Genomic DNA, 72,089 nt, shown 5'->3' on the forward strand with positions numbered 1-72,089 from the left:
CTGTTTAGAGGCTTCACTTAAAGTTGTTTCAGAGGAAAACTGGGAAAAATTCAGGCAGCTTCCTGGCTTCTGTCATCTTGATGCTGCCTATTGTATTCAATGTCTATTTTTGTACTGGCTAAGCCCATGTTCTCTAAATGTTTCCTTGGCTTTTTTCATTTCGACAAATGCCTTAGATATTACTGCTTGTTTTTTATAGATTTCATATAATTATGATTCTTGTCTGGATATTTGATCAAACTATCCTGATCTTAAAAGGAAAAGTTGGAATATTTTGGCTATGTAATAACTTCTGAAAATTTATTCCATGGAATAGAAGTCCTATGAGAAAATTTCAGTGCTAGTGATGATATTATATCCTATGTATCAGAAAACATTTAATGTAAATGATATAAATTGTAATAAAATGTAAATGATATAAATATGATAATATATATATATATAAAATATAAAAATGTTATAAATAAATAAATAAATAAAAGTTTCATATAAGTTAACTCAGCTCTACTTCCAAATTTCCCTTATCCCCAGACCGCCTTTATGGAATCTAGTCTATGTACTTCCACTTTACTTAGACTTTGACTTGTAAATGGTACACATTTCTCTTTAGGATAGTGTTGACTTTGTAATGACTTTTCTCTAGGAAAGCAGTTGGGTTGGGGAAGACTGGCTACACATCCAATAACTTCTGTTAGCCAAGCACCATCAGGTCAATGTTCCTGTCTTTTTTTGTCAATTATATTTCTGAAATAAAATTTTTCTGTTTAAACTATACATGTTTTGGCTTCTTAAATTTATTGTGCAAAGTAGGGTTAATGGTATGAGAAATGAGCTAAAAAGCTGATTAACACTCTCCATCTGAAATGCAATCTAATTGTGGTACAGCGTCCGCCTAAACAGAGGGAACAGAGGCACAGTTCAACAGAGGAATCAGAGGCACAGCTCAAGTGCAAAATAAGGAAGCATTTATTGGGCAAGTACAGCACACACACACAAGGGGAAACAGTAGAATCTAGTTTGCTGTTTCAAAGATGAGGGGTTTAGAGAGTGCTTTCTATGGTTTTACATCAAAAAAAGGAAAAACAGGAGGAATACTGAGTACTTGGTACTAGGATGTTTGTGCAAGCTCTGTATATTAAGGGATGCTAAGTTAGAGCTGGTCCTGTGTTTCCTAGTGTAGCAGGGGTGCTCTGGATTCACCCAGCAGACACTGCAAAGGATAATTGGTATACCAATTCCAGCAAAACTCATTCTACCTCCTGATTGATGATTATCATTCCCAGGTTATTTCAGCCTCTTTTGGATAAGAAGCTCAAACAAATCAAGGTGATTAGGAAACTCATTATTCATTCTATTTCTACAATTTCTTTTGCCTCTTGCTTATTAAATATCTTCAGAGAAAGTCACAAAATTTGAGTTTTCACCCAAAACAAATTTATACAACATATTCTCAGCTGTGTCCCTGATGTTGAGAATTCTACAGTAGACTCCCTACAAATTTCTAAATATGATTGCTCCTGATCTTGTCCTTTCTCTTAAAGCTCCCAGTCTCAATTCTAAGCCTGCTTGATTCAGGAACACCCTCAATTCCCTTCCTGTTATTCAAAATTTCTCATCATTCAGTCTCGTTATTTTGCTCACAATGGCATAATTAATACATTAACTGGACTTCATCACTAAAAGCAAGTCTCCATTATTATCACAAAAAAGCCATTTCAAGCTTCTGAAAGCTAATAGCCTCTTTCAAGTCAGGTTGAACATGTTCACCTTGGATATATATGTATATGTATATATATATATATATGTATATGTATATGTATATGTATGTGTATATATATATATATATTTTTTTTTTTGAGTCAAAGGGAGGTTAAATGACTGCTGGGTGTATTAAGGCTAGATTTCCTGATTCCATTTTGCCTTTCAGCTGTCAATTCTTCCCTCAATCCCACTGCAACTGTTTTCTAACTAATCCCAGTCTCCTCTAATCCATCTGCCACACTGATGTTGCTAAAGGCTGTCTAATCAGATCATTCACCAGCTCAAGAAACTTCAGTGACTCCCAATTGTTTCTAGGGTAAATAAAGGTTAAGGAGGATATTTCAAATATGGAGAGAGCTTGTAAAAAGACTATCCATTGGATGGAATGTGTTTTATAAGGAATGCTGATAAACCAGTGCACCAAAATAAATGTTTGTAAAGGTAATTGGGACCCAGATAGTCAAGGGCTTTAAATGACAGGTTTTATTTTATTCTAGAGATAATAGAGAACCACTTAAGTTTTTTAATATGATATGGTCAGATCTTACTTTAGAGATATCCATCTGTCTAAGAACTGCAAGTCCAAAAGGTTTTCTCTCTGTTTACATCCTCCACACTACTCTCACCTCCTTATCTGTTAAAGAGGTTAATTATGATTTCAGTGTGGTTTATTTTTTGCCCTTATAGGCAACAGTAAGATTCATGTGACCACTGGCTACCAACCACTCCTTTTCTTTAATTTCAGTCTTTTCTTCATTGGCTCTCTTGTACACTTCCTCCACAGCTAATACTTAGAATTTTTACTCTTTTTCTTCTGCATTTTCTAGCTTTATCTAAATCATAAAAATAAATTTTTCTTCCTCTGAAACAAAGTGACCTCCTGTAACACATCAGATGTAATTTTCAACTCTTCCCAGTTTGATTATTCAATTCAAAGTCTTTTTTTTGGGGGGGGGATAGGGAGCAAGGTATTCCTGGGTAGAAGCTACTACCAGAAGTTTGCAGTTTTAGGAAGGCTAGAGGTCAGGGAAGCCAAAGTTTTATTCTGCAGCATTTTATTTTTCTGTTATGTAAAACAAAGTATGTTCAGTCATAGATTGACAATGACAACACCAATAAATGAAATATTGTCTCTGGCATTATCACAAAGAAATTACTTCAAGGTTTTGAAAGTCTATATTCTCTTTCAAGTCAGGTTAACAAGCTCACTTTGAAGATACAATGATGTATTTGATTTTTTTAGGTAAATGGTAAGAAAACTAACAATTTAATTTGCTAGCTTCAATTTTGTAGCAGGTATAAAGTAGGGAAAAGGCAGTTTAATGGTGCTAAGAGAAATGTATTAAAGAATCAGTTTCTTGGGTACCTGCTATAATTTGGCCCTAAAGTATCTAATTGGTTAATTAAGTCACAAATAACTCAAATTACTGCAAATGTTTCATTTATGCATAACTCTACCGTCAGTTGACTTTCTAAAATTTGGGAATTGAATCACTTAGTCATGATATAACATTCTATACAATTATCTACCATTTTCTTTTCATTCACCAGATATTCAAATATAAAGTCTCTTCCTAATATGCATAAATGTTCTGTTTGTCTTGTACTCAAATGGCTCTGTAGAATGAATCTCATCTATGAAAAAATATTTTATTAACAAAATATGCATTTACAATCATTCACAACCTGAAAATAAGCTTTGATCCAGGTTACTTGAAATCTTTACAAATTGTGGTTATTCTGACAACTTAAAGTATAGCAAATGCAGGTAACATTATTAAAAGCTTTAAACTATTCACATACCTGGAATTTCACAAGTTTCTTTAGGATATGGCACATGGATATACATTATGATAATGTAGAGAATAAGGATCATTAAGGTCAAGTACTACCCAAATCATATACAACTACAACGAAATTGCTTAAATCTTAGTGTACTGCTTGCTCCAACAACAAAGAATTAACAGACTTGACTGGAGAGCTAGTTTTGTGCTTCTTAGTATATACACAGATGGAAGAATTGAAATATTGAATAGAAATGAGATATGTATAGCTAGCAAAGTAAATATCAAAACTGGAATGTTCTAAAGGTTAATTGTGAAAGGCCAATGGTGGTAATTACTGTCTTAACAGAGATTTTGAAAATGAAATATCTCTGAAAATATTAAAAAACCAAAAACAATTGTAGAGTGTACCCTAATTTTACACAAGCTAGATTTGGAGAAAATATGTAGCTCCCATTTGGATTAGTACAATGTTCATTAACTAAACTGTTATTCAGAATCAACTAATTATAGGACTAGACTAAGACCAAGGTGGCAGATTCAATCCAATGAAGGATGTTAAACTTCACTGAGAAGTTAATCATGATTATTGAATTATATTAACTTGTAAGGTCTTCTAATAATTTATTTTTTAAAATTATGCATTTAAGAGTATAAAATGAACCACTTTTTAAACTAAAACTCCTAGCAAACAACCTAATTAATCATTTCTGCTTTAACATCTAGAACTTTCTTGCATTTTTTTCCTAATTCAACTGAATTAGATTCAGAAAGCATTTAGCTCTATGAAGACATGCTATATACCTTAAAATCTAAAAGGGAAAGGGGACAGAGAACACAACAAACATAAACCACGATACAATTATTAGAGAAATCAAGGAGAGGTTCAAGAAAAATACTGAGAAATTTGTGGAGAAATATGTAACTCCGTTTCAACTTTGATTGCTGGAGGAAAAGGATTATGGAGAAATAATAGATTCAGCTAAATGAATGAGAATAATATGAGAGGTACTAGAAATATAGATTGGAGTCAGCTGTGAAAGTATTGAATGCCAGAATCAGAAGAATATATTTCATTTGGCAAGCAGTAGTAAACTAAGGAAGGTTTTTGAATAGAAGGGAGACAGGATTGGAAAATTAGAAACACTGAAAAGACTTGGCAACTGACTAGATCTTTGGGTGAGGAAGAAGAAACTCAAAGATGGTTGAGATGCTGAGGGAAAGACAGAAGAATTATTAAACTTTGGATAGTCTTTAAGTGGAAACATTCAACTGAGAAAAATGAAAATGGAGCTGAGAGAAAAGTCTAAGAAATAGATACCTGGCAATTATGTGATAGGTGATGAATATTCTTGGAAGTCTTGGGCACGGATGAGATCAAGACAAAGTACAGAAAGATGACTGTAAAGAATAGGGCAAGATTAAGAAAAGGAAACCTGCTTTTCAGTACTTTCAGTGGAAAAAACACAAAGGAAAAGAACTAGGAAGAGTAAAGGGAGGCTATGGGAGAAGAGAATATTAAGGAGGAGAAGGTAGTCAACAGTCAAATATTTATTATGGAAGACATTACTTTGTCAATGAAAAAGATCCCGAAATATACTTAAGAGTGGTAAGGGGTCTCTCACACATATCTGTTGAAAGATTACTGCCTTAAAGTCATGGGCTACAAATTGAATAGTTTGTGACTATGAGGTTGTTTTACAGTGAGAAATTAACTGGTTTGAAAGGTAACCAAACCCAGTAAGTTTTGATACTAATTAACTACCACATGAATTTGGACAAACCAGATAATCTTTGCTTTCTGAAGTTGCTTCCAGCTACAAATTCGTAAATTCCATTCAACTTGTTAGCACCATACTTAGAAATGTCAAATATATGGCACAGTGTGGGCTCAATTAGATGAAAATATAATTGAGAAATATTTAATATAAATGAAAATACAATAAAAATAGATAACAAACATTGCATTTCAAAATTAAGGCAGAATGTTACTTCTAAGGATCTTTAGTTATGAATCTCTATACCCCATTTCTATTTGAGCTTGATACCGCTGCTCTAAATCATTAACAGAATAAACTTAGGTTGACAAATCCAATGACCAAAAAATTAAGTTGAAACAATTATGAATACATAATAGTGAGCCAGTCATTCCTTTTTTTTTCTGATAGTGGTGAATTAACTACATCTGCAAAGGTAGAATAAAATCCATACTGTAGCTATATTGAAACACTTAACATTTTCACAAGTGGTTTACCAAATAAACAACAAAAATAAAAATAACCTGCAAAACCTGTTCTAGAAAATAGTGACTTTACAACAAACAAGCCAAACAGAGTATTAAAGCTGATGTAATAGATACTAAGTATTTGCAAACTTTTGGAAAAATGACTGCATCTTACACAAATCTAAGAAACCAAATTCCAATAAAATGTCCATGTTATTTATAGTTCTAGTCTATTTTACAATAAAAAAGTCTAAGGATAAAGACAGCTAAATCACAAACTTTTTTTTTGATATAAACCAAGTTCATATGACTGAATTCACATCAAAGGCATTCTCTCCTTTGTCAAGAGTGAAAAAGATAACTTACAGAACATATTAAATGGCTTGTGAACAAGAAAAAATGAGTTAGCTGTTAAAAGTTTCAAAAAGCAGCATTAACTCATAATTATCTGAACAAATGGAAGGTAACCAGTGTAGATATAATCCAAAAGTAATTTCTCTCTGGTCTTAACATGTACCATTGCTATACTTTGGAGGATCTTTTTCATTTTTTTCCCCCCTTGTTAATATTAAAATGGGAAAGAGAATAAAAGAATAAGCATTTATTACAATGCCTATTATGTCCTAGGCACTAATACTAAATACTTTTCACAAATGCTATCTCAATTGATGTTCACAACTCAATGAGATAGGTACTTTTATTAGCTCCATTTTACAGTTGAGGAAACTGAGGCAAACAGATTAGCCCAAGATCAGAGTTAACTGAGGGAAAATTCAAACTTTGTCTGACTCCAAACCCAGTGTTCTATTCACTGTACCATTAGCAGCCTGAGCAAAATAATTTTGCATTTCCCATGTATATGTCTTCTATTGATAGAAGCAAAAGTGGGGGAAATAAATTAACTTGTTTCAGAGGACTCACAGTCAATTACATGTGGATAAATATTTAATACTGGAAATATTTTCTTTCTTTTACTCAGGTACTTCAGAGGTATCTTTCTAAAATATCAACAAGATAATTTAACACTACAATCTATTAGTAGCTAAATATTTGATGATTTTGAAAATCATATATTGGTTTTAAGGCACTATCAATATATTTATGACCAGAGAATTAAACTTGAATTATGTCATCAAAATGTGTCACCTTATTTTGGCATTTATACTGGCCTATATTAATGCAGCAAAAACCAAAGTCAAAGACAGTGTAATCTTTCACTTCTTGATTTAACCTGTGAAAGATCTTTAGACAGTTTACAAAATGTGGACAAAGGAAGGAGAAAAAAAATCAGTTACCTCTCCTCCTTAACCCCAATGATCAAGGTTCTTAAAGTTTTGAAAATAATTATTAAAAATTCAGTGTTATTTAATAATAATGATGCAATAAACATTTTCAAAAAGCTATCAGGGTCCTGGATAAGGAAAAGTTAAGGCATGCATATATATATATATATAAATATAAATTTTAGAAACTTTGATTCTCCACATAAAGAGCTTTAAATATACTTTTTCACTATGACGAGAAGAAATGAATTCAGTCCTTATAAGCATGGCCCGTGTTGTCACAAGATTTGACAAATTCCAATGATAGCACTTTTTAGATAGAATTAATTTTATGCAAAGGACCTCAAAAGATTAATCTAATGCATCCCTCATGTTTAACAGAAAATGACTCAAGAGAAATGAAGTGATCTGCTTTAAGAGGAGCTGCACGAATAGTTAACAGCAAAGCAAATGGTGTAATTCACAGGATCAAATATTTAAGAGGTGGAAGGGTCTTCAGAGGCCATGCAAACCCAATTCTCATTTTACAGATGAGGAAAATGAGCACCACGGAAAATAAATGACAAAGTTACACAGTTTTATGTCAAAGGAGGGATTTGAAGCTATACCCTTGTGACTTTAGAGCCAGTCCTCCTTCTACCATACCACAGTATTTTTTATTAATTTCTTTCAACTATACCCAATGTGAATCATTAACAATGATACAGTTGCCATTTGAAGTATTGTTTTACTTCTGAACATTCATAATTTATACAAGGTAGAAGTAGGTAAATGTTATTTGGATAAACATTTTGTACTAAGGTTGTCTGTCTCACCATAATGTTTATGGATAATTAAAACCATTCACTGAGAAACACTGATGATGGTTTTACATTTTCCTATTGCTGAAAAATCTAGTTTTAATTCTATGAAATTCAGAAATAATGCTCTAATACTCCCAAAGTCCAAGATTGACTCCCAGCTAATCATCAGGGTATACTTGAAGGGAACTAAGTTGTTTCCTTACCACCACCATTCTTTTAGAAAAGAAGACAGCTACTATCATTTTGCCCTGTTTCCAAATTCTCATGATATTGTGGATATAACCAATTCTTACTATTTCACTTGTTCATCCAGTTTTAAGTTTTATGGTTAAATCTTTCTTAGGCATAATTAGATCACGGACCTTTGTAGTTTCAAAGATCACAGTCTCTGTTAAAAGAAAAAAAATGAGTGGCTTTATTTTTGACATGCTAATTTGTGAAGTCAAAGATGAGTAAAAGTTGCCCGTATTTGTACACTGCAAGATCCTTAAGTATTCTGATTGTGCAGCACTTAAGATTTAACTAAAACACAAACTAAAAGTATGGGAATTGATGTTTAAAGTTTTTATACAGATTAAGAGATCACTTGTATATATTATCACTTTCACTTTAGATTAGGTAGTAAATAGATATCTTGGAGGTTATTTTTATTAATGTAATGGACTTAGTAGAACCGAGTTGCTTATGTTTAAATCTGCATACCGGGATGAACAGAATAGTCCTGAGGATCTACATTTGTTGAGGTGAGTTACTAATTACTGTTAATCTATTTAGAAGAAATTTAGTTTCCAAAAAGGAACTGACACAAAAATTTTCATACAAATCTACAGTATGGCCAACATACTTTATGAATTATATAAAAATTATAAAATCATAAAAAATAAAAAGCCCATGTTGTGATTTTAACGTCTGATGGTTTTTATTTACAACTTTGTTGGCAAAAAAAGGCAGAGGGAAAATTTAAAACGGTTTACAGAGGGCATTCCAGACGATGCTGTTAGTTTAAAGAACCTGCATCTTTAATGTCCATCTGACTAACTATTCAAAGAAACCCAACACTGAATCTGCATAAGTAGTCTATTTATGAAGTACAGAGCTCTTATTTTAGGCAGTCTTTTTTTTTTAATATATATATAAATACAAAGGAAATCAAGTCACTCATGAAAAAGATGCAGCTTAAATGAGGGATATTTTCAATAAGTATGTTGAACTTGGTAATAACACATGCCCAATGAAACTCACAAGTTGGAAAAAAGCAGTTATACTTCCTACTTCAATTATTTACAAAATCTTGACCATTATATTTCAGATTACTTATGACTTACTCTGAACTTACTATGCGGTGAGGTCAAGGTCAGAATAGGTGATTTGGGGGAATATTCCTTTTCTTTTTTTTTTCTTTTTGGTTGGAGGAAAAAGTTCCCTCCCCAAATCAGTATGAGAAACATAAACATCCTGTTTAAGAATGCTAGACAGGAGAAAATAATTAATGTAGTCAATTTCAATTTATGTTGAGCTGACAATTATTTTCATCTGACTTGCTTGCTGTCATTCCTCCAAATCAAGTGTGTTTAATTCTTCTTCTAGTTCATCCAAATCCTCTCCAGTAAAAAGGTTTTCATCAACAGGAACAGCACCAATAACTCCATTTTCCTGTTCTTCTTCATTATTGTCTTCCAAATCACTTTGTTCTCCATTTTCCACCCCACCTCCTGAAGCTTCACTCAATTTATTATCTGAAATAGAGAAAAATCAATAAGCCCGAAAACAGAATTGCCATTCTAGTACTTGGCTGAAAATCTGAGAAGTAAAATAGGCTTGTCATGTCCCATTCCATCCATGAATATTCTTCCTCCTATTTAAGAACTGGTTTAAAATAGGCCACTAATTATTTATTTCATAATGCCTTGTATTATAGGTAATACTGAAAACATGTTTAACTTCCCAGCAGTAAAGTTCCTTTAAAGAAGAGATCTGTCTTACTTATTTTCTGTATCTCCCTTAAGGCTATATTACTCTGGCTTGTTCAAAGTAGCTGTCAGTAAATATTCACTGAATTAGAGATCTATTTTTTTTAGAGAAGGCTATAAATGATCAAGAATACAGCGAAGAAAAGATGACACAAGCTTGAAGATACAGAAGAAATGATTCTCAAGAAATCTTAAAGATGAGATTAACAGTTTGAAGAAACAAACCCAACAAAACAGTGATCTTATTTTCATCAAAAAGAGGTGACCAAGGAATTGCAATAACTACCAAACAAAAGGTCTACTTTCTCACCATCTTTTTTTTTTTAATAAGAAATTGGGCAAAATAGAAATTAAGGAACTTTCCTAGGTTCACACAGCAATTAAGTGTCTGAAATGGGATTCGGACTAGAGTCTTCCTGATCCCAAGTTTAGCATTCTATCTATTATGCCACTGAGCGGAAAAAAAAAAAAATTCTATTTGCTACTTTTTCCTTTGGTTGCATATTAAAAAGAGGAAAAAAATTATATATGTGTTATGTATACAAAGTAATTTACGGCACTAGTACCTGGAGGAATCTAGAGCTAAAAAAGCCTTGCTTTAGGAATAGCATTTGAGCTAAAATTTGAAGGAAGTTAAGGATTCTAAGAGTTAGAAGAAAATATACTTCAACTTGAAATTCCACCAATGAAGGCCAATTTTATTGGAGTAAAGTATATATGATGGAAACTAATGCATAAAAATTTGAAATCAGGTTACAAAAGGTTTTAATTGTCAAACAGATCAGTTTGGATTTTATGACAGGTAATACAGAGCCATGGGAGTTTACCTATACATTAGGATTTATCACTTTGGTGGTAGAGAATGGATTAGGGATGGGGGAGATATGAGGTAGGAAGTTTATTATAACTATCCAGGTAAGAACTGAAGGAAAAAAAGAAGCTTGAACCAAGCTGGTGGATGTTCTTGGAAAGCCTGTCATTTCACCAGTTAAAATACATTTCCTATTCACAACTCTATTGTCATTCAGATACAGAGTAAAACTCAATAGAGTACATCATTATCACCAACAACACAATATACAGCTTTTACTTTTTCCCCCTATTGCTCAGACTTTACTGACCAGCAATCTAAAAACTAATGTAGTGATTTTCTATCCTGTCATCAATCTTTGTCTAAACTCAGTTTTATTGTCTCCTTTTTTCTCCTTATATCACCCCCCCAAAAAAGTGAGATTAAAATAAAATTCTGCTAGTATTCAAGAGGAAAAAGGAACAAAATGAAATAAGTTTATAGAGAACAAAATGGTCAAACTATAGTATATGGATAATGATGATTATTTAGACAAAATTATTAGCTGCCTGAATATATTTGGCACTTGCTTCTTTTAGCTACACCTCCAGGGAACTTCAGTTCCCTGAGATTTTTTAGCTAGTAACTCTTTTTGAAGTGCCAGTAGTCCTGTACAACAGACTGATAAATCCTAATGCATACTACATATAGTTCATTACTATATATATATTTCCAATAGGAAGTCTTTTTTTTTCTTTTTTGGTAAGCCAATGGGGTTAAGTGGCTTGCCCAAGGTCACATAGAGCTAGGTAATTATTAAGTATGTGAGGCTGGATTTGAACTCAGGTACTCCTGACTGCAGGGCCATACTCTATTCACTGTGCCACCTAGCTGCCCCAGGAAGTCCTTAAAAAAAAAAAAAAAAAGAAAAAATCAAATGAGAGAAATTATGACAGTATGAGAAGGGAATGAAAGAGTAGCAAAAGAAAAAAAGACAAAGGGCATTAAGGTCAGGGCTTTCTCTAGTGTTCCTTTTATCCCCATTCCCCTGTTTTCTCCAACCCTCCAAAGAAAAACAAATATCATCCACTCTACTCTCAGGTGAAAGGTGGGACTAAAATAAAATTCATGAACGTGTGTGTGTGTGTGTGTGTGTGTGTGTGTGTGTGTGTGTAGGAAGCAATGGGTAGAATAAGGATGAAGATAAAAAAATGATAGTTTATCCTTTGTTCTCTAAGACTATGACATCAAGGAGAAGAGATGCTAAGACAAGCAAGTGAATTGAATTTGAGTGAGGGGGTGCTGCCTCACCATTTCACATTCTCTTTCGAAAACATTTGGTTCAGTAGTCAGATATGGATCAGGACAGATGTGAGGAAATTAGGATTAAGTGTCTTGTTCAAGATCACACAGCTAGTAAGTGTTAAGTGTCTGAGGTTACATTTGAACTCAGGTCCTCCTGTCTCCAGGGCTGCTGCTCTGTCCACTGTACCACCTACCTCCCCTTAATATAAGTTGGGTATCTAGGACATAGAAGAAATCCAGAGACAAATAAGTCAAAGGACTTAGAAGAGAAGAACTGTTTCAGGAACTTTATTGTCTCCCAAATAATCCCACCATCTTAGACAGTCTTGTAGCAGGTGAGAAGTATTACTGGAGTAAGTGGTCACAGGTAAAAAATGGAAAATGCAAGCTGTGGTATAATACCCAGTGCCACTCAGTTGCTAAGGTGTCTATTTGTATGAAAAGATCATATATAATTTAGATATATAAGTCAGTGGCTTACCATAAGAAAGTTATTTCCATAATTGCCCAATAGTTCTTAGGCACAAAATCTTTTGCTTTCCATCACTGACTTAGCATTTCCCTCTCCCTGATCATGATTAAAATATAGAATGAATATTTATATAATTCCTCCTCAACTCAATTTAAAAAACTTCAGATATTAACTTAAAACTTAAGTGGTTTTTTAATATGCTGTATCTGAACAAAAAATGTTCTGAATTAAACTACAAGTAGAAACTTAAAATCCTGTAATATAATTTAATTAAGTTACCGTCTGAAATTGGGTCTTAAAACATACTGCATATCTTGTTTACTTTCTAGCAATTATTTTTGCTGTTTGTCTAATTTAGAAGATGGGGAAGCCTTAATTATAATTATTAAATTAATTATAATTATTAAAAAGGGAAAAAATCTATGTCAATTATTAAAGGAATAATGCAAAATGAAGTGGTACAACATGTTATCTAAGACAGGGCTGTCTAATCTTAATTTAAAATGTTTTTATAGACAATATATATGTTGATTTGCTATTTTAGTAAGGGCTCTGTGGTAGCATGGCTTCATTTACTAAACATTTAGTAAACCCACAGGTAGTTGCATAAAATCACCCTCTGATCTAAGATATTAAAAAATTAAACATTTAGTTTCCAAGTGTTAGCTATAAAGTAAGAAATTTAAGCAAAAGGAAATAAATGCAGTTTATAATTATCTTTTACCATTTTATATTCATTTCTCAAATATTAAATTTTTTACAAAACTATACTTCTCTTTTGTGATTTCTAACTCTTAAATGTCTAAAAGAAATATAACCCCATTCAATTACAACTTCTTGGAAATTTACATAAATTAGCCTACTTACCATCCTTCTCTACTGAAGTATATGTACTGAATCTTTCAAGACTGGCCACAGTAATACCAGTCTCATCCACATCCTTTGGGATATACTGGCTCAAATCTATATCATTTACTCTTATTAGATCTTCAACCTTCAAGAAAAAGTATAATAATGAAAATTCACTTATAAATACGAATCGATATTATAAATCTATCACTCATGGTTTTTTTAGATAACACTTTTCATATAAATATCCAAAAATCAACCCCCAAATCATCTAACATTCTATGATGCCAGTTAAAATGCTCAAATCTGAATAATCCAAGTAAACTACTTATTACTCAAATAGTCATTTCCTGCAACATTAATTTCATTCTTACTACCCTTTCCCAAGACAGGAATTCAGCCAGTCTATTTGTTATTACTGTCAAGTGTACTCAAAGGACCATACTTTTTGTTGACCCTACTTTCTCCATTACCCACCTTTTAACCCTTTTCTACTAATCAGGCTCTACTACTGATTTTCTTACTTAGTTCTCTACAAAATGCTCTGGTGAAGAGAACTGGTTTCTGAAGTCAGAGGACCTAGACATGATCACAACTTTGCTATTAACTAATGTGATATTGGGCACCTTATTTCCTGCTTTAAGAGCTTCAACTCCCTTATCTATTAAATGAGGTGTTAGAATTAAGATCCCAATATTTCACCTTTAAATCTATAATCCTTTAACAACAGCTAAAACATATTTAGTTATCACAAGGATTCTTTTACCTCGTCACCACCTGTTCCTTGGGTGTATCGCGTATCATCTGCTTCTTCATCATCATCATCCACCAACTCAGGACGAAATTCAAATACTTCACGGCCACTGATCTACTCATATACATACATATGTCATATTAAATATTCAATGTCAGAATTTCAGAATTAAAAAAACAATGAAGAACTCTATTATAGGTTCCTTATCTAATGTCCTATATTAGTTACTACCTTTAGTACCAACATAATTATTTCAGAACCTACCACCAATGCTTTTCCTGCCTTAAAGTCTGCTTTTCTTCTTTCCATATCTTGTTCAAGCTTATCGATCTTTTCTTGTCTTTTTCTTTTCTTCCATGCAAGAAAAGACTCTAAAGTGATTTTGGTAACGTTTGGTCCTAAAGCAGAACGCTGGAAAGATTAAAAAAAGTTAATATGCTTTGTGAGTAAATCATGTTTCCAATAGTGTATCAAAAGAAGATTCATTACAATGTCTCTGCTTTTAAGAATCATTCTGAAGATTTTATGATAGAAAAATGAGGTTAATATTTAATTTTTCCTCTATATACACCAGAGACCAATAATTCTTTTTTCTTTAAGTTAAAAAAGTATGCTTCAATTTGTATTCAGACATCTTTAGCTCTGTCTTTGGGATAGATAATATTCTTTACTATAAATCCTTCAGAGTTCTCTCAGGTCACAGCATTGATGAGAAAAGGTAGGTCATTCGCAGCTGATTATCCTGCAATAGTGCTGTTACTTTGCATAGAGTGTATTTCCCATTGCATCTGCTCATGTAAGTTTTTTTTTTACTGAGAACATCCTGTTCATCATTTTCCATAAAAGAACAGCATTCAATAATTCTTAAAAGTTGAGACTTAATTTTATTTAATATATTATATCCTAATTATGTCACATTTTGAATAGTCAAAAGTTTTTACAAAATTAAGAAAAAATGAAAGTGCTTCATAATACATAATAAAAATGTTAACTGGAGAGTGGAAATCATAATGTAATCTGTAAGAAATTAGGTTTCTGGTGAACCCCAACAGTATAAATTGCCTATTTACATAATCTTACTCTATTGCAGATTATTGATGCTGAAACAGAAGGAACTTTGAACCACACAAAACCCACATTTCATTTAGGTAAAGTTCTAAGAGGTCCTGGGCTTCCTGACTGCTGACAGGGCTTAGATAAAATGGCCATCAACAAGTTCAATCTTTCTAATGAAATGGAGGACTACCAGGTCATACATGTCTTATTTGCTAAAAGCTGCTGTAGACCAAGTAATCTTAACCTAAAGTTCAAGAATTCTAAAGAAATACATGCAGTGTTCCTATTTTAAAATCCTTCCTATTTTATTTTCTGAACTTAAAAAACATTATTCTGAGAAGGCTTTAGGTTTTACTAGACTGCCAAAGAAGTGCATACAAAAAAGGTTAAGAACCTCACTGTCAACTACTTATTTAGTAATTTAGGAGTTTAGCGCCTTGCCATCTACCTGACAGGTGAACTTACTTTTTGTGTCATATTCCCCAGTTAAGACTATATTTAGCCCTTAAGAGTGTAGTCTATTTTGATTTTTCTATTTGTGTAACTGGCACATAGTAAGCACTTAATACTTTTAATTTGTTTATTCTTTTTTTTATAGGACTAAAGTTGTAAAAGAGAAAGATTTTGATCCTATTTTAGTCTTTTCTTTCTGCTCATGCCTGTCATTTATTTCAGTCATGTCTGACTCTTTGTGACCCCATATGGGCTTTCTTGGAAAAGATAATGGAATGATCTATTTCCTTTGCCAGTGGATTAAGACAAACAGAGATTACATGACTTGCCCAGGATCATATAAGTCAGTCTGAGTCTGAGGCCACATCTGAATTTAGCATCTTCCTGTCTCCAGTTAGTTCCAGCATGCTTTTCATTGAGACACCTAGTTATCTCAGTTGTTCATGTCTACATACGCATAAATGCCATCAAATCAGTTTAAAAAAAATTCATAATTCTATATTAGTGGGCAAAAGCTTAAATACATCTTAAAAACAATTATAACATGAAAGTTCAATGTCAGAAATATAAAATTTTTACAATTAAACAGGCTTTTTTATCGATCACTTTTTCAAACAAAATAGTGCTGTTGCCCTCAAGTGGCAAACATTAAAAATTCACAATACTTTCTTTAGGTTTTGGGGAAAAAAAAACACTTTAAGTTACCTCTCTCTCTATTAGATCTTCTAATGAAATTTCATCTTCTTTTTCTTCTTTCTTCTTATCTTTTTTTAATACAAAACCAGGAGGAAGAGCATGACGGTACATACAGGTATCACCACCTCCAGGACAAACCCAAAACCAGCCATATTTATTGTTTTCAATAGCTTCAAGAAAATGCTTGCACACCTATAAAGAAACAAAAATGTTCACTGATAACTCTTGTACTTGAACATTTTTTTTGTGGTAATATTAGGAATTTAGAAAAGAATCTGGATAAATTCTTGTTCACACAAACAAAATTTTAGTTTAAACTTTACAAGGAAACAAAAATGCAAATAAAAACTTTGAAGCTTTTGAATGATAAAATAATGTAATATTCAAAATAATCATAAGCTATACTCATATACACACATTATAGATTCAGTTGAATCCTTAAAGAAAAACATTTAGATAATTCAATATTAACATTTATAAAGTTCCCCATTACATTGATAATGTTCATTCATAAAGTTAAGTAATTAAAAAAATATTTGCCTTATAAAATACAATTTTACTATTTTGAGATAATTATACAATTATTGGGAATTTGAATGTTTTTTTTCCAATTTTAGTAATTAAAAAATCATACCAATTGAGATCTTTAATTCCAAAGACTGCTTAGTCCATTGTGGAAGGATAGGAAACATAAAGGAAGGATTCCTATGTTTCAATGATCGTGATCATTTAAGATTCTTAAAAAGTAGTAAGATCAAAATAGGACAAATGGCAGAAATTTATTATCAGAAGACAAAAGGAAATTGCAATTAAGTGGAAGAATGGCATATAGATTCTACACACAATCGAAAGACTTGACTTTAATGTAATCCCAAAGGAAACATTTCAAGAGTTAACAATGGTCTTTTAATTGTCAAATTTAAAGGTCTTTTTCTTAATCCTCATATTTCTTAAATTTTCTTCTCAGGCCTCTCTGTAGTCTCTGCCACTTTTGATTAGTTTGCTTATTTTTTTGGTTTTTGCAAGGCAATGGGGTTAAGGGACTTGCCCAAGGTCACATAGCCAGGCAATTAAGTGCCTCAGGCCAGATTTGAACTCAGGTACTCCTGACTCCAGGGCTGGTGCTCCACCCACTGCACCACCTAGCTGCCCCTACTGTTTGCTTTTTTAAAAAGGTTTCTGCAAGGCTAATGGGGTTAAGTGGCTTGCCCAAGGCCACACAGCTAGGTAATTATTATGTGACTGAGGCTGGATTTGAACTCAGGTTCTTTGGACTCCAGGGCCTGTGCTCTATCTACTGCGCCACCTAGCCGCCCCATTGTTTGCTTTTTGATGCTCTCTTTAAGGCTTCATGATACTTCTGTTTCTAGTGTCTGATCACTCATCTACTTTTTCTCAGCTTTCTTTATTAGATGTTCCTCTAGTTCTTGTTAACTGATTCTGTGTGTGTGCAAAGCTTTATTTTGGGTTTTTTCCTTGTCTTTATTTTGCTTGATGTCATTAATAAATATATATATGTTCAATTTTATCATTTATAACAGATGATTTTCAGATTTATCTAGCCCTTCTTCCCAATCTTCAGTCTCTCACCTCAGATTGCCTATGAGACATTGTCCAAAAGACATTTGAAACATAGCATGTCCAAAAACTGCACTGTTTCCTTTTAAAACTTCCTTCTCTATTCTCAACTCCTCATTCTTCTCTAACCTCACATTCACCCCAACAAGTTATTAAGTCTTGTCCATTCCACCTGAACAACATCTCATTTATGTCGTACCCGATACTGCCACTACCCTGGTAACTGCCTCAAATTTGTCTTCAGGTCACTCTATCCTTCAACTCAGTTGTCACATTACTCTTCCTAAAGCACAAGGTCTGATCAAGACACCACCTCTCTCTCTTCTGTCCTGATTCAATAAACTCCAGTGACTTCCTATAATGTTCAGGATTAAATATAGAATTCCTGCTTGTCTTTTAAAGCCCTTCAGTTTTTACCCTTCCTACCTATCCACGGTTATTAGACCTTACTCTCCCCCTCCACATACTCTGTTTATTTGGCTATCCAGTGACATTTGCTTTAGTCCTGTTCTTTTCCCATGAAACTCAATCACCGAAATACACTTTTTATTTGCTGAACTGTCCACTCCCAACCCCCCCCTTCTCTTTTTCCTCTACTCTTATCTTTTGGTTTTTTTCAGAGTCCAGTTAGACTCCAAAGTTACCTTAATGGTAGTGCCTTTCCTCTAACGTTATCTCCAATTTATCCTGTATATTTTCTTAGAGTTCTCAAACTCTTTTAAGAGCAGGGATTTTTTTTTTCATTGAATTCCCATTATGTAGTACTGTCTGGCACATAGCAGGTACTTAAAAATGCTTTTTTAAATTGACCTGACATGTGAACTTAATCATCCTAAACCATTATCTAGCACAAAAAACTCCCCCTTCTAAACACAAATGTTCTCCCAGTAATGTAATTTAGTTATGAATCTCAACATCAGAATGAAGTGACTCAAAAGGTCAATAGAGGTATACATGGTAAGATATTCACAGAATATTTCCAGGGATAAACCATACTCAGGGGTGTTGCACATTATATTTAGTTCAGAAAAAGGAAGGGGAGGAGACAGCCTGACAAGAGAACAGGATAAAATCAGATGGGCAGCATTGAGTTTTTACCACTAGCTAAAAAACACTGAGCAACTTTAAGTAAGGTACTTAGGACATATCCATATTTATACTCATCATAAACTGGAATTATTCTATTTTAAAATTTAAATTATGACCTATTTTGAAAAGTCAAATACCTTGCCACATTAATTTCTCCCTAATGATAACAAATACTGCAAACTCAATTCAAGAAAAGGACATACTATTTGAGTTTTTGGTTTTTTCTTTTCCGCCTCACCATGCTTCTTGTTCACCACTTCTTCCAGCTTTTTCTCATCCCAATTATCCATGGTGTCTAGACATGAAAAGTATTAAAATTAATATAATCCCCGCTCCTGCCCCATTATACAATATTCCTTCTAAGAAAAATTTAGATACTTTACTAAAGGTAAATAACATCACAAAAAGATGGCTAGTGTAGTTGATTGCTCTTTATATGTTTTAATTTAATAATGTAAAACTAACACAAGGAATTATTTTACAACTCAATAGAAAAAAATGGTAATTTTAATGTAAGCAATTTCAATTATGTTTATTAAAGTTCTTTAAATTACTTAATACTACCACTGAACTAAGTGCTATTCAGATTTAATAACAGAAAAACTATACATACCTTTTTCAAGTTCTTCATCTCTTGCATCTATATAAACACTTCGTTTTTCACATTTTCTTTCCAGAGATAAATCATGGGAGAACTTACATTTATCTCCTTTAGTACACTGTCCTTGTTTGAAGAATGCACAAACTACTGATTTGGGATCTGCACCTGTACCAAATGATAAGATAAAATTTGGCATTTTATAACCTTCTACTGATTGTGATGCGAAATTGGCAGGGCATAAATTCCAAATAAGTGAATCAGGTATTATTATTATTATTATTATTATTATTATTATTATTATTATCATTATTATCAACATCATCATCATTAGACTCATGAAAACTTTCAGTATGTACTATAGTTAGCTTTTGAATAAACTAACGAGTTTAATATACTAGTAAAATTGAGCTATAATGTAAATAATGCAATTTTATTTTTTAAAATCTAGATTTGTGATATCATAGGTTAAGCAATTTCTATTGTGGATACTCCTTCACAGAAGAATATTATTAACTCATCCATAACTATTAAGAGTTATCTGATGCATTGAGAGGTTGAGACATTTGAATTAAGGTCTTTCTGAAGACTGCAAGAACACTTCATGACTTGACTGTCTCTTTATTGTTCAATCTGATTCATAAAATCTTTTCTTCCGTGTAATCAGCATGACAAATACAAGCATTGAGTATACAAATACAAAAACGAAACCTTTCTTGCCCTCAAGGAACTTTGAGAAAAATAAAACAGTAAGCTAATACAAAATATATACACAGTTCATACAATGCAATTTGCCTGTGGATGTGGATAGCTTTATAGTACAAAGTGGCACCTCACTGACCTTTGGAGGAAGCTGAGGATTCTTTGAAACAGAGCTTAACAAAGAATGGGCAAAAGGGCAAAAGCATGGTGACAGGAGATAGAATGCTGTATACAGCAAACAGCAAATGTGTGAAGAATCAGATTAACAATGGAAGGCCTCAGCGCAGAGCCAAGATGGTGACAGGAGGGGACCTTCTCTTAGGTGCTCCTGATCAGAACTTATAAGCTAAGGACTCTAACTACATTTTTGAGAGGCGGAACCCACAGAGTGATCAGTGAGGTAGTTCTCCAACCCAAGGTAACCTGGAAAAGAGCAGAAAGGCTCAGCTCCATGGGATCAGAGGCCAGAGTGAAGGAACTTTAGCTTCCCGGAGGCAGCCCCAGGGTGCTAGGAGCTGGCTCACAGCGGCGAGGGCAGTTTCCTGACCTACACCCTGGATGGAGAGCACCAGGCACAACTTGTGGGATCAGGAGGGAGGACTCTGTCAGAGTGAGCACATGAAGCCTAGCCCTCAGGGTACACAGCAAGCAGCTTGGCCATGGCAGCCCAGATCCAGAAACAGGAAACAGAAGCCCATAAGCAGAGCCCCCAGGACATGAGCGGGCTGAGCCCAGGGAGGGGAGTGGAGAGAGACTGCTGAGCTCTATCCTCTGTCCCTGGAACAGTACTCTGGGGTTCTGACCACATTCAGATCCTGATCGCAGTCTAGTCCCCCCAATAGAACAGCAGGGGCCCCCCACCTCAGCCCCATGGCAGAGCAGGGCACTTATGGTCATTCACAGACCAGGAGGGAAGACAGAGGCTCACACACGGAGATCCTTATGGGGGTGTCCCACTAATACTCAAAAGCTCAGGAAGCACCCCAAAACCAGGCACAGGCTGGGGAAATGAGTAAGCAGAGAAAAAAGAGGAACACCATTGAGAAATACTTTGCCTATGATCCCAAGAAGGATCAAATCACTCAATCTGAAGATGAGGAAACACAAACTTCTGCATCTAAAGACTCCAAGAAAAACAGAAATTAGGATCAGGTTATGACAGAGCTCAAAAAAGACTTTGAAAATCAAGTGAGGGAGATATCCTTCAGACAAAAAATAGAACTCAGGGAGATCACTGATTTTACGAGAAATCAGGACTCAATACTTCAAAACCAAAAGAATGAAAAATTAGAAGAAAAAGAAAATGTGAAACATCTTATTGAAAAAACAAGAGATATGGAAAACAGATTTAGGAAAGAATTTAAAAATTATTGGAATATCTGAAAGTCATGACCAGGAAAAGAGCCTTGACATCTGTTTTTTTTTTTAGGTTTTTGCAAGGCAAATGGGGTTAAGTGGCTTGCCCAAGGCCACACAGCTAGGTAATTATTAAGTTGACATCATTTTCAAAGAATTATTACAGGAAAATTACCCTGATATCCTAGAAGCAGAGGGCAAAATAGAAATGGAGAATCCACCAATCTCCCTGAGAAAGAGATCCAAAAAAAAAAATATCCCCCAGGAATATTATAACCAAGTTCCAGATCCCCCAAGTCAAAGAGAAAATATTACAAGCAGACAGAAGGTCACAATTCAAATATCATGGAGCTGCAGTCAGGATCATATAGGACTTAGCAGCAACTACATCAAAAGCTCGTAGGGCTTGGAATATATCACGGAAGGCAAAAGAGCTTAGAATGCAACCGAGAATCAACTACCCAGAAAAACTGAATATTCTCTTCCAGGGAAAAAGATAGACTTTCAATGAACCAAAGGAATTTCAAATGTTCCTGTTGGAATGGCTAGAGCGGAACAGAAGTTTGATCTTTAAATACAGGACTCAGGTGAAGCACAGCGAGTGGAGAAGGGGAAAATATGAGGGACTTAATGATGATGAACGACATGTATTTCTGTATAGAAAAACGGTACTGAGAATATTCATATGAACCTTCTCAGTTAATAGCAGGTAGAAGGAGCTTTTATAGATGAAGCACAGGAGAAAACTGAATTTGAAGATATATTGTGGTGTAAAAATGGAGCCAATAGATAAAAAGGGGAAATAGGCCAAGATATTTCATATAATAAGATTTTTCTTTACTACAATGAGCTATTGCAATGATATGGAGAGGGGTAAGGTGAGGGGAGAGTGGTCAGATATAATACATTTTCTTTTTTACTTTTTTTTTTTAGGTTTTTGCAAGGCAAATGGGGTTAAGTGGTTTGCCCAAGACCACACAGCTAGGTAATTATTAAGTGTCTGAGGTCAGATTTGAACCCAGATACTCCTGACTCCAAGGCCGGTGTTTTATCCACTATGCCACCTAGCTGCCCCTCTTTTTTACTTCTTGCAAGGGGCTGGGACTGGATGCTCTGTCCAGGACCATAGGGCCGGGTGTATGCTGGGCCTAAGGGGTAGTAGTAGTATTGGGGCTCGGGGCCTCTTGGCCCCAGAGCCAGGGATCTGTCTGCTACACCACTCAGCTACCCTACAGCAGAGACAGAGTGAAAGGAGAGAGAGCAAATACAGTTCATGGTAGTGGAGAAATATGAAAGGAGGGTGTTGCAATCAGCAATGGCAATGGTGGAAAAATATGGAAGTAACTTTTGTGATTGACTTATCATAAAGAATGTGATCCATCCGTGACAGAGCTGGTGGTGTTGGAACACAGACAGAAGCACATTTTTTATTATTATTTTTTTTTTGGGGGGTTACAGGGCAATTGGGGCTGGATGGCCTGCCTGGGGCTGCACAGCTGGGTGACTGTTGGGTGTCTGAGGCTGGATTTGGACTTAGGTGCTCCTGGGTCAAGGGCAAGTGATCTGTCTGCCACCTGGCCACTCCTACTATTATTATTACTATTTTATTTTGGGTCTTTTTTTTGTTTTTGTTTTTGCAGGGCAATGGGGTTGGGGTGGCTTGCACGGGGTCACACAGCTGGGTGACTGTCGGGTGTCTGGGGTCGGATTTGGACTTGGGTGCCCCTGGCTCCCGGGCTGGTGTTCCATGCCACCTGGCCATACCTACAATTATTATTATATTTTTCTTTAATTTTAATTTTTTTCTCTCCCCTTTACTTTATCACTCATGTGGGTCTATATTTTTTTGGGAGTAGGGGGTATTATGTTTACTCTTAAACAAGAATATTTTAGTAATGTATAAAAAACATTATTTGTACAAAATAAGAATAAATAATTAAAGAAAAAACAAACAAAAAAGCAAAACAATGGAAGGCCTTGTATCCAAATCCCTTATTTTACAGGAGGAACCTGAGTCTCCAGGACATTAAATGAACTGACCATAATCTTCCAGGTTACATAAATATAAGAAGCAGGATTTAACCCATGTGTTTTGATTCTAGAGCCAGTCCTCTTTCCATGGTACTACTATTTATTATGTAAAAATGTGCATTATTAACAATGATTTGCAATCCACTCTTTTAAATTCTTAAAATTCATAGTATGCATATGAGATAAAATAGTGTGTGTAAAATACTTATAACCCCATTATATAAGCTATTGTTGCCTTTATTATTGAATTCTGAGGATCTGAACTTGGGGGTATTTGGATTCCAATAATGGTACTTTATTGCATAAGGTGCTAATGTTCTCCAAAGATATCTTTTAAACAAGCTGATTTGAGTCTTAAAGGGACATCTAGAGATATTCAGCAAGCAGTTGGTGAGATAGGAATAGAATTCAGGAAGATTAGGGTTAGAGAAATATGGGAGTCTTTTGCACATTTTTGAATTGAATCCACAACAAGTGATGAATTCACCAAAGGAGGAAGAAAAGTTGAAAGAGAAGAAGGCACAAGACTCAAACTAGAATACATCTGTGTTAAAGAGATGGGATTATTCAATAAAGAAACTGGGAAAAACTGAACAAAAAAACTGTCATAAAAGTCACAGAAAGAACATAAAGTTAGCTAGTCATACATCAGTGAAATACCACTTTCTTGGGGCTAATTCTCTGGGTTTAGAATTAACTGAGGAAAATGAGGACACTTATGTCCCTTTTCTACAAAGAGAAAAGAGCTGAAATGAGGTGGCAGAGATAGTCAAATTACCCAATGACTAGAATCTCAAGGACAGTAACAAACTCTCATAAAGCATTAGCTCAAAGGCCAATGTTCTGAGCCACATAGTGTCAGAATCATATGAAAATGAGGCCCAGAAATAGGTCTTTTGAGGAAGAGGTCACATTTTATTTTGGGGTAATAGCAATAGTAATCCAAGTCCTTTGGCTATTCTGGTATTTCAGGGTGGGGGGTGAGGAGCAGCTACAAAATCAAAGTCTTAAGGTATTCAGAAATATGCAACAATTAATTTTAATTCAATTTTTAAAAATGTCATAATATGCCAGGTGAAAGAAAACTGAAATAGACTAAAAAGCAGATATAAAAGTTCTGGCATAAACAAATACTACCTGGTTATTGCTCATAATAGGCAATAAAAGAATTCCTTGTTAATTTACAATGTATACCATTAAATCTGATTTTATGACCAGCTCTGATGTATAAAATTATTTTGATAATAGATTTTAAAACTTAATCTTTTCAATTAAGATATATTTTTTTTCTCATTTCCTCTTCCTCTCATTTGGAATAAAAAGAAAAACAAAAACTTTGTAATAAATATAGCCAAGGAAAACAATTATTTCTTAATCTTAATAGGCTATGTCCAAAAATTCTCTAACTCTGAAACCATTATCTCTTTCAGAAGACGAATAACATTTTTCAGCACAGATTTTCTGGAATTTGGATATACTAGATTCTAATTACAGCACAGTGATAGTATATAAAATATGTGGGCCCACTTATATTTGAACTACAAGGATGAATAAATAATTAATAGCAGGAAGAGAATTATTAGTCAATGGTAGACTTGGTCTAAAGGATCATTAATTACAAGAGTTATTTTTTAGTAACTTTGAAAACACAAAGACAAAAAAAATGGATTAAAATAACTTTAATTAGTGTGAACACAAATGAAACAACTGAATTTTCAACGTTACCTTTACTTATTTTCTGAGCCGCAACTACTGGTTTGAATAGTTCATTTAATTCCTGAAGTTCTTTCTTTTTGTCATCTTTCTTCAATTTTTTATCACCTTCATTTTGTGCAGCCTGTAATTCCAGATTTAAAGTATTAATTTTAGATCACTTACATTCCAAAAATTAAATTCAGTTAAGAACTGCTATGTTATAGATTGGTTGTACCATAAGTACCATAAGTTAAGTTAGGCTCCCAAAGTGTGTAGCAATTTGTATACCATATAGTACAGAAAGCATATAATGCAGGCAAGGCAATACGTCTGTCTCTCTGATAGCAATGTTAGGATGATGTTCTATTTGCATGTTAAATATTTCAGGTAGAATACTTATTTCCTTAAAGCTTCACTAGTCTGCATTCATTTTAAAGTAAATATACATATAGGAAAATATCACAAAAACTTCTAAATACAGCAAAACTATGAGGGACTAATTGTTCTGTTTATAACATTTTGGTTAACAGTTGTTTCCTAAGCACTTTGAAATAACCACTTTCTTTCTTTTTTTTTTATTTTAGGGTTTTTTTTTGCAAGGCAGATGGGGTTAAGGCCACACAGCTAGGTAATTATTAAGTGTCTGAGACTGGATTTGAACCCAGGTACTCCTGACTCCAGGGCTGGTGCTTTATCCACTGGGCCACCTAGCTGCCCCTGAAATAACCACTTTCCAAAAATTTTCTGGAGGAAAAAAAATCATACTTTCTTGACAAAAATAAAATAATTTTTTCCCCTACTTAGTTCCTTTAGGTGTTTTCTCAATAATAAAAAAATTTTTCCTCTTTCTTTTCCTTCCTCAAAAGATTTCATGAATTCAGCAAAAGAACTTTCCCCTTTCCTGATCATTAGGGGGTTATAAATCCATATTTGTCATTGAATATATTAAAAATGTATAAGCTAAGAAACTTCAATTAAAAATGTTTAAACTAGTTTTACAAAGTTGGTAAACATCACTTTAAAAATTAACCTGTATGAAACTAATTGAATGAAGTCATATATGAGTGTATATGAGGGCAGGCAAACTAGTAAATTATATAGTATAACATTTACATAAGAAAATTAAAAAAAGTAAAATTACCTATGTTTTGTTCTTACCATCTGTAGATAGCTTCAGTTCTGGACACTATTTTAATAAGTCTTTTTTTTTTTAAATCAACCCTCCATTACAATTTTGTAAGATGCCATCATGGCTTTAAAAAAAATTAATGGTAATGAGCTTGAGTACTGATACTGTATCTTTACTTAAGTCCTCCCAAACTTTCCCTACTTTTTTCTCTCCTAATCAAGAATGCTTATTCTTGCACGCTTACCAATCTACTATGATTTCTTCTTTAAAGTTTAGGCCAAGGGGTCCTATCTATACTTTCTTATAAATCTGTCTTCCTATACCATGCTTCACTCTCCTTCCTTTTCTACAATAGATTATAAAATAAAGTAGGCATGTTCCACTGCTTTGCTGTCCAACCAATGTTCCTGTTGTTTGTACTTCATCAATTCTCTTCACTGGCTCTTTTATAGTATAGATGCCTTTATAAATACTTATTCTAACCCTCCTAATTTCTTGTACATCGAGAAAAAAAATATAGGCTATGTTGAAAAATTAGATGTAAATGAATCATAAAGTCAATCTCCAACTGATAAGTGGCTAAAGAAAATGAAAATGGGAAGAGTAGGGTAGTGAAAGCCAAAGCCACTGATACCTTGCTGGGGAAGCTGCAAGTCAGTCCAATTGGTATAATTTGTTGGCTGTATGAGTTACATTGTAATCATGAATGGGTATGGAATTTGTATTCAGCCTGACAGGTTTTTGTTGTGGTGGGGCCCAGAAGATCTAAAAGGTTGGACACTTTTTATACTTTTATAGTCTTTAGATGGTAATAGTCTGAGGAATGACTGAAAAAACTTGGTAAACACACACAGATACACATACAAAATGATCTAAGAAATAATATATTTATTGTACTGAGAAGAATGATACAAAATGAAATAAGAACTAGGAAAACAACACAAAGAATGCCTCTATGTTGTAAATAGAGAGAACAAAATAATGCTGCAAGAAATGAAATCATAGCTTTCAATCTGGACTGCAAAGAAAAGAGAAGGCACCACACTTTTTATACTTCCTTGTAGAGGTAGGGAAACGGGCAACACTACATGTAGTGTTTAATATGTTGCTTAGTTTTGCTGAACTGGTTTTTCCATTAAAAATTTATTTTATTGATATAAAAATGGTGCTGGGGAAGAGGGAACAAGGAAAAAACTCACTTCATTTAAATATTTTTGCAAGAGGCAGCTAGGTGGCGCAGTGGATAGAGCACCGGCCCTGAAGTCAGGAGTACCAGAGTTCAAATCCGGCCTCAGACACTTAATAATAATTACCTAGCTGTGTGGTCTTGGGCAAGCCATTTAACCCCATCTGCCTTGCAAAAACTAAAAACAAAAACAAATATTTTTGCAAGTCTTGCTCTTTATCACAGTTCTTGACTAAAAAACAAGTTTTTCCCTGTTCTACAGTCAGAAGTCCACACACACACACACACGTATGTATGCCAGGAACTAACATACTAAAACGGAAATTAATTTTCTGAATGACGTTCCAATTAGCAGACATTTCTTCTTCACAAGTCTTACTGATTAAATAGCTTTTATACTACATCATTGCCATTCAGATCAAAATCTAAATTATTTTCCTGAGGGAAGTAAGGAATGCAGATGTTTGCTTTAAAAATGTACTATGATAACTCATCTGATAAGATACTTCTCCATGAATTATTTTTACAATCAACCTTAAGATGAAAATTCTTTACCTGTCGTGGATTCTGTTGACCAAATTTAACTTGATGAGTGACAGCCTTGATGAACTTCTGTTGCTTTGCCCCTTTCTTATTCTTCAAACCAAAAGTTTTGTCCTAAATGAGAAATACCATAAAAGGGTCTTCACAAAGAAATTGATACAAGTTTTAACTAGTCATTAAGTTCCCCCTTATATAAATAAGCTTCTTCCCATATTTTATTTTCTTTTGAGGTTGCTACTCTAAAATCACACTTCAGGTAGGTAAATGTTCAATGTTTGTTTTTTTAAAGTCAAATCCAGGCAGAGGTTTTTTTGTGCATTAGTTATTAATCACTTGAATACTATTAAATACCAGTTTTTACTTGAAGATAAACTAGATTTTAAAAAAATTCATGGCAGCAGTACTATAATTATAAAATTACAATCCTTAAAACTATTTGGCACTGGTTACAATACAGAAACGTGGACAAAGATGTAAATGAAGAACAGTCTAGAATGAATAGAACCCAAATGTAATTGAATACAACTCTGGCATTCCATTAATTAATCACTTTCATTTAGTATGCACCTATCATGAGTCAAGAAAACACAATTAGAAGGAACTGTAGTGTGGCAGAGATTAGGTTTAGAACAGCAATACAAATTAATAATAAGCTTCAAACATACACTCAAACCTTCACATAAAAAATTCCATCATAAAAATTATTATGAGAATGGAAAGAGATCCTTCCATGGTTATGACCTGGGAGAATTTTTAATCAAACATGGGAGAGGTGACTTTAAGATCTACAGGGAAGGGACAAAAATAATTAAGACTAAGAGTCATTCCTAAAAGATTAAAAAAATCAAAGGATTCAAGTTTTCAGGACCGCCCCCTCCCCAATATTCAACCATAAGATTGTTACTAATAAGAAATACAAACTAAATATCTCATACCAAGTACACTAGTAAAGTGTATGATGATGATGATGATGATACAAAGGTGATAAAAAGAAACAATATAGAAGGGGCTTTGGGAAGACAAACACAATAATATGTGAATTCACTGATAGGAAAATTAGGAATTAGCTCAATTGATCTACAAAACCAAAGGCGTTAAGGTTCTGAATGGGAGTGCAGGTCTCAAGATCTCTTATGGACTCTTATGATTTCCTAATTGGTCTTCTTTTAATTGCTCTTCTTTTCATCTGAAGCTTCTATCCTAAAACACAAATCTGATTATGTATTCCTTAAAATCCAAAGTTTCCCATTAACTTTACAATTTTCAAATCACCTTTTCAAATCTTTCATATTCCATTTAAGGTACTCTACATTTGAGCCCCACTTTTCTCTCTGTACCTTTTTTTGGGGGCAGCTTTCTCCTCTCACCCATACCTGAAGTACATTCTTTCTTTACTTTTACTTAGAATTTCCAGTTTCCTTTAAAGTGCTACCTTCTACATAAGCCTTTCCATAGCTACTAGTCCTTCAAATTGCCTTGCAATTATTCTGTAGATACACACACTCATTTATCATTCTCCCAAAAGAATATAAATTCCTTAAGAACAAAGACTTTCATTTTTGGCTTTTCATATACTGTTCTAGTACACTGCTTGGCACATAGTAGACACTTAAAAAATACACTTAAATGGAAGATGGACTAGAGAGGAGAGAGACTTAAAAGCTACAACATTAGTGTCTAGCAGTATCTAAGAGCATCCCTGAAAAATTCATTTACTTCAAATTTCCTCACAAGTCAAGTGACTTGTCCAACATCACCTTATTAAATAAATAAGTGGTAATGTGATTTGTACTTTGTTCTTCCAAATCCAGAACTCTTACTAAAAATGTTTAAAACATAGTGAATGAACTCTTCTGTTTTCATTAGCTAATTAGTAATGTCCACTAGCAATAAATCGTATCTAATGTTCATAATGATTTTTCCAAGGCACCTGCAAGATCATGAAGTATCTGGTTTATTTTTCGGTATGTTTTAAATTGGCCATTTTTGGATGAGTATATATGTAAATATATTTATCTTGGAATGCATTTAAAATATAAACCAGAGTTTATATTCATTCTACCTCAGCTTCATCTTGTCATACTGTATCTTACAGTATAATGATAATTACCTATTATTCCTCTTTCTATGTCTCACCTTTTCTAAATCAATTCTTTGCTCTTGAGACCTTCTTCCATCTTAGAAACTCCTCAGGTCATTACCCTACTTCATCTTCCTCCTTTTAAATCCTGTCCATTAATTAGACATTTTAACTCTACACTGTACTAGGCTCTCTAATCTTCAATGTTCAATTTATCTCTTGCCAAACTTATGGATTATCCAACTTCAATCAGGTCCTCCCTGCAGTCAGTCTTCTTTAATCTTCCCTGTTGATTCGCTATTCATAGAAGCTGTTATAAAACTTCTTTGCCCTCCTTAAACTTTTCACCTCTTGGCTGAGGAACTTTGTAGTCTCTCATTTTATGAAAACAAGTGGTGTCATTCAACTGAGTTACCTTCCATTCTCTTCATCTGAAAATTCCTTCCCATTAGTCCCCCACCCTTTTCCCTCCCTGATACTGGTTCTTCTCCCTTGTCAAAGCCAACTCTTCTACACTTGTATTTGATTCCATGTCCTTCCATTTTCTCCAGCCAACTGCAAGGCCAATCATGCCATCCTGAAATCTTCTTATTTCCTGTTGCCTTAAAATATACTCAATTTTCCTTAATCCTAAAAAACAAAACAAAGCAAGTTAACAGCTCCTAAAATCCCCCTTAAGGTAATGTCCTTTATTTCTCCTCCCTTTTTCTGTCAACTCCTGGAAAAAGTTCCTCCTTTCTTCAATATTCTCATCATTCAAGTAAACTACTCATGTCAGTTACCAATGAGTAAAGATCATTGAATTCGATTGATGTTTTCCTTTTCTGAATATGCTTTCCTTTCCTAGTTATTTTCCTCCCTGCCTACTCATTTCTTTTTTTCAAATCTCCTTCATTGATTCATTATCATTGTTGCTCAAGATTTTTTTCTAGGACCTTTTCTCCCTCTATGCTTTTTGTTACCTTTATTAACTCCCACGAATTCAAATTATAAGAATACTGATGGCTTTTAAATCTACATATATGGTCCCAAACTTTGATATGAGCTATATATCCCAAAAGTCAATATTCTCTTCCCATATCCTTCCCTCTCAAACATTCCTATTTATGCCAAAAGCTTCTGTAAATCCTCATCTTCCAGGTTTGTAATTTAAATACTCATTTTCCCTTCTCTATTAGATTGTGATAGTGCACACTAAGAACTATTTTTTGTCTTTTAAATCCTCAATGTTTGGTATAGTGGTTGGTACAAAGGAGTCTCTTAAATGCTTACTTGACAGATTAAGCAAACTCTTCACATTTCTAAACAATTAGTTTGTCAAATCCTATTTTTACCTAAATTAAGTATTATTAGCCTATAAAATGAAACATTCATTCCTACATATTATTGAACATAATCATTTCTTAAACTTAAATGCCAAAATGAAAATGTCTTCATATCAAGTAGATAAAAATGAACCAGAGTTTATATTCCTTCCACCTCAGCCTCATCTTGCTATTGGCATTAAGAGGGAGAGAATAAGTTAAGCAAATGAAAGGCATAATATAAAGGGATTTTGAACCTCAGTTACCAACTTTATTCTAAATTTTGATAGCAGTGTTTTTATGGGGGGGGTCATTTTTTTTGGTAGGTTTTTGCAAGGCAATGGGGTTAAGTGACTGAGGCTGCATTTGAACTCAGATCCTGACTCCCAGGCTGGTGCTCTACCCACTGCCCCACCTGGCTACCCTGAGTTTTCATCTTTCTAAAGTGAATTGGCTAGATTTAATTTATCAAGATAATATTTTCTTCTGAATTCAGGTATGAACTATTTTATTCACTTTTACTTTTCACTGTAGAACATCAAAGAGATAGTTCGACTTTTCTGCTGTCACAAATATTTTTATGGAAATCAAACTAGTTTCAAATGGTCAATGTATGGCTTTGGTCTTCTTCACATATTGGATTCTCCCAACTATTAAGTAGAAGTAAACAGTAAATCTGATATAAAAAAAAAAAACTTTTTAAAGTAGTAGTAGAAACAAGCACCTTACAAAAATGTTCTGAAATAGAAAAACTACTACATTTATATGTATGTGCTGAATGCTTACCTTTTAAAAATTATAGTTATGGGTGACATTAATAGCAAAGAATGATGGGAATCAGGATTCCTTTTAGACAACGTGAAGTAAGTCATTCTTATGTTTCTAAAAATATAAGTCTGGATCTATTATATAAACAAAACTATTATACTACTTTGGAAATCTACAAATTTAAAAACATGATCTTGATTTTAGCTTTTTTTCTTTTAGGTTTTTGCCAAGGCAATGAATGGGGTTAAGTGGCTTGCCCAAGGCCACACAGCTACATAACTATTAAGTGTCTGAGGCCGAATTTGAACTCAGGTCCTCCTGACTCCAGGGGCGGTGTTCCATTCACTGAGCTACCTAGTCACCCCCCATGATCCTGATTTTAAATGACAACTACCTCATAACTGAACTCATATAAACGGACATCAAGTCGTTTATGGCAATATACGATTATGGTTGGACTAATTTCCAAGATCCTGATTTTTTTAATTACCTCAATTCCTCCCCTCAAAAAAAAAACCTATTTAAATTGGGTAAAAATCTTGCTACATTTTTGGAGTTCTTTTACAAAGGAGACCAGAATGAAATAGCAACAGTGCTGGATGAATGGGCCAAAACCCCTAACTTTCTTACAATCTCTTTCTCTCCATTTTGGTCTTTTTCTTTTGGGGGGGGTGGGGGTGGGGGGGAGGGGGAAGCAGAGGACCAGAGAGTCTAAAAACTTAACTGGCAGACTGAAAGGGAGGAACCGGAGGGCAAGGAACAATACGCCCGTTCCACAAAATCCACGGAATTAGAATACAAAGCGACGTGCGGGCGCCGCGCTGCAAAGCCGGGGCATCGGGCAGCGGGGGCCGCGGCTGGGGGGAGGGGCAGCAAGGGGAGTACCTGCGTCTCGGTCCCATCCCCCAGCCCCGGCTCACCCCAGTCCCTGCTCGCAGTCACTATGGCGATAGGGAGGGAAGCGTCACTATAGGGCTGAGGCTGAGGGGTGGAAGAGGGGCCGGAGGAGGCCGCCCAGTGGAGCAGGCTGCAAGGGGACCGGGCTGGAACTGAGGCGACACACGTGGACGCGAGGGAGTCTGCGGGAGCCGGGAGCGGGCGCTCCGGAGGGCCCAGCTCCGGAGGGCCCCGACGGGAGGAGCTCTTCACTCACCTCAATGATCTTCTCTTTCTTTTTCTGCTCCGCCTTCTTGTTGCCCCCAGCCGAAGCCTGTTTCTTGGGGGGCATCGCGGAGAGGGCGCAGGCTCAGGGGCCTGCACCTTTCGGGTCTGACCGGAGGCTACCGGGGCAAGGGAAGAAGGCCCCCGCCGCCGCCACCGCCGCCCAGCACGGAAGGCGAGTCGCTTAAGCTCTAAAAAAAAAGCGGCCTTTGCGACAGGTCGGAACCGGTGCCGCGGAGCATTGTGGGCCTCCCCCCCAGCCCGAGAAGCAACCGGAAGCAGCAATACGCCTGCGCCGCTTCAGCGTGTCTAGAGAGGGGAGGGCAGGAAGTCCCGGTGCGTCACGTTGTCCGGACGCCTGAGGCCCTTTTGCGCCCGGCGGGTACGTTGAGGACGCCCCGGAAGGCGAGGCCAAGAGAGCGGAAGTTCTCAGACGTCCTCGTGGTGGCCGGCGCGGAGGTAGGTGCGGATGTTCGCGGGGACTTTCTTCGTTTAATGCCTCTCTGCCACTGATCGACTTAATTTTTATCTCTCGTTGTCAGGTTGGGAAATAGCTCGAGATACCTCCTTTCCCGCACATTGTGTGAGCCGAGGCCGCGTGGCCGCTTTGGGTGGCGAACAGGGCTGGGCTCCGACTCTGCTCCAACTGCGCCAGGCCTACCGAGAACTTCTCGCGAGATCCTAGACTCTTCCCGCGGTTGCCCTTTATTCCAGGTGGCGATTCAGAGGGCGAGCGTTTGGGGACCCTATATCTCGGCTTCTAAGGGGGAGCTTGGGGCTCGTAGGGATTTTCATCTCTGTCTGGATGGTACTCCCGTAGGACGCCGGGAGCAGCTCACCCAACCTGATAGGGACACGTGGCCCTGAAAGTCTAAATGGCTTCCTTAAAAAAACATTATCGGTGCTTTACTTATAGCGTTGCAGTTGGAGTCTTCCCTTGGGATGTTTTTCCTTTATGTAGATGTGAAAAAATCGTTTTAAAATACAGATCTCTCCAGACTAACCCATGACATCTACTATGGACATTTACATTCAGTTTAGCACTTTAAAAAGTGACCTGTTATGTACATGATGGGGGGACGACAAAAATACACTGAACCTTGGAGAAGGACCCCTGTCGGAATTTAATATTCATTACCGGGGTACAATAGAGAGTAGTTCTAATTAAAAGAGTTCAAAAAAGCCTAGTGCAAGAACCTAGCACTTGAAAAAAAGCTTTGGATGTTATGAAGGCTAGGTGAGAAATAGGTCCAGATGTATTGAACCATATTGCACATAAACATAGCTAGTGGAAGATGGGATGTTGTTTTGAGGAAGAACCATGGGTGTGCTCCTTTGGAAGGGCCAGTGTATGAAGACTAGGAAAGTGAAATGAATAGAAAAACTGATGGCAAGGGATTTTAAATTCTATGGAGAGAACTTAGAAATTTGTCCTTTAGGCAGTAGGGAAGACTTGAATGGGGGGGGAGGGGTGTTGATATGTACAGACCTTTGTTTGAAGAATATTTAAAAAGGGCAGTTTCTTATTTTTTGGCATTTCACCAATATCTTATTTTTATATCTCCTTCCTATCCAAGGAGCTGAACTGTCTTGTGGGACAAGAATTTTAAAAAGAGGAGGAAGTAATTCAGTAAACTTAGATACTTTTTAAGCCCCACTGCTCATGCTCTTTTTCTTTCATGACCCTCACCTTTGCAAAGAATTTTACAACTTTATTACTTATTAAGAAAAAGATTTTGTTTTAGTTGGTACTTTGAAGTAAAATATTCACAAAGTTAGAAATGTTAATTTTTTTCTTCTCACTATCCTTCCCTTTTAAGAATCAAAAATTAATACTGTACTCTTTTTGCACATAAGTCTACTAGATGGGGCATCTAGGTGGCTTAGTGGATAGGGCACCTACCCTGGAGTCGGGTACCTGAGTTCAAATCTGGCCTCAGACACTTAATAATTACCTAGCTGTGTGGCCTTGGGCAAGCCACTTAACCCAATTACCTTTCAAAAAAAACTAAAAGAAAAATAAGTCTACTAGAAGCAAATTGTATCAATGTGCATTATTCCAAATCCAAACATTCCAGTTTAAAGAAATTTCCAAACTGACACACTGTTCCCTTGAACACTGAACATCTTATTAAAAGACAACTTAAATAGCCTTATAAAAATCTTGAATAAAGAAAAAGTCAGTGTGTTCAAAGGGTTTAATTTTTTCTATCCAGTAGAACAGAATTTCTGATCCTGGGCTCTATGGACTTTTGTTAGTGAATTCATTTTATAAAGTCATTGAACTTAGATTGAAAAAATATATCATTGGTTTTCTTTGTAATTGTCTATTTTATGCATTTAAACATTCTGAAAAAGATTCCATAGGCTCACTTGACTACTAGTGAAGTCACTCATCCCAAAATTAGAAACTCCAGTGTAACAACAGATCACCATATCTTCTACATATTTAGCTCTATTCGAACTTGTAGAATAATTGGTGGAACTGCTCAGGTGTCATTTCTTGATCCCTTCAAAATTGGAAAGGGAATTCATTTATCTTAATTGGGAATTTTTTTTTTCTATTTTGAGTTTGTTTATTCTATTTTTTCCCCAGACTTTAACTTTTATTCTTGGTCTTTTTCAAACTTTACTAAATGATAAATCTGGAAAAGAATTTAGGCTAGAGGAATATTTGTTAATAAATATTCTTATCCTTTTATTTATTCAATTTTACAACTTCAGAATTAATGTCAATTCCAGGTAAATATAGTGTGAGAGGATTTTGGGTTTTTGTTTTTTAAATGGAAAGAATGTATAATCAAAAAACTCAAAGATCATTTATCTTGATGACTAGGTAATCTCCCAACTGGTTATCTTGCTTAGATTATTCAGTGGCATCTTCACATTTTGTATCCAAAATTATGTTATAATATATAGGACTTTTTGCATTTCTTTGCTCAGATTTCATCTGTAAAATGAGAATTGGATTAGATGACCCTAGATTCCCTTCTAGCTCTAGGTCTATGAGCCTATGAATGCCATTCTGTCCCTGTAATCTTTAGGATTAAATAGCTGCTTTCTTGATTTTGGCATTCAAAAATCTCTATAATTTGAGTACAACTTTTATCTTTATTTCTTGCTATCATACTTTAAACATTTTATGCTGTAGCCAGACCAGATTACTAGCCATTTCCTGATCTATTAGTACCTACTTTTCTATTTCTGTAGGCTGTCCACTATACAAAATGAATTTCCTCCACATATTTAGCTGTTGAAATCTCATAGATTAAGAATTGAAAGGGAACTTGGAGATCATCTAATCTAACCTTTTTATTTTGTATAAGAAGAAAATAGATCCCTTGGAGACATGACTTGTCTACATTGAAACTAGTAGTAACTGACAGATCGTGGACTGGAACCAAGATCCTTTACCCCAAACTATAGTTTTTTCTAGTGTCCCAGTTACCATCTACATTAATTAATAATAATAATAATAATAGCTAACATTTAATGTTTGTATTAACTAAGTTGATTGCCATACCTGTGATGCAGCTTCAGATGAGGAAACTGAGGCTAAGGGCTTAAATAACTTGGACAGGATCTTAGAATTAATAAGGTTCAGCTTCAGATGTCAAATGCAGGTATTCCTCCAACTTGTCATTTTTTCTTAATTGCTAAGAAATGGGAGTCCCAGAAAAAATTTAAAAGTATCATGGAAACCAAAGGCAGAATCTTGGAATATATGAATCACATGGCTTGCTTATAAAGATAACTACTAAGAATTTTTTTTGGGGGGGGGAGGGTTGAGTTTTAATCAGTTGTGCTCAGTTATAGATGAACCAGAAAAACTAGGATTTGGTAGTACTGATTGCATAGAAGCAGTAACTTTCACAGTAGCACAATATGGCAGGTACTACCAAGTTAGAAAGGTATGGGGTTTCATACTTTTTTTGTGGGGTCAGGGGGGGGAGTAGGGCAGTGGATTAAGTGATTTGGCCAAGGTCACACAACTAGTATCAAGTGTCAGGTTCCAGGGCTATTCCTCTATCCACTGTGCTACTTAGCTGCCCTGATACTTATGTTTAATAATGGAACTGGCATTTGAGGATCAGTTGAGTTAAATTTAGAGAGACTTTTCACCAGAGGCTTAGCTGCCATATGTTTAATATTTTTTAGCTTACAAATATTCACGAAAGACTAACTTTACCAGTTAGGGGATAGCTTGGGTTGTTTTATTTTGTATCTTTTTATTGAAGCATTTTTTTTCAAATGATTATCAGTAATCTTAACACCTGAGGTCCATACCTCATGCAAAGTCTGTTTGCAGTTCTGAAAAATAAAATGTACCATACCCATTAATCATTGTGAACTGGGAATTATTTAAGCGTTCTTTATGTTTTAATTTTTCTTAGCATAAATATTTTTAGCTTTTTAATCTTATTTTCTCAAATGTTTTTGAGACAGTTGGATTTTTTAGGTGCACTAGAAAGGAGACTTGATAGGAATCAGTTAACTGGCTTTCATCTTGATTTTTAAATAACCTGTCTCAGCTATGCTTGTTCTTGTTTGAAGATGGTACTGGGAATTCCATCTGAACTCTGTGGGGGGGGGGGTGTAGTAGAATGGGGATGAGGGATGTAATGCTTTGATGGTCTTTCTTGTTTCTTCCTCTGAATTTGGTCTAACTGTCTCCTCTTGTGGCCTCTCCCTAGGCCCAGCAGAGCCATGGCTCGTGGTCCCAAAAAACACCTGAAACGTGTGGCAGCCCCAAAGCATTGGATGCTTGATAAGTTGACAGGAGTTTTTGCGCCTAGACCCTCCACAGGTCCCCACAAGCTGCGGGAATGCCTTCCCCTCATTATCTTCCTTAGAAATAGACTCAAGTATGCGCTGACAGGAGATGAGGTGAAGAAAATCTGCATGCAGAGGTTCATTAAGATTGATGGCAAAGTCCGTACGGACATCACCTACCCTGCTGGCTTTATGGATGTCATCAGCATTGATAAGACAGGAGAGCATTTCCGTCTGGTGTATGATACCAAGGGACGTTTTGCTGTTCATCGTATCACAGCTGAAGAGGCAAAATATAAATTGTGCAAAGTAAGAAAGATCTTTGTGGCTACAAAAGGTATCCCTCATCTGGTGACCCATGATGCCCGTACCATCCGTTATCCAGATCCTCTAATCAAAGTGAATGACACCGTCCAGATTAACTTGGAGACTGGCAAGATCACTGATTTCATCAAGTTTGATACTGGAAACCTGTGCATGGTGACCGGTGGTGCTAACTTGGGTCGAATTGGTGTGATCACCAATAGGGAGAAACACCCAGGCTCTTTTGATGTTGTCCATGTGAAGGATGCCAATGGCAATAGCTTTGCCACTAGGCTTTCAAATATTTTTGTTATTGGCAAAGGTAACAAGCCTTGGATTTCCCTACCCCGTGGAAAAGGTATCCGTCTCACCATTGCTGAAGAAAGAGATAAGAGATTGGCAGCCAAACAGAGCAGTGGATAGATGAAGATGGGGAATAGTATAGCATGTGTAATTAGATAAAGCTGTTAGAACTTGGAAAACTTTTCCTTTTGTCAGTTTTTGTAATTGATGCTTTTTGTAGGTAGTAAGTAGTTTTCTTATTTCCTTTGTATTGTCTGATTTATTTTGTAGACTGGATTTATTTAGTACTTTAAATTTTTTTTGGACAACTTTTGGTTTATTAAAAAAAGCATATATTCTGCCTTTTATGATTTCTTGACTTCTACAAACTAATGGTTAATCTTTTGAGCATGCTAAAATATGTATGCATATTTGAAAAGGATGCTTGCCTGCTTAGGCTGTTTTTTTCCTATATAGCTGGTAATTCTAATGTATTTAAACTAAGTTTGGCTCAAATATTTACTGTTAGCCTCTATATTGGGTTTATCACTCTGATGATAGGATGTTAATGTCTATTATATATTTTTCTTTTTTTCTTGTATCACTGTTGTACTTCCTTTTCTGAATTTAGTAGTTGTGTTTGGCTCAAATAAAATAAGAATTATTGTATACTTGTTAATGTTTTCTGTCACAATTACCAAATCTCTTATGCTTCTTCAGAGAGCATCAAGTGAGTATCTCTTATCAAGCAAAAAATAAAAATTAAGAATTGCTTACTGTGTGTCAGGCTTTGTGCTAATGATAAACACTGTGAAATAGAATCAATCAAAAAAACCACCTTGTACTTAAGGAGCATACATTCTTATGGGGGAGACAGCATAAATAAGGGCTGCAAAGCTGCAGGATGGGATAGTAGTGCTGGCTAGGGGGGAAAGGTACCCACAGAGTATAAAGGTAAAGGGCAGGGAGAGGAAGGGAAAATGACAGGCCTAGGCCTATCCCCCAAATGGAGACGAGGGAATTAACAAATGAGAAAATGTGGCTTTATGGGAAATTCTGGTCTATGAAGACTACAAATAAAGAGGAATTGAAAGGATTTTTGAGGGCAGGGGGACAGTTTGAACCTCTCCCCAAATGGAGGCCAGGGGAAGATCTAATCAGATTTGTAAGTCATCTTTGTCTTTTTCACTACAACTTTCTTAATTTCATTTATATTGAGAATGATAATATCATTGATTGAGTCTTCCATCTTGTGGGAACATTACTTGTTGAAAGGGAATTAAATTTGTATGAGCCCAAGCCTAATTAACCTATTCTAATTTGCCACTCCTAGTAAAGGTTTCAACCTCCAGAGTTGATGGATATTTTCCTTTTAAAAGGATTTGTTTCATGAGTTTCTGAGTCCACATTATAGAATTGAGAGATAGGGATTAGAACTGACTTTTTGTTTGGGAACTCCCAAGATATGGAAATTCTATCAATGCAAAAATACCTTATAGTTTTGTCCAGGATACTAAGAAGTTAGGTGACCTGTCTAGTTTTTTCCTAGATATATTTAAAACTGATAGATTTAAATCTTTTTCTTTTTAAATTTTGAAGCTGCTATCTTTTGGGGAAGTCTTTGCAAACGTTAGGCAGTTACATAGCCAGAACATGTACTGGAGTCAGGGTGACCAGAGTTTAAATTTGGCCTGACATTAACTGTTAGCTGTGTGACAACTGGGCAAGTCACTTAACTCTTTGCCTTAATTTCCTCATCAATAAAATTATCTGGAGAAGGAAATGGTCAAGTACTCCCATATCTTTGCCAATAAAATCCCAAATGGGATCACAAAGAGTTGGACATGACTGAATAAAAGAAAAAAAAAAGCAAATTTTCGAGAAGCCCCTTATTTTTTCTCAATTATTCATAGACATTGAGTGATGCGCTAGCGAGGCAGTGATGAGAGGGTATCTTTGAAATTTGTGACTTTCTCCTTAAAAAATATAAAATAATGCTTTTAATACCATAACTAAGTCATTTATAAAATATTGATGGTAGTAAAGTAAAGCTTTTCTTCTCCCAACTCTTGATTGTTAGACAATATCTGAAAGTTGTTTCAGAGTAACTTTTAACTTGTCAGACATGTATCATAGTATGGCATATAATTAGAACTTGCTAACCATGGCAACTTTTCTTTGCATAATATTAATCAACAGTTGTACTTAATAACAGGCTAGAATTGTGAAATATCAAAGAACAAATGGAACTCAATTGTTTACTCAGGAATTCACAATTGAATACATGTGACTTCACATTTGCTTCACTGTCATGACAGTACTCTTTAACTATCCCTAAAATAGTTTCTGGAACTGTTAGATGAATACAGGAGAAAGATTTAAAAAAAAATTTTACATGTTTTTCCTCAATCATGACTATTGCTTCTTGGTACTCTTTAAGTGTCATGAATTTATTTGAAAAATTATTTAGCAGTTTTTATTTAACTCCTGTTGCAGCCTAAGATTCTCTTCCAGGAAAAATTCTTTAAATTTATTCTCATTACAGCATGAATTCAAGGCCCACCCTTCTTGTTTGCTGTACACTTAGTCAATAGCCATTAAGGGCCTTCTATGTGCTAGGTGCTGTGCAAAGTGATTAAAAAAGAAGACAAACCATGCTTTTGAGCTTATTCTGATGGGGGAGACATGCAAACAACTGTACAATTATATACAGGGTAATAGGAAATAATGATACTAGCTTTAAAGAAGCCTTTGGCTTACCAGTATAAAGTCAGGAAGGCTTCTTGTAGAAGATGGGGTTTTAGCTGAAACTTGAAGGAAACTAGGGAATCCATGAAATGGAAATGAGGGAGACACGGAGGACAGTCAGTGTAAATGAGTTGGCAGGTGGAGTGTTAGTGTAAAGAATAGAAGAGACTATCACAAGATCACAGAGATTTTGGGGGTTCTGCAAGAAAACACTGCAAAAAGGGGAGAACAGGTAAGTTAAAGGGCTTTGAATTCTTAGCAGAACTTCATTGCAGGTGATAGGAATTCATTGAGAAGAATTTGTTGAATGGAGGAGGGTGACATTCAGACCTTTAGGAAATCATTGATAGCTCAGTGGAGAATGAACTGTAATGAGAAAGTTATAATAATGATGGGCCCTGGGTGGGGGTATTGACAGAGTAGAGAAGGGCTCACATTCAAGAATCAATAGTATTTCTTAGCAATTTATTGGGTAGAGGAGGATGAGTTCAGGATGACACCTGTGATTCTGGGTGACCAAGATAACAGTGATTCCCTCAAGAGTCATAGGAAAGGAAGTGAGAAGGGTTTTTTTGGTGGGGAAAAATGAATTTAATTTTGACATTGTGGGGTCCCTATTGTGAGAAACCATTGTATGGATTCCTTAAGCAGTGAAAGAATAAATAATGTAGTTTCCTAGCAAAAGTTTCTATTGGTGAAAGCCATAATAATATGGAGTCATGAGTAATAAAGTAGAAAGTAATGTAGTATCTTGAAAATCTAGAGAAAAGATAAAAGTCAGGAAGAGGGTGATCAGTAGTTTTCAAAGGCTACAGTAAAATCAAGAAGGTTGAAGATTGAGATAAATTCATTATATTTGACAAGACATTGATACTTTTGTAGAGAGCCAGGGCCCATCCTAAAATGTGCCTGCCATGTGTGACAACATAATGGAATTATAACTTCTGCTCTTTGGATCAATGTATCTTTCAAAGCAGCTGCAGATCATGATAGTTCTAGAGCTTGTGGTTCACCAAGACCGAGCTATTAAAAATGAAGTGATAAGTAATTAAAGTGATGCAATAATAGAAGTCTGTATAGAAAAGGGTGATACAAAGAGGATCAATTTTGAAACTTGGAAGACTTATATTTAAATCCTGCCTCAGACACATACCATCCCCATGTTCAGGGGAAAAAAAAATCTTAGTGTCCTAGAAAACTCATGAGAACCAGATGTTAGATAAGTTGATCTGTATATGTATTAGGGGAAGGAGTTCCCAGTATAAGATTCCTACATTGATGAAATCATTTATCTAGGCCAAAACAAATAGTTCCTAGAACTCAAGAAGTGATAAGACCTATTATCTTAGTGCTGCTAAGTTATTGGAGAGAACTTATATTCTTTTCATTTGTAGGCCTCTTGTCCTTTACAACCTCCCAAGCTGAAAGTGTAAACCCCAAATTCTGAGCACAAACAATTCTTTTAATACCTTCTTGAACCAGTGAAATTTTTAAGCATTGACCTGCTAGGCAGGTCTTTTTGGCTCTCCTGTTCTGGAGCTCTTCTCTAGGATCTCAAATTTGTTAGATACAAACTTAGTGGTTATTCAGTTCAAACCCCTTATTTTTATAAAAGATGAAGCTCAGACCCAAAGAGAGATTCAAGGAATTTGCCTACAGTTAAATCTGTCATGGATAGGATGTGAATCTAGCTTTTCTGAATCCCAATCTAGCACTTTTGGCACTCAATAGTCTCCAGAAACATTGACACCTAGATGCAATAAAGCACATTTATGTTAGGTTTCAACACGGATCTCTTAAAGAAATGAGAAAGTATCCAAAGTTACCTGTACTCAGTGTGACAGAAATCATCTTACTGCCTTCTGACTTTTAAAGTGAGGAAGCCAAAGAAATTGCTGAGTCTCAAACCCTTTTAAAGGTTTTGTAAAATCAAGTCATATCATGCATGCCCTAGAAGCCTCCCAGGGAAGCATTAAAGCTATTAAATAGCCACATTTCCCTGAGATATTTCCAAGCTACTTGCTCTCCTCAGAAGCCTGAGGCTGGACTTTAAGGTGGTAAGTTTATCTGGTCATTATATGACAAGTTGACTTTTTGTATGCAGAAGATGAAAGCAAAGGCAAATAATAGGATGGATAGGATAAAAGAGTTCCGTTAAAAAAAATAGGAAGATAATTCTAATAATTCTCCAAAGCCCAGAGTTTTCAATAAATATCAAGGTTAATAGGGCTCTTAGTTTTTTTAGTTATGTTGGGGGTAAAAGAAAAATCAAGAAAAGGATAGAACCAAAGCCTGACATGAATGGGACCAGTGATATAGTAATAATGAGTGATGGAGAGAGGGAGATGTTTCCACTCAATTTGTATTTTACTTTTCTTAACAAAGAAAGTCGATTGTCAGACTGGGAAAGACAAAACAATCAATAGGGAAAGGAAATCCATTATAAGTGAGTAAATTGTGAAAGAGCCAAGATACTTAAAAAGGCTTCAAATCATCAGACCCTGACATTACAGCCCAGAAATCTGAGAAATTTTGTGACTGGATTGTGAACTATCAGTTACTGGAGGTCATTATCTTTTGCCCTAAACTCCTCCCCTGTACTACCTTCTTTATTACTTTATTAATTATTATTATATGGAGTTGAGGGAAAACCATCCTCCTTACTCCTTCAGGCTCACAACAGAGGAGAACGCTATCTTCCCTTCCTCCCCACCCTCTGTCCAATCTGTTGCCAAAGACTGTGAATTGCACTTTTGGAGAATCTCTTGAATACACATTCCCTTCTCTCCTCTGAACTGCCACCTTTCTGGTACAGAGAGTACTCTAGCTTAGAGTAGAGATGTCAAACCTGTCTGCAGGTTCAACTGTTGACTGAAAAAAGAGGTAAAATAAAATTGGGAAATATTTAACAAAATAAAAAATACAGTAGTATGGATAATGTTAATATATGATTTCCTATATTGATAGGCACTTTCAGGGATACTTACATGCAATTTAGTGCCCCATTTCTATTTGAATTTTGTACTGCTGGTCTAGAATACGTAGCCATTACCATTTCCTTTTATGTTGGGGGGATTCTATAATATTGCAACTATTCAGTAACAACATGTAAAACTATAACAATATTGCTTTTCCCCCCTTCTCACTTCTACCCCACCCTCTGTACATTCAAATGTACTCTATCAGGTTTACCTGATTGTTTCTTGGTTTTCCTTACAAGAATATATTAATTTTTTTAAAAAAATTGTTTCCATTGCTTCTTATATTTATTTTGTTCCTTTCAAACAGAATACATTCTATATAAACATTCTAGTAATGTTTTCTCTACCACTAAGTCTTGGTGGTAGAATTCCCTGCCTTCTCCCCCCAGCCCCCCATAACTACAAATGCAGGGATTGGAGTAGTTTCTCTGATTTGCTATGACCAAGGGATGACTTTAGATATAATCATTTTACTCTGTGATAAAGTACAAGAATGTGGGACTAGAAGTTAGGAAACCTAGTTCTATTCTCTAATTTGCCTCCAATTTGCTATGTTATCATGGCACATAATATACCTCTCTGGATCTTAGTTTCCTAATCTATAATCCTAATCTGTAAAATGAGAAAATTGGGGTGGATGATTTCCAAGATCCCTTCAGCTATAAGGTTTTGCTGCTGCAAAGTAAAAATTAAAATTGATAGAGGAAAAACTGTACGAACTTGAGATAGGCCAAAGGGGATAGTGTGATCGATATAAGGAGAAGTAGAACTATTTCTGGAATGTAAAATACATGGAAGGCACATAATATATTTACCCATTATAATTATAACTGTTGGAAAAATCTGCTGGAGATTTAGTGTTAGATGTGGCCAGCTTGGTGCCTGTCATAAAATGATCCACTACTTTAGCTTTAAATGCCTACTCAGCATGACAGTTAATGGCCTTTTGGTACATGCACTCTATGCTAATAATTCTAGCCTCATGCTTTTCCTGTCTCCCTTTTGATTTCTTTGGGGGGGCAAACTACAGGGGAATATGAAGGAAAAAATGATATGGAATAAAAGTTATAAATATTATGGATCACTAGTATGATAGTAATTTAACTAAACAATATATGGCACTATTAAATTTTCTATTAAACTCTTTTTTTAAAGTTCTTTTTATTTATTTAAGTCAATGGGGTTAAGTGACTTGCCCAAGGTCACACAGCTAGGCAATTATTAAGTATCTGAGGTCAAATTTGAACTCAGGTCTTCCTGACTCCAGGGCTGATGCTCTATTCATTGTGCCACCTAGCTGTCTCCTATTAAACTCTTTTAAAGTGATGCCATTCTGATTTTTTTTAGATTAAAATTATTCAATGCTCCAAAACTATATCTATATGATAAGTCATATCTGAAATAAAAATGTTTTCAAGATGACCAAAGAAAGAGCATACTTTTTGGAGGTAAGTATGAATTCTGATAAATATAAATCATTTTTAGGGCAGATAGGTGGCACAGTGGATAAAAGTACCAGACCTAGAGTTAGGAAGACTCATCTTCATGGGTTCAAATCTGGTCTCAGACACTTACAAGCTGTGTGATCCTGGGCAAGTCACTTAACTCTGTTTAAGTTCATCCATCATTCTCTTTTTTCTTCTTTTTTTAAAAAAATTAATATTTATTCTCATTTTTACAAATAATGTTTTTATACATTAATAAAAATATTCTTATCTAAGAGTAAACAAAATACCCCTCTCCCCAAAAAATATAGACTTGCTTGAGTGATAAAGTAAAGGGGAGAGGGAAAAATTAAATTAAAATAAAAAAAATAATAGTAATAATTGTAGGTATGGCCAGGTGGCACAGTGGATGGAGCACCAGCCCTGGAGCCAGGAGCACCCGAGCCCATATCCAGCCCTGTACACCCAAAAATCATCCAGCTGTGTGACATGCAAGCCACCCCAACCCCACTGCCCTGGAAAAACCAAAAAAAAAAAGACTCAAAATAAAATAAAATAGTAATAATAGTAGGGGCAGTTGGGTGGCAGACAGAGCATTGGCCCTTGAGCCTGGAGCACCCGGGTCCAAATCCAGCCTCAGACACCCAATGGTCACCCTGCTATGTGGCCCCAGGCAGGCCCCCCAGCCCCATTTGCCCTGCATCCCCCCCAAAATAATAATAAAAAATGTGCTTCAGTCTGTGTTCTAACACCACTAGCTCTGTCACAGGTGGATCACATTCTTTGTGATAAGTCCATCACAAAAGTTTCTTCCATATTTTTCCACTGTTGCCATTGCTGATTGCAACTCCCTCCTTTCGTATTTCTCCACTACCATGTACTATATTTTCTCTCTCCTTTCACTCTGACTCTGCTGTAGGTTATCTGAGTGGCACAGCAGACAGATCCCTGGCCCTGGGACCAAGTAGCCCTGAGCCCCCATACCACCCCTTAGGCCTAGCATTTACCTGGCCCTATGGTTTCGGACAGGCCATCCAATCCCAGTCCCTTGCAAGAAGTAAAAAAGAAAATGTGTTATATCTGACCACTCTCCCCCCTGGTCCATCCTCTCCTCAATCACTCACACCCTCCCTTCCCCCTGCCCCCCACTTCTTACTCCAGATGCCTATACCCCATTGAGTATATATGCTGTTTCCTCTCCTAGTCACCTCTGATGAGAGTGAAGATTCCCTCATTCCCCCTAGCCTTCCCCCCCCTTCCATATCACTGCAATAGCTCATTGTAATAAAGAAAAATCTTATTATATGAAATATCCTGGCCTTTTCCTCCTCTCCTTTTTCTTTCTCCCATTACATTTCCCTTTTATCTATTGACTCCATTTTTTACACCACAATATATCTTCAAATTCAGTTTTCTCCTGTACTTCATCTATAAAACCTCCTTCTCCCTGCTTTGTTAACTGAGAAGGTTCATATGAGTATTATCAGTGTCATTTTTCTATACAGGAATACATGTAGTTCATCATCATTAAGTCCCTCATATTTCCCCTTCTCCTCCACTCTCTGCTTCACCTGAGTCCTGTATTTGAAGATCAAACTTTCTGTTCAGCTCTGGCCGTTCCAAAAGGAACATTTGGAATTCCCCTGGTTCATTGAAAGTACATCTTTTTCCTTGGAAGAGGACATTCAGTTTTTCTGGGTAGTTGATTCTTGGTTGCATTCTAAGTTCTTTTGCCTTTCCGGTATATTATATTCCAAGCCCTATCAGCTTTTAATGTAGTTGCTGCTATGTCCTGTGAGATCCTGATTGCAGCTCCATGGTATTTGAATTGTGTCCTTCTGGCTGCTTGTAATATTTTCTCTTTGACTTGGGAGTTCTGGAACTTGGCTATAATATTCCTGAGGGTTGGTTTTTTGGGATCTCTTTCTCAGGGAGATCGGTGAATTTTGCCCTCTGCTTCTAGGATATCAGGGCAATTTTCCTGTAGTAATTCTTTGAAAATGATGTCAAGGCTCTTTTTCTGATCATGACTTTCAAGTATTCCAATAATTTTTAGTTTATCTTTCCTAAATCTGTTTTCCATATCAGTTGTTTTTTTCAATGAGATGTTTCACATTTTCTTCTAATTTTTCATTCTTTTGGTTTTGAAGTATTGAGTCCTGATTTCTCATAAATTCATCAATCTCCCTGAGTTCTATTCTTTGTCTGAAGGATTTGTTTTCCTCATAAAGCTTTCTTATCTATTTTTCCATCTGGCCAATTCTGCTTTTTAAAGCATTCTTCTCCTCAAAAGCTTTTTGAATTGTTTTATCCATTTGACCTAAGCTGGTTTTTTAGCATGCTGTTTTCTTCAGCATTTTTTTGGATTTCCTTGACTAAGCTGTTGACTTTATTTTCATGTTTTTCCTGCATCTCTCATTTCTTTTCCCAGTTTTTCTTCTATCTCCCTCATTTGATTTTCAAAGTCTTTTTTGAGCTCTATCATAGCCTGAGCCCAATTTCTGTTTTGCTTGGAGTCTTTAGATGCAGGAGCTTGTGCTTCCTCATCTTCAGACTGAGTGTTTTGTTCCTTCTTGGGCTCACAGGCAAAATATTTCTCAATGGTGTTCCTTTTGTTTCTCTGCTTGCTCATTTTCCCAGCCTAAGCCTGTTTTTGGGGTGTTGCCTGAGCTTTTTGGGACACTCCCACAAGCGTCTCAGTGTATCAGGCTCTGTCCTCCCTCCTGGTCAGTGAATGACCATAAGTGCCCCCCTCTGCCATGGGGCTGAGGTGGGGGGGGGGCCCTGCTGTTCTGTGGGGGGGCCTAGACTCTGATCAGGATCTGAATGTGGTCAGAACCCCAGAGTCCTGTTCCAGGGACAGAGGACAGAGCTGCCAGTCTCTCTCTTCACTCCCCTCCCTAGGTTCAATGGGCTCATGCCCCCGGGGCTCCTGCTTACTGTCTCCGTCTGCTTCTGTTTCCTGGATCTGGGCTGCTGAAAGACCACTTTGCTTTCTGTGTGCCCTGAGGGCTGGGCTTCACTTGCTCTTGCTCTCTCTGGCAGAGGTCCCCCCCCCCATTCCCCCAGGTTGTTCCTGGTGCTCCCTATTGTGTAGCTCAGGAAACTCCCCCTCTGCTGTGAGCCTTGGCTCCCAGCACCCTGGGGCTGCCTCCGGGAGGCTGAAGTTCTTTCACTCTGGTGGGCCACCCCTCTGGTGGGCTGCCCCTCCGACACCAGGAAGCAGAGTCTTTCTGCTCTTTTCCAGGTTACCTTGAGTAGGAGAACTGCCTCACTGGGTCCCTCTGTGGGTTCTGTCTCTCAAAAATTTAGTTAGAGTCCTTAGTTTATGAGTTTTATGAGAGAGCACCTAAGAGACATTCCTCTCTTGTCACTGTCTTGGCTCCCCCCCCCATCCATCATTCTCAATGAGGACCAATGACATCATGAGGGTGATGTCTTGACTTGTGCATAAACTGTGCAAAGTCATCAGCCTCCTTTAGTCATCAAAATCCAGTGGCACAATAAAAATCAAAACACTTGTGATGATCCAGGATATAGTGGGTGACCTTGGTCTTTCTAACTTAAGGCCTTTCCTAGAGCTCAATTTAACTGTGGCTTTATCCATCCATTGACTAAGTTCTAGGTAAGGATTGAGAAAAAAGTTGGCCCAATTTACTAGCACAAAGATATTAATCTGAGGAAGACCCTTAGAATTTCTTACCAGAACAGAAAACATTTGCTATTTATAGTCTAAGCCCTCAAAACCTAAACAATGAGCCACACGGAGGCTTGGGATGGAGGCTATTATTGGCCATTCAGAGAAAGCCAGAGTGATTTCAGTTTAAAGATGTAGTAAAACACAATGGACATTTTAAAAGCTTGTTTTTTTCAGAATTATAGTTCAAGAAATCATAAAGAAAATGGTGTAGGACAAAGAGCAGCCTTTTGAAAAAAGAACAAGAAGGGGGAAAAGGAGGAGGAGGAGGAGGAGAAAGAAGAAGAAAGAAGGAGAAGAAGAAGGAGAAGAAGGGAGAAGAAGGAAGAAGAAAGAAAGAAAAGAAAAATAGCATTCTCCAAGGGCAGCCACTACTCAGATAAATTGTAAAGATAGTTAATAGAAACATTCTCCTAAAAAAAGGTCCTTGGAGTTGAAACTAAGTAAAGCTATTGATGGGAAATGAAGACTACCATCACTAACTCTGAGGATTCCCCCTTGTCTTTCCCTTTTTATGTCTCTGTATTAAATATTTTCATAGTAGAGGTCAGGATGTAACCCACCTGCCAGTGTTTCAACTTGCCTTTTACTGATAGTATTGAAACAGCAAAATATTTTCAACTTTTCCACTTACTCTGACCAGGGTGCTGACCCCTCCTCAGATAACATATATAAATCACTTGATACAGGCTTCTAGTAACATTAACCTTTCAGTGACTCCTGTTGCTTCTGCTGCATCTGGCCAGATTTAAAAATAACCTATAATGATTAAGTTGTTATAAGTCAAACATAGATTTTGGCAAAAAAAAAAAGCTAAAAAAAGAGTGGTTTATATTTGAGGACAGTAAAAGAATATAATATTAAACCATAAATAGCATTGAAAAGCAGTAAAATATATAGTGGATAGAGGGTTGGCATTTGGAGTGAGGAAGACTAGGTTCAATTTGTATTTCTAAAGCACCAACAGAATGACTTTGGACAAATAATTTAATCTCTTAGTGTCCAGGACAATTTTTTACAAGTTGCAGAAGAGTTATTCAATTTCATTGATAAAAGATGTCTCCTTGTTGAAATCTTCCTCCACTGATTAAATGACAGGTTTGGACCAAAAAAAAAAATAGCATTAGTAATATTAGCAATGTATGTGGCAATTGATGAAGACACCTGGGTTAACATCTCTGAGATGAGATTTGGGGGCTTCCCCAAAACCTGAATCAGAAAACTTATTTAAACAAAAATTACAGTTAGAGTTTACAGTTAGGGTTTTTTGTTTTTTTTTTTTTACTTTTTGTAAGGCAATGGTGTTAAGTACTTGCTCAAGGTCACACAGCTAGGGAATTATTAAGTGTGTGAGACTGGATTTGAACTTAGGTCTTCCTGACTTCAGGGCTGATGCTCTATCCACTGAGCAACCTAGCTGCCCCCTGGTCTACAGTTAGTACTGACTGATGTATGAACATTTGGAAAAATAGCTACTGTTTTGTGATGAGCACAATACTGTGTGTGTCAAAGGGCAGAAACGAATGACCAAGTAAGTTAATTCATGAAATAATACTGGTATAGCAGAGTTTTGATTTCTCCTAAAGTCTCAACATATTCTGTATAACCCCAGTTACTTAAATTCTGGAGAAGGAAATAGGAAGCATAGATGATATGCCTATCTTTCCTGGAGATTCTGTACAAGTTCCACAGTGAGATTTTTGTATTGTATTAGAATGAACTTCAAAAAAGAAAAGCCTAAGAAATCCTTATTTCTATGACTATTAGAACTTAATAAATATCACCAGGAGCCTAGGTGAAAAGGAAAGGACAAACCAGGATCTATACTCCCCCCAAATGGTATTACAGAGTTGGATATACCTGAAATAACAAAAAAAAATCATTTTTACATTTAAAATCAGAGCTACCTTGTTCTTAAGTACAAGAACTCCAAACTTACCTTGTGGTTAAAAAATGTAGAGAGTAGTGCAGATGCCACCTCCTCTTTGGATCAAGTCCTTTCCTCAGACTGCTATGCATCTATTACCTAAAGAAACAGAGCTGCCACTTAATACTAGATTTTGAACCCAGCAAAAGTTTATCCATGCTGGATCTGCGACTTCTTCTGGTATATAGCTTCTCCCTTTGTTTGAATAGTCCCCCTCATACTCCCTGTTCAAAGGAATTCTGTCTGTCTTCCTCTGTAACCTGAACTGGAAAAATGTCTCATTTAGTTTTTCTTGGATTTTCTGACCAGGACCTAGGTCTGAAAGACAAGGCAACTCCAAAAGATTTCCAGTAGAATCTTCCCTGAAAGTTAAAAGACTCAGAGAACTTTTATTGCTTCACTAGGATATAGTGAAAGCCAGGAAAAGAAGTATCAAAGGAAGAGAGTGAGATGAGGCAATTGACCAAACTGCTGATTTACTAAACAGTTGATCAGGACTGTCAAACTTGCCATGATTCACAGATGTACCAGGTCCAGTTTCATGAACTCTGAACTTCCCTTAACTAGTCAGTTCCTATCTGTTTTCATTCCATTTTCCTATGGGTATTGCAGCCCCAAATCCTGTTCTTCATCCTCATTGTGATCTCCAATGTCTTGACTCTTCAGTTTTCTTTCCTAGGTCATCATCCCTATATTAACTAGACTCTTCTTCCTTTCTCATCTTGACCTCTTGCTGAATCAGTTCAACTCTCTGTTTTTTTTCTCTCTTGAGTTTTGTTTTTATTCTACTGGTTGGAAACCAGGCAAGGTTGAATGGAAAGCTGTACTGGAAGGCAGATATATATTCATCACTTGCTACACTATTGGAAGAGGAATATAGGTAAGAGCTGTGTGTACCTGTTATGATGGAAAATTCCTAATTTCAATAGTTTTATAATTCTAAGACCTTATTATTTTTATATTTCATACTTACATGATTTTCTAGAATTTTTCTTTCAATTTTATATGCAATATAAAATTATACTTCCTTATGGATTATAAATTTTCTCATTATGATATTAGCAAATAGGATGAAATGCTCTTAACCTAATTAAGGTTTTTCTAAAAATTTCTTACTCATAGTTTTCTATAAATTTAAATAATCTTTGAAAAAATAACTTACAAGAATAGTATGAAGTAAATTTTTTTTTTAGATTTTTGGCAAGACAATGGGGTTAAGTGAAGTAAATTCTTAAAATGAATGCAACACAAAAAATGAAGAATAAAAAATGATCAGTTGAATGACACATAGTAAAAAATTGCTCATTCCCATGCTCTTAGATTCACCTTACAAGACCTTTAGAGTCTCATCCTTGCCATTTACTATATATCCACCAGATGTCACAATTAGCAGACTGAAGCCATGCTCACTACTTCCTTTATTTCAATACAAGTTACTGAAAGTCTTTATGTACCTTTTATGGTTTGGGTTTTCTAAATACATGAACAATTTTAGAAATTAAGCAATTTCTACCCTTCTAACTCTATTCTTAGGAATTACATGCATGTTGACTAGCATAATTCACCTAATCATTCCATAGCATTTCTGTAGTTTAATTCTGATTTACTTGTGTAGTGAAATAGAGAATAACAGTATTATATAGATAATTTTATATTATCTTTTATATAAATTATATAGATTATATATACTAATTATAAAGATAGATACTTATTGGCATCATAATGATTATTCTAAAGTTAAATTTAAAAGATTTATCAATATTTTCTAACATCAGAGGTTTTCTTTACTATTCATTCCCAAATAATTTCAAATAGAAAAAGAGAAATCAAGTTTTAATTATTTGATTATGCTATGTCCTATTTTCATGTCATCATTGTGTTTTGTTATTTGCTAATTTTAATTTGCAATTCATGCCCACACTGAGGCGCAGTGGGATTATTGTGTTTGAGTTTATTAGCACTTATTAAAAACATGATGGGATATTACTTTAAAAAGTAAAATCACTTCATTTGTAATTTAGTTTTTGCATAGTGTGATAGCATTTAAAAACAGAATAGAAAAGTCATTTTTAGGGTAGAATCTTCTGACTTATTTGTCTTTTGAGCTTTTGTAGCTCTGAGTTTTTTTTTCCTTTCAAAGTGGAGTGTTCATTAAGCAATTGTTTTTATAGTTTCTTCTTTCTATTTTTTTACTTCTTTAAACAATCTATATAAATGAGACAAAATCTAAACATTACCAAAGTAAGTGAATTTGAATTATTAAAATATTCAAGAAAGCTACAATATAAGGGAAAAAAACTCCATTAATACAGAATCATAAAATGCAATCATTTACAAGAATAGTATGAAGTAAATTCTTTTTTTTTTAGATTTTTGGATTTTTTTCAGGTACACACCATCTCAATTACCTAGCTTCTCTATTTCTTAAATAGGAAAAGTAAAGGCCAGAGAGATTAAATCATTTTCAAGATCTCATAGCTAGTTAATATTAAGGCCTGGATTGGAACTCAATGTTCATAACTAAGTTCTCTTTCATTTTTCACCCATCATGCAACCTCCTTATAGGTATCTCCTTTATAAGGGTTCTCATTTATATTGTATAGTCTTGAATTTTAGATTGCTCACACTTTATTCCAAGTACACAGTACAGTAAAATGCTGTAGTTCCTTATAGAATCTGCAAGGTGCATTTTTTTTTCTGTTATCTGAAAAAGTAAACTTCTTTCTTGGCAGGACAGGACTGAAATTCTGATTTGATCATGTTATTAACTTGTGAAGAAAAGCTAATAAAAATATCAGCATTTAGCAATTTTTTTCAAAAATGGCAAATAGCAAATATTTCACAACATCAATCTGTGAGCAAGTAGGGATTTTTATAAAAATTAGAAGTCTGGACAATTTTACTGGCTGCTGTTCTTATTCCTATTAAATATAGCATTCATGTTAATTCTATCATATTGAAATGAGATAATATTTGCAAAAGTGCTTACTTAACAGTGCTTATTTATATTAATGATTAGTCAATAAATGCTTATATCCTTCCTTTCCCTCATTCTAACACCATGAATTTTAGGAAAGAGTCCTAAAATTTGTGCAAACTGATAATTGTTTTGGTGATGGACTAGTTAAACAAATTGACACTTCAAGATTTTACTATTCATTAACTATGTTCTGTTATGGTAAAAAATACTGCAAGATAATTTATTCTTTCAGCAATCATTTATTAAATGCTAGTCATGGAGGATACAAAACAAAAACAAAGGCAGTTCCTACCATCAAGGAGCTTATATATAAAATTTAATAAAGTTATGAAAATAATAATTAAAAGTAATATGCATTCTATATCCCAGAAGTTTGGGGATTTTATTTTTGAATATGAAAACATCTATTGTTTTCATTTGTTATATGCTACAAATACATATTTATCTATTTGAATAAAAATAAACCAAAAATTAAAAAACTTTTTTTGAGAAAGACGTGCTATGTTTTCATAAATATTGTAAACTCACAGAGAGGAAACTCCCTCTAATAATACCAGCTGTTAGAGAGAGGTTAAGTGACTTTCCCAGGGTCACAACCTATATCAGTGGTGCTTCTTGAAATGAAATAAAGCTAAGATCCTAAGGCAGAATTTTTTTCTATCTACTGTGCCATACCACCTCTCAGATATAATTTGACTTTCAAAAATGTTGAGTTTATAAGAAACTATATGTTAAAATTATATTTGACTTTTCCTGATTTTTTTTGAAAGTTAATATGTCCATTTCTTATAAAGGATCAGGAGATTTATTAATGGTTAAGATAGGTGGTAGATAAAGTAAAATAAAGCAAAACATAAAAGAAAATGTAATTATCATGTAATTATCAAGTATATATACTTGATAATTACTTTGTATTTATTATTATTGGAATGTCATTTTTGAGAATAGTTAAGAAATTTAGGCCTTTCTTTTTTTAGAAATAGTTGAGACTAGGAAGCAAGGATGATGGCATCAATTTTGTAGGAAAAATATAAGGGTATTTTCTTTTGTAATAATCAAAAACTGGGGAAAACACAACTCAGAAATTCATAAGCATCCTGATTATAAGAGGAAGAAAAATTTTGTAAATGCCATAAAGTTAAGAATAGGCTGAAATGTCAATTCTTACCAATGTTTTCTAAGAACGTTATTTATAAATGAGGTTATAATTCTAGAAATTTGCTAGTATTAGCATCTTTCTTATTCATTAGTATTTTACTAATATAAGTGATTTCTATACAAACTAAAAGTAAGATTTAATGACTAAACTCATTTTTTAAAATTTAAGGCAGTAGGGTTGAATGACTTGCCCAAGGTCACACAGCTAGGCAATTATTAAGTGCCTGAGGCTGGATTTGAACTCAGGTACTCCTGACTCCAGGGCTGGTGCTTTATCCATTGCACCACCTAGCTGCCCCTTAAACTCACTTTTATTTGTCGTTTTTTTTTTTTTGATAGTACCCAATTTATCAATTTTCTTCTTTGGCCTTCTCAGTGATTCATGCAACATGAGAGATGATTGTTACTGTTTGTAGATATGCCAGAGAGCACTGAAGAAAAAAAAATGATACTTTTATTGATATTACAAGACCCTGTACTATATAGAAGCCATTATAAAACTAAAGACCAGACATGGAACCCATTCTCTTGTCAGTGATGGAGGGATCACTGAATAAACAGAATGGCCTAAGCAGTCATTTACAGCAGAAATTGAGTGTAAAGCATATTAATGCATAATAACGTCATTATTTTATTAAAAATTTTTATTGTGGAAATATTACAAAATAGCCTGAATACAATGATGCTTTAGCAATTTGTTCTTTGACATAAACAATCCAGTAAATTACTGCTTTTTTGGCTAGTTTATTGCCTTAGAAAATAATTCTTTACTAAAGTAAATATCTAATTTTTCATGAATATTTTACATAAATCTTGGTCAGCCACTGGAATAATTTTTTAAAACTCATCTGTCTTATTTAATTTTAAATGAAAACTGATAGATTGATGGGGGAGGTCAGGTAGCAAATTTGGATATCTATATATTGAGTCAATTTGGTATAGTTATGTAGTCAAAGCAATCATTCTCAATAAATAATTCTAGGAGCACATGGTGGGAACTAGAGGCTTGGAAAAGAAGACCTGTAACTGATTTTGTGTTTTCATGTTTCTTGAACCTTGGGCCCATCCCCCGGGGCCAAAAAAGCTTTAAATAGAAAAGTGACTGGAATAGTTCAATAAGATATACATATTACAATAATGATTTTTTAAAAATTCTCAAATCATAAAAAATAAGCTTTACACATGTGTTATTTTTCCCTAAAACTGAAAAAAATTCTGTCCTATAGGAACACCATATTTGTGAAATTTAGAGGTTGTAATTGGGAGTATTTTTAAAGAGAGCAATTCCTACGACAATCCAAGAGATGGCAGTCAACATCTTTTGTAAAGTAAATAACATAGTCATTCTACTAAAATGCTTTCCTTATTTTAATAACATCAGCACTGCAGTAATCATTAAAAGAATGAAAACTGCTGAAATTGTAAACACAAATATTTCACAGATTCTATGTGCTTTAAAAAGATTCCTTGTAGTACTTTACAAGGCAAACTGACAAGTTTTGTTTTTTTAACTTTCTGTTACTGCATTACTGTCAGGGCATGATTTCCTCCTAAATTATTTATGCAGCAGTAGGATTAAAAAAATAATATATCATTGAATGTTGAATTCTGAAGTGCGGACTTCATTGTAAAACCCAGAAGCAATATAATAATATCTACATTTTAATAGAATTTTATAATTTACAAAGCAGTTTTGCATATATTTCAGTTGATTAACACAACCTGTGAGAAAGACAGGAGAAATTATTATTTCCAGTTTACAAATAAGGAATTCTTAGAGACATTAAGGGATTTTCACTAATGTCACACAGCTTGTGAGTGGACTCAATTTTGTTTTCATTACACCATATTTTCTTCCCTTATTGAAATCATATCCTGAAACTTTCATATTTAATGTAAAATTCATTTATTAAGGAATACTTCCTATGAGGTAAATATGGGGTATTTTATGTAGGGTCAAGTTGGGAGATCACACAATGACTTCTGTGACAGGTTTATCATCTATGTTACATTAGACATGATGTATTTCACTTCAGGTGATACTATAGGAAGAAAGTAAAACAATATAAAAGATGCACAATTATACTTAATAATGATCATAAAAGTTCTCCATCCTTCATTGCTGAGTCCCTCTTCAATAATGACCTGTATGCACATTCCCATCCTGTGATTTGGGTTTCATCCTCTGAGGGGAAATTATTGAGGAATCAATAGCTCACTCAGCACACATGTACAGTTCATGTAGCTCATGGTAGTAGTGGAAGCTATATATGCTTCCATCTTTTTTCCTTGGTAAACTGAATTTGGTATATTAGCTCTGCCTAGATAGGGAGGACCCTCTTCTCTCAGGCAGAAAGTATGTGGCAAAGGGCAGAAGTGAATGACCAAATAAGTCAATTCATGAAATAATACAGGTATGTTGTGATTTAAGAAATTTTCTTAAATTAAGTTCAGAGCTCCCCTTTCCTGGGACCAGATAATTCCTTCTCAGGGAATAACTTGATCTCCTTGCCCAGCTGCTGCCATTATCTGAAGGACATAGCTTCTTTTTTTTGAAAGGTAAATGGGTAAAGTGACTTGCCTATGGTCAAACAGGTAGGTAATTATTATGTATCCGAGTCCAAATTTGAACTCAGGTCTTCCACTGGGCTACTTAGTTGCCCCTCAGGGACTATCTTTTTAAAAGGTCCCCCCCCCACTAATTCTCCATAGATTCCATTAATGAATCTTGTGACACAGTGTTACTCCTAGATCTCTAGCTCTGTTTTTTTCAGTGCTCACTTCTCTCTAATTTTCTCTGTGTTTCTTTCTATGAATCCATGAAGTACAATTATACTTATGTCTGATTCTCAGCTAGGTATTCAGAGGTCCACAAATACCACGCCAAGGATACTTTCTCCCCTCTCCCCCCATCAAAACAATACACCAGGATCCCAATAGGGAGATTTCCTTCTTGGGGTGGGCTAGGTGTGACTGATAATTAGTCTTTGGCAATTTAGATCTTTTATTTATTTATTTTTTAGGTTTTTGCAAGGCAATGGGTTAAGTGGCTTGCCCAAGGCCACACAGTTAGGTAGTTATTAAATGTCTGAGTTCGGATTTGAACTCAGGTACTCCTGACTCCAGGGTGCCACTTGGCCTCCCCTAGATCTTTTATTAGAATGAAAGAATACACTAGGTTTATTTAGCTATAGCACAGAAAAGTCACTGAGGTAATACCACTCAATAAGGATAGTTGCTACCCATGTCTCTTTATGAAAGGGAGTGTGGTGATGCAGTCAGAGGTGTATCTGCCTCTTTTGAAGTCTCTGACTCCACCTACTTGGACCCTTTTATGTTCCTTGTGTGAATAGGAACCTAGTAAATTTGATCTGACTAGGACCCTTAGTGATACATGGATTGTAGGAGGCCACCCCACAGCATACCTACTGGCCTTGCAGGACATGAGATGAAGTCCCGTAGAGCAAACTCCGGGATATAGGCCAAGGCAAACCTTGGTCACCTCAAATCCTCGGCCACAAGGAAACTGGGAGGCACCCCCATATCTACCCATCTACTTCCCTATTTCACCTGTCCCTCGCTTGACAAATTTCCCCATAGAGACTGTCGACAAAGGCAATGCAAGAGGCTCAGGCCAATCTGATATAGGCCTCAGGAGATCCTCCCATACCCTGCTTCCGCATATAGAATATAGTATATAAGCTTACAGAAGCAGAAATAAATTGGACTTGCCCCCTGATCCCCTGTGTGAGTTGTCTTTCTTCGGCAGTCCCTGAGGTTCCGCAGAGGGAAGAGCCCTGCCTGACAACAATGGATATTATCAGGCTTGGAGATAAGAAGACCTGAGTTCAAGTGCAGCCTTGGATACTAACTCTCAAAGTGATTCTGGTCAAGTCACTTAAGCCTGTTTGCCTCAGTTTTGTCAAATATGAAATAAAATTGAGGAGAAAATTGCAAAGCACTCTAGTATCTTTGCCAAGTGGACCCCAAATGGTATTTTGAGTTAGAACTTTTATATCGATTAATATGGCATGTGTAATGATTTTAGTTTCTAGAGATCATTTTTACAGGGCATGGAAAAATAGTGAAAACAAAGTAACTAGTAGTAATTTGCTTTAATCATGGCAGATCCTGCCCTGAATTGTGCTTGCCTTTGTTGAGTGAAATGTATCAGTACAACTTGTCCTATATGTAACCCTCAAATCATACAATCATCCCAGCTGTTCCCACAGAGCATAGTCACAAGTGATGTAATTTTTGTATTGTCCTCCATGTTAGGCATGCCCTGGGAAGATCACTCTGGCCCCAAATCTGATTGTTCTATGATCTACCTTCACACTTATGATGATGTATATGAAATATATGACTCCATACCAGCAAGCTGGAACTCCAAGAAATGGTTGTAATCTCATGATTTGCAAAGAAAGTAATTAAATAACTGCTACTGATTTACTGTCACTCTGTCTCTGTTCTGCTTTTTTCACGACAAGGTCAGAGATGGCTCAGTAAAAACTTAATTAGGGTTCATGAAGAATTGGACATGACAGAATAATAACAAAAAACAGATATGGGGGCATTTGCTATGATTGGATTATACTCAAAATCAAGTAGACACAAAATCCCAAAGAACTTTTTTTTTGCAAGGCAATGGGATTAAGTGACCTGCCAAGGTCACACAGCTGAGACTGAATTTGAACTCAGATCCTCCTGAATCCAGGGCCAGGGCTCTCTATCTACTGCACCTCCTACCTTCCCCAGAGAACTTATCTTTTAACCTTTTCAAGTTGATCAGGCTCTTAAACAATGCTTTGCATGAGACAGGATTTTCCTACTATTAGAGCTTTCCACAAACTAGGTTAATTCAGCATTCTTATATCCTTCTCCCAACACCTGTTTTGGACTTTTGGATATTAGGCTTAAATAATACTTCCTAGCCAGCTTCTTACTATTCTGTCTATACTCCTGCATCCCTAGCTCTGAGAGGGAGGTTTTCACCTACTCTTTCCTGGAACTTGGACTTCTTGGCACTTCTTTATCTTGCTAAATATTTACCCCTCCTACCTTCTTTCCTTAGCTACTCTTTTTTGTTGTCTTCTCTCATTAGAGTATATATTTCTCAGGAGTAGGAACTATTTTGTTTGCTTTTATTTGTATCCTCACTTTTCACGCAATGCTTAGTACTTAAGTACTATCTGCATGTTAGCTATCATTATTATTATTAATATTAGTAGTAGTAGTGGTGGTGACAATTAGAACTTTGTGGATGCTCTCTAGGTGTCTCTCTCTCAATCTTTCTGACTTTCTGATCAGTGAGACTGCTGTCCCTAGAAATTTTCATTCAGAGGCTTGATCACCATCTCTAAGATGTACTGGAAAGAAGATTCCTGTACTGATTAGAGAAAGCTAGTCTCACATAATTTTTGTTTCCTTCTAATTCTATGGTTCTATTATAAGTATAGGCATGGAACTCATACATCCTTATCAAAGATAATTTCTAATAAATATTTTAAAAGAGGATAAAATTTTTAGGTCCTTAAAAGGTTTCAAGTTTATCTAGGGATCATGTGATGTGTAACTGATATAGGATGGAGAAGTAGATTATGGGGAATGAGGAAATTGAGGGACTGGGAAATTAGAATGTTTGAGGGTGTATCAATATGTATGTTGAAAGTCCCTGGGGAAGATTAGAAGTTAGGAAGAAAAGAAAAGTCTTGGAGGTTGGTAGGTAACAGGTATCAGAATCTGGATTGGGTGATAAACATATATTGAATGATCCCCAGAGAAGGATAGATTAATGAGTTATAGTAATAGAGAGAGAGCTTGAAAATGGCAACAGGGAAGCAAGGAGTATTCCTTCTCACTTCCACCTCATAATCCCATGATTTGCAAAGAAAGTAATTAAGTAACTGCTACTGATTTACTGTCACTCTGTCTCTGTTATCAGTGCTTTAAAGGGTGGTCTTTCAAGCCCCTCCATAATGAGAGAGTCAGGTCTTAGTGCAATACAATAAAAGGAAGAATTGAGAAAGCAAAAGTCTAAACTGAAAAGTTTTTGGGGAAGATATTTTAAAAAGCACAGTGGAAGGTGTGAGCAGAACTTGAGTGGGATGTTAGGGGCAAGATTTGGTAAGGAGGGATGAGAGCAAGAAAACATAAGCAATAACTGAGAGGGAGCAGGTTTATTTCTATTACTGGTCTATCTCAGGAGACTCATCCTCCTAAATAAAGAGTTGATGGTCTCTTGTCAAGGACATATCTTTTAGAGAGGATTCTTATTCAAATAGAGGTTAAATCTGATAAACTCTGAGGTTCCTTCCAACTCAAAATTTTGTGGTCTAGGAACTTTCCTTTCCATGACATTGTGGTTGCAGTGTGTGCACATGGATTCTGTTTGAATTCTTCATAATTTCTTATCCACATATTAAAATATATAGTAGATGATTCTTTCTTCATTTATCCTGTGATAACTGCCAGGTTACTTCCATGTGGCACTCTCTCCCAGGGATCAGTCACTTCCTTTTCTCTGTTTCCCCAATTATTTCACCATTGTTGCTTTTGAGCTGCTAAATGTCAAAATAAGCTTTATATATTTTATTGGAAATACAGTTCATTTTGTTAAAGGTACCTCATTCAGTTACTTTTGAATTACGATATTCAGTGAATTATTATGTGTGTTTTAGTTATTAAAGTACATAGATAAGGTTGAATATCACAACATAAAAACAAAGCTTCTTTACTTTCTTAGTACCACATTTTCTGTTTGATAAGAATTTCATTCCATGAAACGTGAATCACATTCAAAATAAAGAAAAATATGGTGTTTCTGCAATATATTTGTGTAACTCCTTGCTAATGGAAATGTGACTTATGCACATATACCCAGGGGGAAAATAGTGTTAAATTCTCAGTTAAAATGTGTGTTTTTCAGTTTCTTGAAGGTAGATACTACTAGATTCAAAGGTTTATCATTAATGACACTGGAAGCCAAGAGATTAGAATTCACAAATCAGATACAGTGTTTAATGTTGCTTTAATGCTGAGGGGAAATTGTGCCTTTAAAATGAGTAAAATAAAGCTATTTCTTCCAAGGGATAGGTTATTGTTTTAAGGTAAATCTATATAGAAAGTTTTTTTTTGTTTTTCTTCCAAATTTATGCAAATAACATCTGTCCTATGATTTTATTTTGGTCATTTTAATGTTAAAAAAAGATTAGGAAAATCTAGGAAGTATTGGAATTTGAATGCATAAATTTATAATAACCATATTTTTGCATATTTACAATTGTGCTATTATTTAGGAAATAGCTTGAAATATTTCAAAAAAAGATACTTTAAAGTATTTCTACTGGAAATACATATAAATGCTTGTGTTTTTAACATGTGTTATTTTGTGTTTGTACCTAGAAGTCCTGAGCTCCTCATAACTTGTGTTTTAATATTTCCTTCCTATAGGTTAGTATTCAGAGATTTCTAACCTCTACTAAAGGAGCCCTGAGAATATCAAGTTCTACCAAACTCAAAAAGCTTCAATTACTGCTCATTTGAATAGCTCTGTCTACTGCCTAAAAGTCGGCCTTAATAAGCACAAAAAAGCTTATAACTAATAAGATGGCCACCAGATTATGAATTTACTTTATTCATTTCATCTCATGATAGTGACAAAAACATAGGGATGCAGATTTAAATGGAACATTTTGTGTTTGTTCAATTCATTTCAACTGGCCAAATGCATGCAGTCAGGGGTGTTCCATTTGGGGTCTGTGAACTTGCTTTTTTGTAATATTTTATAACTGCATTCAATATAATTGGTTTCTCTTATAATGTGTATTTTCTTGTGTGCATTGGAAAACTTTATTTTAAGAAGGGGTTCATAGGCTGTATTAGGTTGCTAAAGGTTTCATGACACAAATATTCAAATTTGAGAACTCTTGATTTAGACTTAAGAATGCATGCTACTCTGACCTTTTTAGTCCTGGCAAGTGCTTATTAGTCCTTCTCTTAGATGAGAGACTCTCCAGTATGTAAAACAATAACTAAAATGTGCTAAGTGACTATAAGTATGTTCACTGTACCTGTTCCATGATTTAGAGACTGGAAACTAGTTTGGAAGAGTTGAAAGTTAATTTGAAAATTTAGACCATGAACAAATTTTGGCACTTTTGTATCTTCAAGACTAAGGCCATTAGAAGCTGACTCTTTTCTATGAGAAAATTGAATTTCATGGAATGTCAGATTCCCTCCTCTACCAATTACAAGGCTCAAAAATTTCAAAATATGTGTTTGGGATCAGGTAAATGGATAATACCTTGCTTCTTGAACAATCACCACTAGGAAGCTTTCAAAGAATGAGTAAGCATCCCTAGAACATGATACTTTTCTTGCCCCAAAGGGAAACCTGAGAGGTAATTTGAAGGTGCCAAATCATTACTCACAAATGAATAAAGATTGGAGGACCACAGCAGTTTTCCTGTCTCTAAATTGCTATAAAGAATGTTCTTTAAATTATCAAAACAGTCTGGCATTGACTAAGAAATAGATTGGTGGATCAGTGGAAAAGATTAGGTAAAAATACATTGTAATAAATCACCATAGTAATCTAGTATATGATAAACCCAAAGATCCAAACTTTTGGAACAAAAGCTCATTATTTGACAAAAACTATTGGAAAAACTGGAAAACAGTATAGCAGAAACTAGTTATACACCAACATCTCTTACCTTATACCAAGATAAAGTCAAAATGGATACATGATTTACACCTAAAAGAGGATATCATAAGCAAATTAAGAAAACATGAAAAAAGTAAAAAAGAGCATGAAATGATTTATCTTTAGATTTATGGATAAAGAATTTAGGACCAAAGAAGATACAGAGGTCATTATAAAATATAAAATAAATAATTTTGATTATATACAATTTTTTTGCATAAATAAAACCTATAACCACAATTATAAGAAAAGCATAAAACTGGGGGAATAATTGCTACAAGTATCTCTGTTGAGGCCTCATTTCTCAAATATATAGAGAATTAAAGCAAATTACAAGTCATTCCCCAAATGATAAATGGTCAGAGGATATGAACAATTTTCTGACAAAGAAGTCAAAGCTATCCAGAGTCAAATGAAAAAGTTCTCTACTTAACTATTGATCAGAATGGCTAATATACCAAAAAAGGAAAATGTTCAGTGTTGGAGGAGATGGGGGGGAAAATGGTATGCTAATACACTATTAATGGAGTTGTGATCTGATCCAACCATTCTAGAAAGCAATTTGGGACTATGCCCAAGGGCTATAAAATTGTGCTACCCTTTGACCTAGCAATATCACTATTCCGTATTCCAAAAAAAGATAAAAAAAGGAAAAGGACAAAATTATTTTTAGTAGTTTTTTCCTGGTGGTAAGGAATTGGAAATTAGATGGATGCCTATGAATTGGGAAATGGCTATACAAGCTGTGGTATATGATTGTAATAGAATATTATTGTGCTATGAGAATTGATGAGAAGGATGATTTCAGAAAAACCTGGAAATAGTTGCATGAACTAATAAAAAGTGAAATAAACACAACCAGGAGAATATTATACACAGTAACAACAAAATTGTATGTTGAAGAAATGTGAATGACTTATCTATTCTCTATAATATAAAGTTCAAAGGACTAATGATGAAGCATACTATCCACCTCCGTACTTAAACTTATCTGAATATAGACTGGAGCAGCTATTTTTCACTTTCTTTTAATTTTTTCTTTTGAGTCTTGTACAAATGACTAATATGGAAATGTTTTATGTAGCTGAAAACATATAACCTAAATCTAATTCCTTATCTTCTCAGGGAGAGGGAAGAATGGAATTTGGAACCCAAACTTTTAAATAAAAATATAAAAAAAATACCAAGAATGGCCTTTAATAAATAGTTATATAGCCACTATTTGATGATTTTCAGTAATGGTGGACCTACTATTTACTGAGATAGCATGTTAAATTTTTTGGACAACTCTAATTGTTAGAAAAATTTTCTAATGGATATAAATTTGCCTGTCTAGAACTTATATATATATTGTTTCTAGTTCTACCTTGTGAGACCAAATAGAGTAAGATTAATTTCTTTTCTACCTGAAAACATTTCAAATGTGGAAAAAGATTTTATTATTTATTATGTGGACAAATATTTTATCATTTTAATATTATTTGAACCAGCTTTATGTGGGTAGAAAACTGTCTAGTCTGAAAGCTTGCTTTAGAGACCAGGCTGACTTTTGAGACATTCCAGAGAAACCACTGGAGATAAGGAATGTTAGATCCCACCCAATGCATGAAGGACCAATGGGTCTTTCAGGTGTTTTGAGTTCACCCAAAGCTTGGGATTTGGATTCTCCAAATTAGGTTGATTTACTTATTGATATATTTTGCAAACTGCCCTTCTCTGGAGACTACCTATTATTTATATGAGGCCAAGCAGGCAAATCTTATGCCCTTGTCTGAATTCTATAGAATACAAACCTTAAAGATTCTAGCCCTAGGATCCACACTTATTTATTTCCAGCTCTCTCCCCTGTCAGCCAAATAAATTTCTTTCTAAAACTATTTCAGATACTGGGTTTCATTCTTATGACTAACAATTATGGCAAACAATTCCATATTGTCATCTTGAATAAACACAAACCATGGAAGCTTAGTAAATCTTTATAATTTCAGGATTGAACAGAGCAGAATCCAACCAAGGGATCAAATTAGATGTGGTGAGATAATGAACTATAGAGTTCAAATCAAACATAGTCTAGACTCTGACTCCAAATGTCTAAAAAAAATGAAAGGACTCTAGAGGCAACTAGGTGGCACAGTGAATAGAGCACTGGCCCTAGAGTCAGGAGAACTTGAATTCAATTGCGATCTCAGACACTACCTAGCTATGTGATCTTGGGCAAGTCACTTAGCCTTGCAATACCCCTCACCCCCCCCCCAAAAAAAAGAAAATTAAAGGACTCTGTCCTTGGCCCAGAGAAAGACTCAGGCAAGGTTAGAATAGCCCACAAAATTCACAAGATAAGTAATCTCCTTGGCTTGATCAATTAAGGTATTAGTATGCATTTGCTAAAAATCTTGTTAAAAATTAGGCTGAGGGTCCTTTGGTAGAGCTCTCTTTTTCTCTTCCTGTATTTCTCCTCAATCTTCCTATAAATCTGTAACTGTTCTGTAACTGTCTTGAGTTTTGGTGAATATGGTGTTATAATCCTGAACTTGAGAGCAAAGGTTGCCAGTTCAATCTTGTGACTTGACAGGAAAGGATATTTATCAGTATTTGTGTCTTGTCCTGGTTAGTTGACTCTAGGTTAGTGAGGGGAATGAGATAGTGAGATGGTCTTGGACCATGTCTTTTATTTCAGAAGTTCACTATCATACATAAGGACTATTTTTACCTTGGAGAGATTTTTGATGGGAAACAACCAAGCAGAAAAGGAGCTTAGAAGGGTGGGGAAGATTATTGAAGCTTCAATTCTAGAATTATCCTTTTAGACACCTGTAGCATTCTATAGGGTCTTTCATTAACTTTTTGAGTTGATTTTCAGTGAGAGATTTTTTTTTTTATCAGAGAGAGAGTTTCTCAGGAGAAAATCTGAAATGCTTTCTTTTTTTCTTTGCCTTCACAATCCTGGGTCTGTGTTCCTCATCTGAGAAGAAAATGGCAAACCAACCTAGTTCTTTGACAAGAAACCCCAAATGGAGTCATTAACAACCACAACAAATCTAGGATTAAGATTACAAGCACAAGGTGATAGATGTAATTGTTCTGGTAGATGATTTTACCTGCAAAAGAATCAATACAGCCAATGCTAATTTGAAATGATACAATAGAATTTTTAGGGTAAATTAGTAGCAAAGTTGCCTAAATTAAAATAGACAACACAATTTGAGAAATAAAATTAATTGGTATTATATAAAGAAATCTGTACAGTAGAGATTCAGTGGAGTATCAGATTATAATAAAATTGAAAGTAAGTTGAAATGAAAAGCAGGGAAGATAAAATGAAATGTGGAATAATAATGTAAAAAGAAAAAGTTGAAGTTTGTAGGATTTTAGTTAAAGTCTACTGGATAAAAAAATCACAAGAAGAGACATGGTTTAAGTAGAGGTAAGAGATATTGGATAGAACCTTAAAAAAGAGTAGAGTCCCCTTGCATTGACAGTACGAATGGAGGTAAAAGAAGTTACAAAACATTAAGAAAGTGATAGACGAGACAACCAGAGCTGAGCAAAAAGTTTGATCTCCAAGTACAGGACTCTGGTAAACCATAGAGGGAGTGGAAGAGAGGGACTAACTATGAGGAACTTGATATTGAACTGTTTGTATTCCTGCACAGGAAGAAGATATTGATAACTCATATGGAACTTTCTCATTTATAGAGAAAGTTAGAAGGAGCATATATAGGCAGGACATAGGAAGGAGTGGAATATAATGGTATGGTGGTAAAAGGATGGAGTCAATGGCCGATGGAGAAAAGTACTGGGAGGAAGGAAAAGGAGATGAAGAAGAAGCTGTGAGATTTCACATTAAGAGTCAAGGAAAAAGCTTTTTCAATGGATTTGGGTGGGGGGAGGCAAGAGGGGAATGAGTGAGCCTTCATTCTTATCAGAAATGACATACACACTTAATAGGGTGAGGAAATCTGTCTTGCCCTGGAGAAGGATGGGAGGAAAGGGATGGGATGAAGGGGAATGGGAGAATAGGTGATAAGAGAGAGGGAAGATCAAGGGAGAGGGTACTCAGATGCAACACACTTTTGGACAGGGCCAGGATGAAAAGAGAGAGAGAATAGAATAAATGAGAGTGGGGAGAAATAGAGTGGAGGTACAACTAGTAACAGCAACTGAGGGAAAAATAGTGAAGCAACTTCTCTGGTGGACATATGAAAAAGAATGCAACTCACCCCAGAGACAGAGAGAACCATTGGAAGCTGAATACAGACTGAAGCACATTTTTTTTTCCTCTCTCTCTATTCTTCAGGTTTCCCATCTTCTTGGGGGGGTGGGGGTTTATGCTTATTCTTATGTTTACCCTTATAACATTCAATTTATATCAATGTGTGGCATGGAGACAATGTAGACTATCAGACAGCCTTCTGTGGGGGAGGGAAGGGAGGAGGGAGGAAAAGTTGTAGAATTCAGAGCCTTGCAAAAAATGATGGGTACATATTACTATTGTATATAATTGGAAAACAAATAAAATGCTAAAAAAAAGTTATAGAAAAGTTAAGAGAGTTTAAAGAGAAGAACATGTTGGATTGCTGATTGAATTGGTTAGGCCAGCTGACCAGCATTTCAATAAGAGCCTGAGAGGTAGAACAGACAGAGCCCCTTCCTCATCTCCTTAAATTCTCCCTCAGAGTTCATGGGAGGGGTGGTGATCTGGTAGGGAACCAAGTCCTGCATTGGAGATTTTGACTTTTGGGGAGAGGTCTCTTTTGGGTGGTCTTGGGTGTTTCCAGCTCCTGGGCTCTCTCTAGCTGCCCCACCATAAGACAATGCAATCCATATCAGGTTGAAGGTCAGACCCTCAGGGGTGGCCTAAATTAGCTGATAAAAGGAAGATTCCCTTAACAATGCAAACAAAAGATATATAAAGTTTGTCTCTAACTGATCTCATTACTGCATTTCTCTGCATCAGTAGCACACAAAAAATTTGTCCTTGGAGGACCATTAGGACATGTCCTAAGCCTCATAGACTTTGAGAGAGTATGGGATTGTGAGACTGCCACCAATAATCTGTGAAAGTGAGCTAACTGGAAGCAGTGGACCTATAATTTGAAGTACTGGCAGCTAATGGCTCTTGAGAAAATTAAGAGTTTTAATTTTATGATTTGTGATTATAAATCCAATTTTGATTTGAAGTTTGTTCTGAAACTAAATTTTATTATAGTCTCATTTAAAGTAGGATTTGTCCTATTGCAATTATTATGGTAGAACTTAATGCAAGATATTTTTGATACTTGGCATTAAAGCAATGAAGTTGAGGGAATGTTAAGAAATATGTTCTATAATTAATCTGTTTCCTCTCTGCACTGTGTATCTTACATTTTACATTGACCTCTATCCCATTGCTCAAGAAAATATATATCCCTACCCACCCATTCCGAAGTCCAAGTCAATGAACTTTTAGTGGCACAAAACAAGCCCCTAACAACAAAGCAATGGGATCCCTGATAGGATTAAATCTTTGAGCTACTTCTCCACATCTATATATCCCTAATTATCTCATTTCTGTTCCCTGAGTCACTACCCCCTTCAAGTATACCCAAATTATCTCATCTTCCTGTGCTTTTAAAAGCTTACCTTCTCCTCATTTGAGTTGCTCATCTTCCTTTGGGAAGCCAACTCACTCTTGGGGATCATGATTCCTCAGATAAACTCTCTTGCCTCTATACCCTTCCTTACTACTTTTTCCCTGTTGACAGCTCCTCCTGCAGCTACTAATTTCTCTCTCCCTTCATTTCTATTAACCATAGCATTATGTAAATAAACTGTTTTCTCCCTAAATTCTTCTGGGTTAGAATCAGTCCTTTAATAGCAATATGCTTGAAAACTGTGTGGATCATCAGGAAAACCTGTGTTCAAATATGGTCTCATATTTACCAGCTGTATAATCCTCAATCAAGTCCCTTTGCCTGTTTCAGTTTCCTCTTCTGTTAAATGGGATAGCAATAGCACTTTCCATTTAAGGTTGTTGTGAGGATCAAATTACAAAATAAGTATAAACTACTTAGAACAGTGCATGTCACATGGTAAAAGTCATATAAATATTTTCCATGCAATGGCTATAAAATGTCAAATTGGTAATTGGATGAAGTGATTTCCCATATGAGAGGAGTCAGAAATTCATGAATTGATATTATTTGACTAGCAAAAAGTATGGAATTATGTTTTTAAACATCTAATATAATTTATGTCATTGTTAGTCTTAATTTTTTTTATAGTATGAACTTTGGAAAACCATTATACATGATAAGCTGCTAATTTTAAAAAATACCTAGAGAGTGATATAAATGCATCATTAGAAAAGTAACTTCTTTTTTTCATCTGAATGCTGTAAGTTTATGAATTGAGCTGTTAACAAATGAAGTCACAGTATTTGAAAGCTATGAAGTATGTGACTGGGTATATATTTTGTTGTAAGATGGATAATGATGATGATAATCTGTGCAGTTTTTGGTCTTTCTAATTAGACAGGATCATAATATCTTATCAGTCTTGCTAACAAAAAGCTTTCCAAGTTCTAATCTAAAGTAATGAAATGATTTGATGAGGCTCTAGGATCTTTCACAGATGAAGTAAAAGAACTTAAAATTTCTGGGCAGCTAGTTAACACAGTGGATAGAGCATGTCAAATTTGACCTCAGAAACTTGATACTATTTGTATGACCCTGGGCAAGTTACTTAACCCCATTCCCCACAACGCCCCCCCCAAAAAAAAACCAACTTAAATTTTTGCATGTAGAAAGGAGTTATTTAATCTGATAGGTTGTCTATTATGAGTAAACTGGGAATAGTATGTATTGAAGTTACATCTTTGAGTTAAATTAGTATGAACTGGCCTTTGTTCTATTAAAAAATTGATTTTTGCCTAAGGTGATAATAGATAATATGGATATCTTGTCTGTCTGCAGGCTTATAGTAAGTCAACAGTTATTTGGTTTTTAAGTGATCAGTGTATTTGTGAAATGCCAAAATGTAATTATTTCTAATTTCTAAATGATTGATTGTTTTGATCCAGGATAGATTTAAAGTAGAAAGGATAGATATGATAAGGCTTTCAATGTGTTTATTGTTGACTGTTATAACATACAAAAAAATAACTCTATAACCCTAAATTCTGATTAGTAAAATTTGCATTTGAGTTGAATTTCTTGGGATTGTGCTTTGATATTGTCTTGAGATTTGATTTCAACTATGATTGTCAGACTGACTTTAAGTTAATAGTCCACCATTCAAGGGAAATGACACGTTACTCAAAGAGAGAGCAGTCTGAAAACTGCTATAAGTGGATGTCCAGAAAGTTTGAGGGGATGACTTAAGAACAGGCAATGGTAGGATACTTTTGACTAATTTTTCCCATTTTGCAATTTTTTTTTCTCAACAGTAAAATTTCCCACCTAATTAATTCTGAGCCTCTCATACCCTGTGAATAATGTGGAACTTTGCTGTATAATTGCTCCAAAAAATAAGGATTAACTATGATTCTTCACTGCAATCAAGATAGAACTAGGGAAGCTTTATCTTGTTTTGCTTATATCAGGTCAGTCCGTGCTCTTGAATGGAAAGTTTTGATATTTTTATAACCAGGTCCCTTTTTCCTTTCATAGAAAATATCTATGATCAGGG

General features: G+C 35.3%; 2 protein-coding genes across 2 annotated transcripts; one reads left to right on the top strand and one right to left on the bottom strand.

The window, feature by feature from the left end:
- Positions 1–8,749: 8,749 nt before the first annotated feature.
- Positions 8,750–33,703, bottom strand: ZC3H15 (zinc finger CCCH-type containing 15). The gene is made up of 10 exons (XM_074215545.1): positions 33,413–33,703; positions 28,120–28,221; positions 25,280–25,391; positions 19,481–19,633; positions 19,071–19,162; positions 16,210–16,392; positions 14,260–14,406; positions 14,008–14,109; positions 13,260–13,386; positions 8,750–9,591 (listed from the first exon to the last, which is right to left on the bottom strand). Exons 1-10 carry the CDS (start codon positions 33,485–33,487, stop codon positions 9,404–9,406), a joined length of 1,281 nt encoding a protein of 426 aa, XP_074071646.1. The 5' UTR covers positions 33,488–33,703; the 3' UTR covers positions 8,750–9,403.
- A 72-nt stretch (positions 33,704–33,775) lies between these two features.
- On the top strand, positions 33,776–39,552 carry LOC141507662 (small ribosomal subunit protein eS4, Y). Its single transcript, XM_074215546.1, has 3 exons — positions 33,776–33,879; positions 33,963–34,134; positions 38,115–39,552. The coding sequence occupies exon 3, from the start codon at positions 38,128–38,130 to the stop codon at positions 38,917–38,919; it is 792 nt and encodes a 263-aa protein (XP_074071647.1). The 5' UTR covers positions 33,776–33,879; positions 33,963–34,134; positions 38,115–38,127; the 3' UTR covers positions 38,920–39,552.
- The last annotated feature ends 32,537 nt before the right edge of the window (positions 39,553–72,089 follow it).

Source organism: Macrotis lagotis, chromosome 1 (genome assembly GCF_037893015.1).
Source record: "Macrotis lagotis isolate mMagLag1 chromosome 1, bilby.v1.9.chrom.fasta, whole genome shotgun sequence".
Taxonomy (NCBI): domain Eukaryota; kingdom Metazoa; phylum Chordata; class Mammalia; order Peramelemorphia; family Peramelidae; genus Macrotis; species Macrotis lagotis.

Coding starts and splice junctions, on each gene's coding strand:
- ZC3H15 (XM_074215545.1), bottom strand. CDS start 33,487: ATGCCCCCCAAGAAACAGGCTTCGGCTGGGGGCAACAAGAAGGCGGAG. Junction 14,110..14,259: donor AGGCAGGAAAAGCATTGGTG/GTAGGTTCTGAA, acceptor GTATATGAGTAG/ATCAGTGGCCGTGAAGTATT. Junction 13,387..14,007: donor AAGGAACAGGTGGTGACGAG/GTAAAAGAATCC, acceptor TTTTTCTTGAAG/GTTGAAGATCTAATAAGAGT.
- LOC141507662 (XM_074215546.1), top strand. CDS start 38,128: ATGGCTCGTGGTCCCAAAAAACACCTGAAACGTGTGGCAGCCCCAAAG.